The following is a 72,089-nucleotide window of genomic DNA, read 5'->3' as shown; positions in this document are numbered from 1 at the left end:
TATGCAAGAAGTTGTCTTCTGCTGCCATCATCATGAAGAGAATGGATCAAAATTCTAAGTGGGGAGGACCTATTTGATCTGTGATGTATATTAATCATTCAATTTGAACAATCTTTTGCTTCTATGCAATGACTACTGTTCATAATATCTGATAGAATGTAATGAAGTTAGAGCTTAAAGTGCTTAAATCAAGTTACTTATTCCCTCTGAATCAAGTTGCATATGTCTACTAGAGATAAAATTGCTTGTTCTTTTTATTGAAAAGCTTAACCACCAGTCAAAGTTGTTCTAAACAGTTAAACTTGGCACAATAAGTACCTAAAAAGCAGAGACACCACATTTCACAACCAGAAATTATAGGTACCAAACATGCTCAAAATTTAAGCCAAATGTCACACTTATAAGTAAACAGTTAAACAATGCTCCCAAACTACTTGAAAAGACCAGAAATTGATTGCATAACCAAAACAAACCCAAAGATTTTGTGAAATCTGCCATCAACTACATATATCTGTGATGCTGTGGTCTGAATTTTAGTAACGCAACTAGATTTTGGCACTTTTTTTTTTAATCCCCTTTGTCTTAGGGGTCGTGGACTCTAGTCTCTGTATACAGTGTTTGAGAACCAAAATAGAGATAGACAAAGGGTTGGAGCTCGAGAATTTGTAACCTTTTTAATTTTCTTTTTATTATTTTTTTTTTCAAATGGTAAAGTAAACACACACTCTTTTGTACAGGACCCGACTTCAATCCCTCCCCTTCTCTTTGAGGATAGGGAGGTTATACAACTAGACCAAAGCCCCTTTATGTTCTCACCGTAAATCTTTGTCTTATGTGATGCATGATTTATTTTTTATTTTGCCCTTGCCCTCCTCTTCGAGGATAGGGAGATTATACAGCTACACCAAAGACCCTTATGTTATCTTTGTAAATCTTTGTGCCTTATGTGGTGCATAATTTATTTTTGATTTCGGGACAGTTGTTGTAACAATATCTATTACACATAACTGTATTTTTATTTTACTAGATAATTGTTAGAAGAAAATATATGGAAGAAGTGGCGCACCTGAAGGAGAAGATGCAGATGTGTTGGTCTTGGATAAAATGCTGTTGTTAACTAGGGCTAGAGGAGTTATTGAAGATGTAAGCATATATATTCATTGCAGGAACAAAGCATGTTGGCTTGGGCATCTTTGATGTGAGAAATGGCAATGGAGATTATATAAAAATCGAGGACATGAGTTGTGTGCCTTGTTGATGGCAGAGATTGCAATGTGGATGAACATACCAAACCCCCAACAACAATCATCAAGCATTCTATGTGGGTCGCGAGGTGTTCGACGGAATGATTCTTCCAAAACGAGAAAAAAAGAAAAGGAGAAAAAAGAAAGAAAACAAAAAAAAAAAAGAAAGTTCAACAGCTAGGGCATAGCATAAATATATGTTTGGAAAATTTTAATAAAAATCCAACCTAAGATATTTATAATGGTCTTATTGTTAACTTCAATCATTTTAAATCTAAATTTAATTCATTTGGGCTTTCATCCTAATTATGTATTCACGTCTTCTTCTCTACTTTCTTGTTTTGTTAATCAACATTTTTCAATATATTATGTTTTCTCATACATAGAAGTGACGTTGAATTTCTAAACAACCAATGAGTTGCACCAAATTCCTGTGCCTCAATCGGCTAATGATCTTCACTTCTGATGCATACTCCTTTATCCCCTGTTTAGACCCTCTTGACACCCTCTTGACAGCAACATAGGAGTTCAATTCCCTCAAGAAACCTTTATAAACCGCACCAAACCCTCCCTCCCCAAGCTTCTCTTCCTCCATGAAGTTCTTTGTTGCGATTGCCAACTCTTTGAATGAAAACTTTCTAGGCCCCATTCCGTTTCCAAATTCATATGAAACATTAAGAACATGGTCATCGTTCTTTTCCACTCTATTCATCTTCCTCCTTATGCCAAACAAAAGCAAACCCAACCCACCAACCAAAACACATACACTTGCAACCAATCCCGCTACTAGTCCTCTAAATCTCCTGTGGTGAGTACCATCTGTTACTGCCTTGTTTGGTCCACTGTGGTCAGGAGTGGAAGGATCAGCTGCTCCTGGAACTGTTTGACATGTTATATTTTTATCAATTTGTAGTTCTGAACTAAAATACCATGAGTTAATGGTATGTATCTCAAAAGCACTTCCTGTTGCAGCTGAAAAACCAAAAATAACCCATTCTGGTAAGAAATCCTTTAAATTAACTTTATAATAAAGATCTTGTTGAATTGTTCTATTGCCTATAAAACCAGTGAAGACTACACTCAAATTCATCGAAGTTGAATCGTAACTAATCGTAGCAGTATTTTGTTTCCCATCAGGAATATTACTGTTCCATGGCACACTTTTATTGGGGTAAGTGCAAGAAACACCTCTGAAGTATATTTTTCAAAGCATTTTTACCCCCTATTTAAAAAGGTGTGCAAACAACACCCCTATTCTTTTCAATTTGTGCAAAAACACCCCTCAATTAATATAATATCCATTTTACCTTTTTACTCTTCCAAAAATACCCCTACCAACCCTTACTTCTTATTCTTCTTCTTCTTTGTGTGTAACCCTTATCCGTCACCGTGACTACCATGGCCGTCGGCACCACCAATCCTCTCATCTCTCTCTATACTTCCATCACTACCACCTACAATTGGCACCTCCACCACTACCACCCACAATCGACACCTCCACCACGAAATCCCCAAATCTAAGAACGAATCATAACCAAATCAAAATGTGTAGACAAAACTAAAAATGAATCAGCCATCACCACAACCGAAATTTGCAGACACAGAAAATTTTAGAGAGAGATAGAAAAAAATGGAAGACCTAACGCTGGACTGCCATTGTCGACGCCGCCAGAGTCCTTGACATCACTTTCGACGTCTGCTCTTCCACCATCATCTTTTGATTTGATGGCAGAATTGGTCGAATTCCAACTCCCAGCAGCGGCGTTCCTCCGTGTACTGCTCAATCATCCTCGTCGTCGCCACCCGGGATCTCGTCACCATGATGGGTCGCTTGTTGCCGTCGTCTCCTGCACTTCCTCTTCGAAAGGTGGTATTACCAGATGAAGTAGACAACATGGTATCTCTTGTCTTGCGTGCTCCTCGTATGTCTCAAGCTCTTGCTCAAGCTGTTGAGAGAGGTTAACCGGGAAGAGTAATCAGCTCCTTTCCATCGTATTGAACCAGATACCAAAAAAGGGCCGGGCCTAATTTGCTTATCTTACTTATCATAAACGAACATGGAGATCATTTTCACTCTTCTCATCGGAGGTGTCAATTCCTGAAGTTCAATCAAATGAGGATAGAATTTGATCCAATCCCAGGGAACATTCCAATTTCATTCAATTTGCGCCAGTGTTGGTGGTGGTGTATACATATATGTATATATTTATGTCTGTGGTGTATAATGACTAAAACCCTTTTTAGTCATTTCATAAAAATATATATATTTTTTATATATTATAAAATGTGTTGCTAAGGGCATTTTAGTCCAATTTTTATAAATAGGACCTATTTGCACAAATGTCATAGTTTAGGGGTGTTTTTTGCACTAGGGGGGTGTAATATGCACTATAAGCATTCAATAGGGGTGTTTTTTGCACTTCACTCCACTTTTATTAGATATCATTGAATTAATATTGATACCTACATGAACACCAGGCTGTTCATCCCAATCGTTGTGATAAGTATCGAACTCCACGGCTACAAATGGATTTAATGTTGAGTTGTATATCTGGTTATAACTCACAAGACCAAGACCACCACCTGACAGGGCATCAGGGATTACTCACAAGACCAAGACTGCCACCTGACAGGGCATCAGGGATTGAAAAACCATCAGGAGCAAGGAAGAATGCGAGCCCATCTGCATAAAAAGGACACTCAGAGAAAATTTACCTATTTTTTGGACAAAGACACCCTTTTACATGAGAAATTGACCAAATTACCCTTTGACCGTTTAGGAAACTTTTTTAACTTTACAATTTAATAAATTGAACAAATCTACCCTCATGAACAATTTATGCATAAAAAAAAAAGTAAAAAAAAAAAAAAAAAATTATATTGTTCACTCTTCCTTTTTTTTTTTTTTTTTGGTTGAAAAATGCATAATATTTGATATATAATTTAAGATGTATAAAGTTATACTGGTACCATATTTTTTATTTTTAAAGAAAAGAGATTGGTTTAATTTTTTTAGATGAAAGAATTAAGCATTTTAATTTAAAAATACAAAAGAAAAAGAAAAGAAGTAATAACAAAATATAATTTATTTGAAATATATGTATTGGATCAAAAAATTCATTTTAGATGTCTACACTTTTAAGAAGTTAGGACATTTATAAAGTAAATTAAAAAAAAAAAAAGAAAAAAAAGTGAACAATATAAATTTTTTTTTTTTTTTTTTTTTTTTTTTTTTTTTTTTTTTTTATGCATAAATTGTTCATAAGGGTAGATTGGTCCAATTTATTAAATTATAAAGTTAAAAAAGTCTCTAAACGGTTAAAGGGTAATTTGGTCAATTTCTTATATAAAGGGGTGTCTTTGTCCATTTTTTAACCTTCAGGGGGTGTCTTTGTCCAAAAAATAGGTAAGTTTCCTCATAGTGTCTTTTTACCAAACCTCAGGGATTGTAACTGTATTTTACCCAAAGAACTATTTTGCGAGTCTATGACAAAGGAGAAACTGGTCTTGAAGTCTGCCAATTTTCCCGAGCCCTTGTCCCAGAGTTGCATCGTTTCAAAATATGTGGCTCGACCAGTACTCCCATACATGCCTAAGTCCTTCCGGTTTGTGGTCAGTTGGATAACTGGGTCAGTTGGGGTAGCATTGAATGAGTAGTTTATTTTAGTGGTTGTATTGAAGCTAGGGAAGTTGAATGATAACTGAGTAGCTGGACAAAGGACCATTACACAGAAGAAAATGATAATCTTGAAAAGAAGGAGATGAAACTTTGGCATATAGAGAAGATGATTCCAATAGACAACCATGGTTGTGAGTGTGTTTGAATGGGAGGAGGGAGCTTGCTTTTGCTAATGGCATGTACTTAATAGTTACAGGAGCTTCCTAGTCAATAGTAGGTCATTGTTTATTTAAATTATGAAACAACTGAATCTTATACTATTTAAATGGATACAATGATATCTATATTCTTCAATGGAGCTCCACATTTCGACACATGTCGCCTACTCATGTAATAGAGAGGCCGGCTTCTACCATATAAAACTTCTTCAAGCATGGCAAAAGAAATACTCAACTTCTATTTCCTCCACAGTCCCCCTTTTCGTTTGATACATTGATTTATTTTTCTAGCACATGCCATGACCTTGGGGCAGAGCACACCAGAAGTCATTGCATTGCCGTCCATTGCAGTGACTCAAGGACTCAATCAAAATTTGATGTGGTCAAGATTAAGGCAGTGGCATGTCATTATAAGATCTACCTCATATAAGTAGCGACTTTATACATATTTTAAATTTTAATTTAAAATTAACTTAGGACTTTTCTTGTATGCAAGTTGCTGTCTTCTCCTGCCATCATCACTAGGAAAATGGATGGTAGAACCTATTTGATCTAGGGCAGAGCACACCAGAAGTCATCGCATTGCTGTCAATTACAGTGACACGGACTCAAAATTTGATCTGGTCAAGATTAAGGTAGTGGCATGTCATTATAAGCTCTACCTCATATAAGTAACGACTTTATATATATTTTCAATTTATATTTATGATTAACTTGGGACTTTTCTTGTATGCAAGAAGTTTTCTGCTGCCATCATCATGAAGAGAATGGATCAAAATTCTAAGTGGGGAGGACCTATTTGATCTGTGATGTATATTAATCATTCAATTTGAACAATCTTTTGCTTCTATGCAATGCTACTGTTCATAATATCTGATAGAATGTAATGAAGTTAGAGCCTAAAGTGCTTAAATCAAGTTACTTACTCCCTCTAAATCAAGTTGCATATGTCTACTAGAGATAAAATTGCTTGTTCTTTTTATTGAAAAGCTTAACCACCCGTCAAAGTTGTTCTATACGGTTAAACTCGGCACATTAAGTACCTAAAAAGCAGAGACACCACATTTCACAACCAGAAATTATAGGTACCAAACATGCTCAAAATTTAAGCCAAATGTCACACTTATAAAAGTAAACAGTTAAACAATGCTCCCAAACTACTTGAAAAGACCAGAAATTGATTGCATAACCAAAACAAACCCAAAGATTTTGTGAAATCTGCCATCAACTACATATATCTGTGATGCTGTGGTCTGAATTTTATTAATGCAACTAGATTTTGGCACTTTTTTTTTTAATCTCCTTTGTCTTAGGGGTCGTGGACTCTAGTCTCTGTATACAGTGTTTGAGAACCGAAATATAGATAGACAAAGGGTTGGAGCTCGAGAATTTGTAACCTTTTTAATTTTCTTTTTATTATTATTTTTTTCGAATGATAAAGTAAACCCACGCTCTTTTGTACAGGACCCGACTTGAATCCCTTCTCTTCTCTTTGAGGACAGGGAGGTTATACAATTAGACCAAAGGCCCTTTATGTTCTCATTGTAAATCTTTGTGTCTTATGTGATGCATGATGTATTTTTTATTTTGCCCCTCCCTTCCTTTTTTGAAGAAAGGGAGGTTATACAGTTAAACCAAAGGCCCTTATGTTATCTTTGTAAATCTTTGTGCCTTATGTGATGCATAATTTATTTTTGATTTCGGGACGGCTGTTGTAACAATATCTATTACACATAACTGTATTTTTATTTTACTACGTAATTGTGAGAAGAAAATATATGGAAGAAGTGGCGCACCTGAAGGAGAAGATGCAGAAGTGTTGGTCTTGGATAAAATGCTGTTGTTAACTAGGGCTCGAGGAGTTATTGAAGATGTAAGCATATATATTCATTGCAGGAACAAAGCAGGTTGGCTTGGGCATCTTTGATGTGAGAAATGGCAATGGAGATTATATAAAAATCGAGGACATGAGTTGTGTGCCTTGTTGATGGCAGAGATTGCAATCTGGATGAACATACCAAACCCCCAACAACAATCATCAAGCATTCTATGTGGGTCGCGAGGTGTTCGACGAAATGGTTCTTCCAAAACGAGAAAAAAGAAAGAAGATCATCAGCTAGGGCATAGCATAAATATGTTAGGAAATTTTTAATAAAAATCCAACTAAATATATTTACGATGGTTTTTTTGTGAACTTCATTCATTTTAAATCATTCATTTTAAATCAAAATTTAATTCATTTGGGCTTTCATCCTACATATATATATATTCCCGTCTTCTTCTCAAATTTCTTATTTTGTTCTTCAACTTTTTTCAATATATTGTGTTTTCTTGCGCATAGAAGTGACGTCGTATTTCTAAGTAGCACCACATTTCAAAATATTACCTCAAATTAATTAAATTCTGTATTGGGTGATGTTACCTCAAATTGATTGAATTCTATCTTTTAATAAATTTTGGACTTACATGGACGCTAAACCTTTACACTACATATATGAGGACATCTCCCTTTGCTCTAAATTTATAAATTTCAGTTTTGTGTTTCATGTTTGTATATTTATTTATGGTCAATTTTTATTTTAATATTCAGTATTATTCATGTTTCTGAAGTTTTTTTTCTTTAAGAAAATTATATTTCTTAGTTATAAATTTTATATCTATTCATCATCTGTTATCCAATATGGATTAAATTAGTCACATACTTCTCTTTTTCATTCTTTTTTTCTTTTAAATTTAAGTCTTTAATTGATATTAATTACTTCATTTCAAATAAGTTTTGACGAGTCCCTTTGTCATTTTCACAAATTATGTTGCAAAATTTTATATTATGTAAATTATGATAGTGAATTTTTTCCCCGCAAAATATTCCGACAGGGGCTGTTTTGGACTTTGTGCACACGTTCCAGAATTTTCTCATTTGCAATCCTTGTATTGCAATATACTTGTTGTCACAGGTTCTGAACCCGGTAACACTTGTCCTGTACCAGGAGGAACATTTGTTATACCAAATTTGTTTTGATTTTATTAATAAGTAACAGTACTAAATAAACGTGTAATTTCAGATGTACGCTTTTGGAGTAAATATACTTGGACAGGAATATAATTTTGGATTGTGTATAGCATGTGACATGTAAAATAAAATAAAAACGTAGCAACACGTCCGTTATTTTTGCCTGCTACGGTTTTCAGTTTTCACTGAAAAATTGACCTTTATGCGGAAATCAGATTCTTCACTTTCCCAACTATTTGTTCCCTTCCACCAAACGGAGACCCCATTGCTCGTCCCTGTCTCTCACTCTCCAACGATCTGCGATGTCTAACCCTCGGTTCGATCTCAGGTACGTTTCTCTCTCTCACATTCACATTCACTCACTGTTCTCTCTGTATCTGTCTTAATGGAATTCATGAATCATTCTTTGTCTACCATTGAAACCTAAGTTACTTATATATATATATATATATATATATATATTGTTCTCTCTCTTTCATCCCTACACATGTGCATATAAACCCTCAATGCCAAACTTAACATATTCTGTATAATTTGATTGGGACTATTTGTGTATGTATAATACCTCCAACCTAAGATATTACGACTAAATTTGACCCCACCTTACCTCACCTCATTAGACTAAACAGATTAAATTTGTTAATGGATATGTGAAAATCTCATTTATTTATTTGTTTATATATATATATATATATATATATATATATATATATATATATATTCTTTATTGGGTAGGTCAGTGAGTTTCTTAGGTAAAATGTAATAATAATAATAATTTAAAAATATCTGGGAAAACATGAAAATTTCTTTTGTACCACCATGCCCCACTTAAGCATCCTTAGGTCCATCCTTGGCCTTCATTTCTTGTCTGTTTTAATTCTACATGGAAATAACCAAACAATTGATCCTTCGAACAAATTAGTCTGGAATTCAATTTATACATAATTTCTTCTTGAGTATTACTTATCTCGCATCTTATATCACTTCATTTTAAGTTTTTATTACATTTTGGTACGGTAAGTTTGTTGTTTATGTACTTGAATTTTTCTTATTTTTCTCTCCTTTAGTTTTGTTTGTGTTTTATAGATAAATATGTGTGTATATACATATATTGCATAATAAATAATATCAACTTTGACGGTCTGAGATCAGCTTATTGTCCAACTCTTTTGTGTTGCTATTTTGACACATTAGGAGGAAAATTCAGAAGGAATTTTGTTCATCGGAATTGTCAAGTTGAGCATGTCTCAGCTTAAATCCAGAAACTATGGTGTCTGATTCCACAAAGCAACAGATAATAGATACAGGGAAAAAGTTTCATAACTTGGAAGTTTTTTGCTTGCAATCTCATGGGTGAAAGGTCAACAATTTAGGTAGGAGTTTTAAGCACACATTTCTACCTCCTTTTATATGTTTGATGTATATGACTCTAGTCTGGGACATGATACGTGTTTGAAGCAATTAAATTTGTTGATTCTGTTTTACTTCTTTGAAAACTTCCAATTCCGTCAACTGATCTATATGTGCTATAAAGTTCCTAACTTTTGGTTCTCTTGCATGAATATATTATTTTTGGAATGTTCATAATTAAAGTCTCTCTGCAGATTTTCGTTATTATACAATCTATTTCAATCCATATTAGGAGGTTTACTGGTAGATTCCAGTTATATTGTCTCACATTTACTTGAGACCCGTCATGTTTGTTTGAGCTTCTTAGAGTATCCTTAGGGACTGCTGCACTGGATATCTGGTATCTCATCCATGATTATTGGCTTGAAACACTGAGTTGAATGATCACTGTAATGTTTATTATTATATATATATATATATATAATATAATGACAAATTGATTTTTAAAGCCAAGGGACCCACCACTTCCTTTAGTATTATGTAATGATCTAAAGGTCATCAGGTGACCATTTTAACACCTTCCATTAACGCAGCTTCTTACCTTCCACATCAGTGTTCATTTTTTTCCATTTTTCCACCAATTCAACCTTAGACCTAGATCAAGCCTTTAAGAGTTTGATTTTGCCACTAAAGGCAAAGTTGTTAAGCTCGTTGTAGCCTTCATTTTGTTCAGAGCTGATTTTCAATTGGCCACCCATTGAATTCCAAAAATTGGGCTGAAATTGGAGTTTTCTTCAATACTTGAGGTAGGAGTACTCTAATCCACTATTTCTTAGATTTTTTGTAAATTTTTCCCTTTAATTTGACTTTAAGTATGCATAATTTTAATTTTTTGATTATATTTGTTAGGGTTATTTATATTTATGGTGATAAATGTGTGTTATGTAGTTAATTGAACTTATTAGTATGATGATTTTCAATTTGTAAAGAAGCATGCTTAGTGTTGGTTTGTTTCATGATTTCAATTGCTATAAAAATTTATGTTATAATTATGGAAATAAATTTGTGAATTGTATATTTAAATTGCTAGCAAAATGTGGAATGAGAATATGAATTGTGTATTTTTTGTAATTTATTAATTTATTTGAAAAGTATGTGGGAACTTTATGGTTGAATGGATGAAATGAAGTATGAAGTATTCATGTATCCATTGGGAAAGAAATAGTGGGGAAAATGTTTTAAAATAAATGAATTTGTTCTTGGGAAAAATATTTTTCAAAGGAATTTGCGAAAACCGGACGCCTAGGAGGTGCCTAGCGGTCCGTGTTGTTAGTGTAGTCTAGAAAGGAGTATAGTTGTGCTAACTAGGCCGGATGCGACGCCTTGGAGGTGCCTTGTGGTCGTGGATAGTTAGTCAACCCTCCATTCGTGACGCCTTGGAGGTGCTTTGGGTCGGATTACACTAATGGTTTGAAAGTTGAAACGGAAATGTTTCGGAAAATGGGGAGTGACATTTGCATAATATTGCACTTCATGACATTGTGGTAAACTTGTGATTGGTTTATATTTTCTACATACTTGTTGTTATGGTTGAGAATGTGCGTTTCTCTATGGCATGATCCCGTTCACTTTTTATCTATTCATTGTATGGATTCACGGGGTCATAAGAAGTGTGTCTTAGACACTTCCTACTGAGCTTATGCTCACCCCATTATTTTTAATATTTTTCAGGATACGGAAAAGAGGTGGCGGATGATGATCCACCACAAGTTTAGATGGGATTGAAGATGTATTTTAATTTGCTATCTTTTGTATTAGAATTCTAATATTTTGTAAATGTAATCTTAACTATTTTGTGAAACTTTAGTTTAACTGGTATAATGTTGTAAGTTATGGACTTTTAAATTTTAGCTACAATTATGGACTGTAACTTGATGTAACTAAGGTGTGTTCCTTGTTTAGATGAGATGGAGGAACGAGACTTTTTATATGAATGTAATTATTTTGGGAATGTGTGCATTGGGACAAGATAGGTTAGTTTTAAGGCCCAATGAGGCCACTGCATTTTTATATATTTCAACAGGTTGTAGAGGGACTTTTCTGCGGAGGTCATGCCGAAATTTTATATATTTTATTATTAGTATTTTGGTATCTTTTTGGGTCGTTACAAATTTAGTATCAGAGTAATAGTTCGAATACCATTAGGACGACGGGTAGAGGCCTACTTGGGATTGCATGGGGAAGTTGAATTGCATGATTATGTGTTAAGTGTTAAAGTGTTTAAATGTTTGAGAAGCATGCCTACTTGTTTACTTGTTTATTTGCTTATGTGATCACATGCTTACGTGTTTACAATTTTGAAAGCATGCCTATTTGCTAATTGCTTACGTGATTAAATTCAAAAATTTGTGTTACATGATCATGCATGTGAAGTAGTTATATAATTCAACTATGTAAATGAAATGTGAATATATTTGAAAGCATGTTATACATGATAAGGTAGAAAGTATGTGATACATGACGATGGCAAGTAGTAGGCACGGTTGGTGCAATTTTCTTTTATGATAATATGACAAGTAATGATCACGGTATAAGCAAGCATGTTTCGTACGATATTGTAGGATTCATCCATTTTGTATATGTATATGTATCTATATTTTTATGTGTTTATGCGGTCGAGCAAGTGGATGGTTGCTAGTACAGTAGAGTACTTGTCACGGCATTGAGGGTTGTGTAAGTTTTGACCTGAGTAGGCGAAGAGCTCGGTTGCTCTAGGGTTGTCGGGTACTGGTTCTTATCGAACAACATGTGTTGATTTCTAGCTCGTGGATTGAGCTATTCAGTGTGTAGTCATTATGATTTTCTTGTAACATTTTGTGTGGTGCTTAAGGCACGACTTTAGAATGGGTTCATATTTCATGGCATGGTGTCTTTGTTGTGTGTGAGTTTCATACATCGGTGAATGGTTCCTGTAACCGTGGAGGTCAGGTGTGCGGGTGAGGGTTTCGAGGGAGAAATATATGATCTTAGGAAGTTGGTGTTTGTGACATGAGTTACGGTTTGGTGCGGTGGTTCTTTTCGAACCGGTTTGTGATAGGTGTGATAGAGGTTGCTAGAATCACTAGTGTAGTCTATTGGTGGTAGACGTATTTCCCGGGTATTCTAGTACGATCCACGGAAGTGTGGTGGTTCTGATTGTTGAGGGTTTTGTTGGACTTTGTAAGTCTAGGATGGCGTAGGCATTGACTGGAGCCATGCTAGTGTTGACTGTTTGATGTGATTCAGTTTGTGGGTTGTAAGAGTTTGTTCTAGAGATTGGTTTGTCGAGGGGTGATCCTCATTTCGAATAGCTACAGAAGCGTGTTGTGGGTAATTGACTCTCGGTGAGTTGATTGCATATCGTGGTGGATGAACGGGGTTATAGGTTGTCACGGTTGTCGAGAGAGTCTCGAGGTGGTGTATAGTGGTTAGCTTTAGTTGTGTAGTGCAGGATTGCACTATAAGGCAGATTGTATGTGATTATTGGTATGTTTGGTGGTTGCGGAAAAAGTGATTGATGGTAAGTATTGTGTTACTAAATGGATTATGTTTTGGAAGTTGAAAGTTATAGGCTGGAGTTGTAATTCAAGTTGTGTCTGAGGTATCAGGAGATAGTGCTTGGTGTTGAGGATTAGAAAAGGTAGACTGACGATTGCAATGATTGGGACGAGGGTGATTCCATAGGTTTAGTTAATAGCCCATTTGACTTTTGTCGGGGCTAAGGGTGTTCTGAGGAACGGTGCAGAGTAGAAATAATGATATTGAACCTAGGGCGTGAAGTTTTATTATTTAGGCATGTAGATTGCCTTTGAAAGAGTGGTTTGAGTAGCCGGTTAAGCGTTAGTGATTGATTACATTGTTGATGGTTTTAAGGAGACAGTTGGGTGTTGAGCATTTTAGATTTTTGTGCTCATTTTTGTTTTGAGGATTTGTCGGTATGGTATCACTGTATGGATGTTCTTTTCTAGTGGTAAATAGCGGTCGTTGTGGGGAGTGTCGAGAGTAATGTTTATTTCCTTGTTATAATGGTATTGTCTTAAGGATGTTGGAAGAAGAATTGCTTGGTAGTGACTTGATGGTCCAGTGGGATGATAGGTTTAAACTGTTGTTTAGAATGAGTGACAGTGAAGGTGTAATGGCGTGATGTTTAATACGGATGAGCATAATGGTTTAGGGTAAGATCCGAGGGTGGATTATAGATTGTGAGTTATTTGTTGTGTGTTGTCAGGTAGGTGATGGGGGATTGTACATCAGTCGAGGTGATGGTGGACAACTTAGTCTTTAGAGCCAGTGGGAGCAGTGTTGCCATATAGGCACCTTTTTCTTTTGACGACCAAGTGGATTGTTGTGATTGAGGTCATTGGTCTGGTGTACACGGTGATCGAAAAAGGATCGTTTGGGAATGTAGAGATGGTATGGATGGTGAAGTGTCATTTTATGGCATAGGGGTTGTCATTTGGGAGTGATGGGTTCTAGGTAGAACGGGACACGGTGTCCGAAGGGCTGTAATTGTTTTTAGTGTCAGTGTGTCGTGAGCGTGGGTGCTCTTATCTGAGTGGTTTTGGTTAGTATGGGTGTTGTGGGATATCATATGGGATATTTCTGTGTTGATATTGTATAATGGTCCGTTAGAGGCGAGGTCACCTAGAATTGAGTTCGTAGTCCCGTATGTGTTTCCATTTGATTCTTCTCTTTGTGTGTAAAGAGTTCAGTTCATCTTAGGTGAGATTGGTGTCCATGGTTGGACGGTTGGTCTGTAGCATGTGACAAGGTGTCGGGAGCATTCAGGTGTGAGTCGTCAGTCTTTTGTGAGAGCAAGGTTTGTTACCCTTTCCATTTGTTCTAGTCCTGGTAAGGACGTCATTTGTCATGGGTCTTTTTTCCATTTAGGAGTTATGCGCATTCGTAGGTGGATGGACTTGTGTGTGATTCGCTATGTTGTTGAGTTCATCGGTAAAAGTCTGGTTGATTTGGTCGACTCATTCCCACGGAGGGAGATAAAGTCATCGGTTTTTAGTAGTGCTTGTTTTGAGGGTGGTTTTGACGGCACGAGTTGCCGAATATGGATTGTGTTTCCAGTGTCTGGTACTTTCAGTGATGGCTAGGGGTATGTCGTGAACTGTAAGCTTGAGGATGGTTAGGTGATGTGATGTGAGTCATGTACTCGGATGTTCTTATTGATGTCTGATTTGAGCAGTGTCTTGAGGACAAGTGTTGGTATTGTTTGAGTGTTAAGTAGCTAGAAAGTGATTATGGGATTCTGTTGAGGAATAATGGGAAAGATTGAATTTAGTTTTGAGATCTCAGGCATGAGATAGTCCCATTGTGTGTTTTGACGAGGTAAAAATTGAATCGAGTAATGGTACAGAGTTGTTTACCTGGTACGGGTATTATGAGGAGATTAAAGAGCTTTTATGCTGGTTGATGATTGCGGCGCTTGATGCCGTGTTGCTTTTAGCTTGTTATGATTGTGTGATTAAGGCATGATTAGGATTCTTAGAGTAGGTATATGACTGTACGTATAGTTGTTGAGGTTACGTAGAGCGATGGACTGATAGTGAGTGGATCTCATTGTTGTTTTGTGGACTGTGTGAGATTGTGTTTGAGGTTTGGACCTGAGGACAGGAACGACGTCTGTGTTGAGGTCGGATCGATGATGAGAATGGCCTGGCCAACCATTTCTCCTGAATCAATTCCTCTTTAGCACGATGTCGGGTCGAAGGTCAATGATTATTTCGACTTGTCAGGGACAGTGAGAGCACAGAAATGCGCGTTGTGTCGGTGTGACAGTGTGGATTCGGATGATTTGTTTTGGGTGACGAAGTGTGTTGGGTTGTACCAAGTGTCTGGTATAGGGTTTGCGATTCGATCATTAATTATTGGAGATTTTGTTTTGAGGATTGGTGACCTGGGTATAGGATAATTTGTTTTGTTGTTCTGGTGATTCATGATTATGTAGTCGTTGGGAGATTCATAATATAGTCATCTTAAGGATGATAAGTTTAGTGATTGCCGCTTGGTGTGGTTAGTAGTTGTTGTACGAGTATGTAATGGTGTAGTTACGTGTTAGGTAGTGAGTGTTTGGTCTGACAGAGATGTATAGATTAAAGTTGAGCTTGATTGTGAGATGGACGGGGTTCTTTGTCTGGGTTTTTGTGTGTCCTTTTTGGGAGGAGTTGAGATTGAACGTTGTTGTGTTCGGTGGTCTAGTGACTGTTCTTCTTTCGGGCTTCGGAGTCTTGCGTAGCAGTGTAGAGTGAACCGATGTCCGTTTTGAGTTGGGTATAGGCCTAATTGGTCTCGTGTTATGATGTCGTGAGTAATGAGTACCCTCATAGGGTGGTGAACATTATGTTTTTGTGGCAGTGGCGGTGGAGTGTGATGCCTGGTGACGTCCGGTGTCAAAGACAATAATGTTGGTGAGTTCATAGTTTTGAGGTTTTGTGAGGTGTTCTTAAGAAGGTGTGTGGTTGTGGGCCTCATTCTTTAAGGAGGGTAAATTTCGACAACGAAATCTTTTAAAGAGGGTAGATTGTAATATTTATTTTATATATATATATATATATAATGACAAATTAATTTTTAAAGCCAAGGGACCCACCACTTACCTTTAGTATTATGTAATGATCTAAAGGTCATCAGGTGACCATTTTAACACCTTTCATTCACACAGCTTCTCATCTCCCATATCAGTGTTCATTTTTTTTCTATTTTTCCACCAATTCAACTTTAAATCTAGATCAAGCCTTTAAGAATTTGATTTTGCCACTAAAGGCAAAGTTTTTAAGCTCGTCGTGGGCTTCATTTTAATCGGAACTGATTTCAATTGGCCACCCATTGAATTCCGAAAATTGGGCTGAAATTGGGGTTTTCTTCAATACTTGAGGTAGGAGTGCTCTAATCCACTATTTCTTGGATTTCTTGTAAATTTTTCCATTTAATTTGACTTTAAGCATGCATAATTTTAATTTTTTGATTATGTTTGTTAGGGTTATTTATATTTATGGTGATAAATGTATGTTATGTGTTAATTGAGCTTATTAGTATGATGATTTTCAATTTGTAAAGAAGTATGCTTAGTGTTGGTTTGTTTCATGATTTTAATTGCTATAAAAATTTATGTTATAATTATGGAAATAAATTTGTGAATTGTATATTTAAATTGCTAGCAAAATGTGGAATGAGAATATGAGTTGTGTATTTTTAGTAATTTATTAATTTATTTGAAAAGTATGTGGGAACTTTATGGTTGAATTGATGAAATGAAGCATGAAGTATTTATGCATCCATTGGGAAAGAAATAGGGGGGAAAATGTTTTAAAATAAATGAATTTGTTCAAGGGAAAAATATTTTTCAAAGGAATTTACGAAAACCGGACGCCTAGGAGGTGCTTAGCCGTCCGTGTTATTAGTGTAGTCTAGAAGGGAGTATGATTGAGCTAACTAGGCCAGATGCGACGCCTTGGAGGTGCCTTGTAGTCGTGGATAGTTAGTCAACCCTCCATTCATAACACCTTGGAGGTGCCTTGGGTCGGATTACACTAATGGTTTGGAAGTTGAAACGGAAATGTTTTGGAAAATGGGGAGTGACGTCTGCATAATATTGCACTTCATGACATTGTGGTAAACTTGTGATTGATTGATATTTGCTACATACTTGTTGTTGTGGTTGAGAATGTGCGTTTCCCTACGGCATGATCCTATTCACTTTTTATCTATTCATTGTGTGGATTCACGGGGTCATGAGAAGTGTGTCTTAGACACTCCTACTGTGCTTATGCTCACCCCATTATTTTAAACATTTTTCAAGATACGGAAAAGAGGTGGCGGATGACGATCCACCACAAGTTTAGACGGGATTGAAGATGTATTTTAATTTGCTATCTTTTGTATTAGAATTCTAATATTTTGTAAATGTAATCTTAACTATTTTGTGAAACTTTAGTTTAACTGGTATAATGTTGTAAGTTATGAACTTTTAAATTTTAGCTACAATTATGGACTGTAACTTGATGTAACTACGGTGTGTTTCTTGTTTGGATGAGATGGAGGAACGTGACTTTTTATATGAATGTAATCATTTTGGGAATGTGATATGATAATTGTATAGTGCGTTGGGACATGATATGTTAATTTTAAGGCCCAGTGAGGCCATTGCATTTTTATGTTTTTCAATAGGTTGTAGAGGGACTTTTCTGCGGAGGTCATACCGAAATTTTATATATTTTATTATTATTATTATTTTGGTATCTTTTTGGGTTGTTACAATCACGTCACCTTCGAGTATCTATATATGCTTGTCATCAACCTATAGCAGTTGCATGTTTGGTTTACAATAGTCAAGCTTCTACTTAATCTCGCATAACGGTTTTAGTTTTTAAGTAACTGAAGTGTAACCCGAAGTCTACATTTTAAAAGAAACTTCACATCTACGTAGTTCAGTTTTGCTTCTAAACATTGATAGACATCCCTACAAATTCATGAAAATTTTCTTACTTAGTGACTTTGTTAAAATTGAAGTTTGGTATAGTGACTTAGGTACCAAAAGATGTTTGGAGGCATTACACAATGACATTGCTAGCATATACATAAGAGTAAAGTGCATTAAACCCCCCTGAACTATTGGGGTATGTGCAAGAAACCCCCTTGAACTATAAAAATTGTAAAAAAAACTCCCGAACTATTGGGGTATGTGCAAGAAACCCCCATGAACTATAAAAGTTGCAAAAAACCCTCCTGAATTATTGGGGTATGTGCAAAAAACCCCACTGAACTATATATTTTTTTGCAGTTTACCCCATCCAAGGGAATTGATTGACCGAAAGGGACGATGAAGCTGAGGAATTTGTTACTGGGATCGGTGGGTCTCCTATCATAGCTCTATCATAGCCGTTGCACCACTAGCCAGATCCCCATAAATATTGCACTTCTCTGCACCGTTGCGTCAGCCCATCGCCGTCACCGCCTTGCCCATCATTCAGCTCACCTTGTTCGCCAGTCCATTCCACTATCCATTCCAATCTCGCCGGCCCATTCCGCCATCTCCATAGCCAAGCACATCGCCGCCCGTGTTTCGAGCACACAACCGTCCACAGTTCACCGCCGAGCCCCCTTGAGCTCGTCGCCGCCTCCACAGTTCATGGCCGAGTCAACTGAGCTCTCATCACAGCCGAGTCCTCCGCGCACAAGCCGCCATCATCCGAGACCGAGCCATCCCGCCGACCTCGTATTTCTTTGGTCTCTTCTCTCTCTCTCTAGCTCTTAGTTTTGGATTGTGTTGGGTGAAAGGCATCTTTTGGCAGAAAAAAAAGTAAGAAGTGTATAAGTTAAAACGATGCAGTGTACTTGTTATAAGGGTAAACTGGTCTTTCAAAATTTTCGGTATCAGAAGCTGATGTCATGGGGGTAAATTGCAATAAAATCATAGTTCAGGGGGGTTTTTTGTAGTTCAGGGGGGTTTCTTGCAAATGACCAATAGTTCAAGGGAGTAAATTGTAACAAAATCATAGTTCAGGGGAGTTTTTGTAGTTCAGGGGAGTTTTTTGTAGTTCAGGGGGGTTTCTTGCAAATGACCAATAGTTGAGGGGGGTTTAATGCACTTTACCCTGTACATAATTAAACAATGCTGCCAAACATATCGGAAATAAATTATAAAACCATGGAAATCCCAAAACAGAGGGGAAAGTAGAAAATACCTATAGATTATATAACTTTTCTTCTTTTTGCTTTTGAGAACAAAATAGATCTCTTGGGTCTCCCTCGTACATAGATACATGACAAAGTTGTGCTAGATATTCTTCAAATTAAATTATTCTCCGTGCAGAACAAATGTAGATGGAGAATTTGGAGCTGCAGAAGTTGTGGCCTTCGAGGAAATACTGCTGTGACTATAGCTTGAAGAGTTGATTTGGCTGCTCTTGGAAGAAGTACCATCATCTGATGGAGGAATTGATGCTGGAGGCATTTTTGAAAGAGCCAAAGACGTTGGCTGTATCAGGTCGGGCAATGGTGATTCGAAACTAAGGACATGAGCTGCTTGCCTTATTGATGGCCGAAGATTGGGAGACGGATGAGCACACCAAAGCCCAACAATCATCAAGCGTTCCATTTCTTGCTCAGCAAAATCTCCACCTAGTTTCTGGTCCACAGCTTCAAGAAGCTTTCCCCTTCTGTAAAGGTCCCAAATCCACCTCACCATGACTCTTTGAATTTCATCGAACTTGAGATCAATGGGTCTTCTTCCACATGCTATTTCCAAGGCAACAACTCCGAAGCTATAGACATCTGTTTCTTTGCTGGACTTCCACGTAGTGACGTATTCAGGAGCCATGTAACCTACTGTCCCTGCAACATCCGTTGTCGAAAATCCTTTTCCGTGGTCTACAAGTCTAGCTAACCCAAAATCCCCAAGTTTGGCATTGAAATCCGAATCTAAGAGAACATTGCTTGATTTTATATCCCTGTGCACCACGCATTGTTCCCATTCTTCGTGCAGATAGAGCAATGCTGAAGCTACGCCTTGAGCAATTCTGTACCTTACTCCCCATGATAACAAGCTTCTTTCTTTGAACAGATGAGAATCTAAGCTGCCATTTGGCATGAACTCATGAACAATTAGTAGCTCATTCTTTTCATTACACCAACCAATGAGTCGAACTAAATTCCTATGCCTCAATTGACCAATGACCTTTACTTCCGTTGCATATTCCTTTAGCCCTTGTTTAGACCCCCTTGATATTCTTTTGACAGCAACATTGGAGTTCAATTCTCTCAAAAAACCTCTATAAACCCCACCAAACCCTCCTTCCCCAATCTTGTTTGCCTCTGCAAAGTTATTCGTAACACGAGCCAATTCACTATATGAAAACTTCCTAGGTCCGCTACCCTTCTCAAATTCTTCTTCCATGGCCGGATCAACAGTGAGATCTTCTTGTTTTTCCCCTCTACTTTTCCTCTTCCATAAGACAAATCCAACCAAAGCCAGCCCAGCAACTAAAGCACATGAGCCAACGCTCAACCCCACCACTAGTCCTGTCTTGTTTTCCTCTTTGCCAGCATCAATACTTCGAAAAGTCGAGTTGAACTCCCACGATTTGATACTATTTTTTTCGAAGTATTGCTCTGACGTTGAGGCTGAGAACCCAAAAGTAACCCATTCTGGTAATCTCTCCCTAAGATCAACTACATAACTAAGGTCATTTTTATGAATTGTGGAATCATTTCTAACAAATGTGTACACAACACTAAGATTTTGTGAGCTAGAATCGTAGCTAATCCAAGCATCATTTGTTCTCCCAAGATTAAAAACATCATACCATTCCTTATATCTAACCGAAGTTGAAGAGTTGATGTTGATACCTACGTGGTTGAAAGGATAGTCAGGTTCCCACTCATTGTTCCTGTAAGTATCAAACTCCACCGCAACAAAAGGATTCGCATAGTTACTGTTGGTGAGACCAAGGCGACCACCCAATGAATCATTGGGGATATTTGAGCCGTTGGGAGCAAGAAAGAAGGCAAGCCCGAAGCCAATAGAATCGTTGTAATTTCTTCGAGCTATGAAGAAGGAGAAATGGGTATTGAAGTCCGCCAGTTGTCCTGTAGCATTGTCCCAAAGGTGCAGGGGTTGGGTATATGTTGCTCGACCAACTTTCGAGAGTAACGACGATGTGTTGTACTCATCTGGATCTGGGGTGAGTTGGATGCCTTGCTCTGAAATATAAGCATCTCCTGTGATGTTTAGGGAGCTTCTGTTATTGTTGGGATTTGTGAGGTTGAAGTACAAGGGAGATACAAAAGGGATTAGAAGAAAGAAGAAAAAGGCGATCATGGATTGATAGAGAACAGAAAAGCTTAGGTGCATGGTTTGAGGAGGTTATGTGTAGACTCAGAAGTTGCAAGCAGAGAAGCAGTTGTTAATTGGATGCCTTGCTCTAAATGAATCATTGATAATTTTTTGAAACATCTGTGGTGGAGTCAGCTTTGGTGTACTATCTACAAGAAATATCTGGGATCCTGAAACATTTTTAATTTAAGAACAGTGAAAGCGGCAAAATTTAAGTCACGCAATGTGCGATCAGAAATAAAAATATGTACGAAAGGCGAGAGCAAGAATTTTCGTAGAACATAAAAACAACACCGGTTTTAAAAAAAAAATTGTGTACTAAATTAAGAGTATACTTTTTAACAAAAAATTAATTTCTCCTATCATGCAACGGTCTTTTGTAGGTGATGAATAAAAATTTTGTTATAAAAATTTATTCAGTCTACCCTTCACCATGGAACACTCAATAATGTATTTTCCACCTTGCCCGAAAATTCTTTAGGCTGCCCGCATTTCATAGAAGTCGTGCTTGTACATCATTGTTATTTATTGCATGAGTCAATTAAAATATGAAAGTCTTTGGGAGTTGGTACCACTAATTTTTTCAAAATAGTCATCCATGGACGCATCAAAATCAATTAAACAAAGGTTCATTTTCCTATATTCCTATCCATAGTCCCACCCAATCCATTTACACACAATGACACAATCCATCCATTACACGCAATGACACAATCCAACACTCAAATTGTATCCTTTTGATGACCAGACACGGGCGGCTTTGAGATCTTAGACCAATAATATAAAAGTGTTTTTTAATATGCAATATATTAATTTTAAATAATAATTATATATGTTTGTTTAATAATCACTTTTCTTCCTTTTTGAAACGCAAAGTTAGTAATTGATTTTTTTTCTTTATATAGTAATTCTTGTATGCAAGTTTTGTACTTTTTTTTTCCATACAAAACTTATATATATATATATATAACCAGTCCAATACATATATTCTCAATAATTGATAGAGTTGGTGTAGAGAACCTCAACACAAATAAGGATAGAAATTAAGAGTTAATTATTTTGACCTACTATTCAATCTCTGCTATTGGTTTTATGGTTTTGGTTTAATAAGAAAATAAAATTTTTGGGGTTTCTGCCATTGGTTGAGGTTTAATAAGGAAATAAAAATTTTGGATATAATAATTTAAGGAACAATAAAATTTTAGAAAGGTAAAATATAAAAAAGTAAATAAAATTTTGGGGCTGAAGAAAATAATTTTTTTTAAAAAGTACAAAAAAAAAAAAAAAAATAAATAAATAAATAAATTTGGAGCCTTCTATTGGTTTGAGGCCTTAGGGCTCCGACTGCCCCTGACTAGACTAGACAAACTATATTGATTTATTTTATTTTATTTTATTTTTTGTCCAAGGCAAAAACAACCCCAACACAAGGAACCAAAAGAACCACAACCCACTAAGACCCACCCTCTACCACCACAAAAGGGACGATAGAAGGAGGAACAGAAGACAACCACATATAGGACACAATCCCAGACCGCGAAAGAGCAGCTAAAGCATGAGCCACCTGATTACCCTGACGATGCACATGAGTCAACCGAGCCGCTGGAAACCGTCGCAAGTCGCGAGCAATATCAAAACAAATAGAAGCAATTTCGGACGGGCAAAACATCTGACATAACACCCCGTCCACCACAACTTTAGTGTCCGATTCAAACCATACGGAAGAGAAATGCAAATCAATAGCGCAAAGAATCGCACGCTGACAGACCAACGCTTTCGCCTCTAAAGCTGAAACAGCAGAGAAAGGACGGAAAACAACCGCACGAATCACTGCACCCCTAACATCTCGAAAAACAGCAGCGCCACCCCCTTGCAAAGACTACCTACAAAAAGTCGCATCAAAATTACACTTAACAAAACCCGATGGAGGGGGATTCCACGACTCCACCAGTGCACCAGCCAGCCAAGGTTGCACTGAAGAGCAGAGGGAACGAGCATCATGAAACTCCCAAAAACTAACAACAGCCTTTTGCACCACAACCTTCGGCTGCCAGAAAACCCTCTCAAAAACCAACCGATTCCGGGCCTTCCAAATACCCCAGACACAAAAGGAGATCAGGCTAAGAATATTCGCAAAATCCGAGGAGACCATAGCCTTATGCACTAGAAAATGCCAGCCAACTCAGAACGAAGAAAAAGACAAAGCAGAAAAATCAAAGCGCAACGGAGATAACTTCCACACCTGAAGAGAATGAGGGCAAGAAAAAATAAGATGCACCACAAACTCCTCCTGTGACCCACAGCAAGGACAAAGAGGAGACACCGCACACCAACGAGCTAGCAACGCAACACGAACAAGCAAGGCATGAAAACAACATCGCCAAAAGAAGTGTTGCACCTTAGACAGTGTCCGGCAACACCAAATATAAGACCAAGAACCGGTCGGAGAAGCAACCCCCAAAAAAGAAGTCCTGGACATGGACAACTGATAAGCCGATCGCACAGAAAACTTACCCGATCGCTCAGGAGACCAAATGATCTCATCCGGTATCCCATCGACTGATGTGAATTTTAAGAATTTCCTGCACCGTAGTGGATGAGAAAACTTGAGATAGAACATCCAGCTTCCACGAAGACGTAACAGTATCAATCAACTCTGCCACAGAAGAAACGGGAGCAGGGACTTGGGGTGGTGACAGTTTGTGAGGAATCGTAAGGACCCAATGATCAGTCCAAACATCCGTGGATAGGCCATTTCTAATCAACGATCGAACCCCCGACATAACAAGGCCTGAGTAGACCAAATACTACGCCATCCCCAAAAAGGATTATAACCCAAAGGAGCCTCCAAGAACGACGAAGAAGGTAAATACTTTGCCTTAAAAAGCTGATACAGCAGCCCCTGTTTACGGACCTGAAAATACCAAGCATGCTTAGATAAAAAGAGCCAAATTGAAAGCCTCCAAATTGCGAAACCCTAGACCACCCGACTGTTTATTCCGGCACAAAAATTTTCAATGAAGCCAACGAATTACTCGAGTTTTATCTTTAGAACACCACCAAAATTATTAGCCAATGATTATTAGGCATTGAATATTTAGGAGCCATTGTCTTCGGGTCAACTAGGACTTGTACAGTTATACATTTCATCGATTAAAGAATACAATAAGATAAAAAAATAATTTATATATATATATTTGAACAAAAGAATAAGTATAAGAAGTTTTGATTGATAATATTTTTATTTGTCACAATTACAATTATTCTTGATGAATTTTTATATTAAATAATATTTTTATACAAATTGAAGAGAAAAATTATTTATGTATAAATAGCACAATTATATAAAATAAAACAAATTTAAATGTATTTATATTCTAATGTTTCTCTCATTTTGTATATAATAAACCTAGAAAGTTCTCGTTTTCAGATTAAAAAATACAGGCTATATATTCTCTTTAATCTTTATATATGGGCGATGATATGTTTCACTCCAAACCAACTGTTGAATGTACTCTCTCTATATATTCTCTTTATATATTCTCTCTCAATGGTAAATTATTTGACTTCATATTATCTGCAATTGTTTATGAATGTTGGGTTTTTGACAGAGGCTCCAGATCCTGATATTGATAAAAGTTCTGATGATTCGATTCACAGAGGTAAAAATATGTACTAAGCCAAAATCTTTTAAGTTCCTTTGTTATTTATATGTAAGTTGACACCAAGACACCAACTAAATAAATTTAAAAATCATTTAGTAAATGTCCTGTTTGGTAATGCTTTTATTATTATTTTTTTAATTTATTTTTTCCATGTGTTGCTTTTAATATAAAAATGTATTTTGAAAAGTTGCACTGTCATTTTTGTTTGGTAATGTACATTTGGTGTTAATTTTTTAAAACATAAAACATAAAATATGTTTGGTAAATTTTTTATTTTAAAAAATTTCACTCTTTTAATTTTATTTACTATTAGAGTATCATTAAAAAATAATAATAAAAAAGTAAAAATAACATTTCTAATACTCATGACAATGGTAATTTCTTTAATTTTTTCATACATACATTATACAGATCTAACATAATGTTTTAAAACAACAATTGAACCCAAAAAAAAAACACTAATTTGCTAGAAGACATAATCAAGAGTTAACATCATGAAATAGTCTAGTTAGGAAATAAATAAATTACACGTGAGTTCACATAAACATACAAGTCTGAAATTAAAAAGTACACGTAAAATTCACATAACCATACACGCCCTTAATAAAATTATACGGAGTGACAAACTAAGTCATCAATAATTAGCATTCCATATTGCATCGGCAATTGAATCACGCAACTCATTTGGTTCACATAGTCAATTTTGACTAACATCAGTTTTGTCCCTTTTTTAGTTGATTGTACTCCCACTGCATCCACATAATCATTGTTTCCATACAAGGAAAATAGTTCATTCTTGCGTGCCTTCTTGAAATTATGAAAGGTAAGACCTAAGTCGTAAAGGATCGAAAGTAAATTTAAGAGTGAGAGTGTGAGAGTAGTAAAATTAAATAAAAAATAGTAAAAATTTGAGTTAGAGTGCACACAAAACGTAAGAGAGAGAGCACGCTCGGAACGTGAGAACGATACACGTTGAGAAAGATGGTGTAATTTAGGATAAAACTAGTAATGTCAATTTGTTTGAATATTAAAAATCTCATTTTCAACATTCAATCTCATTTTTTAAAGAGAAATGCCTATAAGTTTTTTTTTTTTGGGTAAAGTACAATGACAACCCTTGAGATTTGCCATAAATACACTCATATACAAGTTAGCCTATTTTTGTACATTGACACCCCTCAAATTTGCTTTCTTTGACAAAGACACCCCTTAATACTCTGACATATGATAAAATAACCTAAATACCCTTTGACTTGTCAAGTGACCCTTTAAATAATAAAATTACCAATTTACCCATTCTAAAATGTCCAAAATAACCTCTTCATCTCAATCATATACCCACAAAGCTGCCACCGCCTCTTAGCGCCGCCACCACCACCACTTCTTCTTTCATTTCTTCATTCTTATATATATATATACATACACACAAAATACTACACATACAATTACAGATGCACGCATATATACACGTACAATTACAGATGCAATTACAATCCAATCTACTCCTACACTGGCCCAAACCTTCCCCAAATTTAAATAAAAATTCTCCCCAAACCAGTTTCAACGCTCAACCGCAATAGCTTCAGCAACCACGTAACGACCCAAACCCGAGGGTCCGAATCGCTAACCGGGTCCTTATCCGAACGCGAGGTCAATTAAGGACACTACCTTCCTTTCCTACGTCAATATATATAATATACATGTTGTCACAGGGTTTTTTTTATTTAAAAAATAGCAATAGCAATAATAATAATAAAAGAGATCATAGTTACGAAATATGTCAAAACAGTCCACTGACCCATCGAACCCTGTGGAGGAGCATCGTCCGCCACTTCCCTTCCGTGTCCTGAAAAATGTTAATAATAAATGGGTGAGCATAAACTCAGTAGGAAGTGTCTAAGACACACTTCTTATGACTCCGTGAATCCACATATAGAATAGAAAATAAGAGAACGGGATCATATTATACCGGGAATGTATACCATAACCACAGCATCTAATATAAACACATATACCATCCAAGTCACAATCACGCTATGTATGCCAATAAAGTGCAATGCCATGCTCATGTCACTCTCCATTTTCCAAAATATTTCCGTTTCAACATCCAAACCTTTAATGTTATCCGACCCATAGTACCTCTATGGCGTCACGAGGAAAGGGTTGGCTAACTATCCACCACCACAAGGTACCTCCAATGTGTCGCATCCGGCCTAGTTAGCTCAACTATACTCCCCTTTAGACTACACTAACACCACGGACCACTAGGAGTCTCCTAGGCGTCCGGTTTTTCACAAACACTTTTCAAAACCTTTACCCAAAATCATTTCATTTGCTTTCAAAACATTTTTCCCATTTTCCTTTCCCAATGGATGCATAAATGCGTCATGCTTCAATTCGTTAATTCAACCATACAACTTTCACACGTACTTTGCAATTTAAATCTCTAAAATAGGTAATCATACTTCCCTTTAACATACATACAACACATAGACAACTTGTAAGAATTCAAGTTAATTAGGCATACAAAATACAAATTCCATTACACATAGACATGCTTCTCATAATATCATCAACACACATAGGCATTGATTTTCTAACACAACAATCATGTCATTCTCAAGGCAATCAATTTAAATAGAGCATGATTTTCATACAGTTTTGATTATTTCACATGTTCATATATTTCATCTACACAAATCAAGTTACTTCAAAATACAATCAACACTATTTAGCATGTTAAAACATAATTCAAGTAAAATTAACTCACTAAGGTGCAAGATTGTATGGATTAGAGACCCCTACCTCAAAAGTAACCAAAATACATCCCTGGCCGAAAAAGTCAATGCCGGTCAACGCGGTCAACGCTGGTCAACAAAAGTCAACGATGGTCAACGGCGGTGGAACGGAAAACTGTTTGGTGGGAATGTAGCTGTCGATGAGGTGATTCTACTGTTCCAAAGGGTGAGCTCCAGAATCCGACTCTAAGTGACCCAAAACCCCATCCAAAGCCTTAGATCAACAAATTTCAAAAATTCATAAAATAATTATCGCTCCTCTGAAAAATAAACCCTTTGATTATGTGGTAAAGAACGATGAGAGGAACGTTTTTTGTCAAGGAACCTAGACCGGAAATCCGACCGATTAGCAGAAAAATGGAAGAGAAAATCAAAATCTCAAGAAAAAGAAAAATGAAAAGAAAATGAGAGGGGAGAGAGAGAGAGAGCTACGTGAGAAAGAGAGATTTGAGACCATTTGTGGTCTCTTTGCCCCTTTAAGGTGGTGGTGGGACCCACCACAAAAAATTAAATTTTTTTTTTGTTTTATCTTTATTTCTTTTTACACCACCCACATACATATACACATTTAATTCATAATCACCTAAAACACATAAAATAAAATGAGTAAGATGCAAATAGACCCAACTAAAATCCCCGGATTCAACAACTCCGGTAGCGAGTCCCACACGAGACTGTTCGGCCCCAAAAAAAATGAAAAATGCCGAAAATTGGAAACATTACAAACCACAACCACAATCGCAAGACTTAGTCGCCGCTCAACCAGCCAGCGTAGAGCACTGTCGGTCCCTCTCTCGCCTTCACTGTCGATTTCACAGGCTAAGCTATCAATGGATCGGAGCTCCGTCAAAAAGAAGTTGTCGAAGAAGCCAGTTATCGACAAAGTCCTCTCTCGACCTCGATCTCAGCCCTGTTCATTCTGAAACTCGCGTGTGATATAATCACCGTCGGTGATTGCCCGAGCAAGAGGTTGGAATATGCCCTTCGAGCTTCGAATTTGTTACAGACCAACCCAAACACCTACTCCTCTACCACAAAGCCATGCCCGAGCTCGAAACCAAGAGCGACAAAATCCTCTCCAACGATCCTTACCTCACCTTACCACCCACGAGATCTCCCACGTCGCCAGCTCTATCAAGTCGGAGATTCAAGACTGGATTGACCGCCAGAGCATTTGATTTCGATGGGTAAGTTTGAGGATGAGTGGGGAATTGATTGAGATGGGCAATTTCTAAGACCTACCCAAACTATGGGTTTTAGATTTGCTGCAAAGGTATGTAATGGTGGACGAGAATAGGGGATGAAGACAAGGAGAGGAGGGAGGATAAAAGGAAGGGAAAGAGGGAGGATAGATGAAGTCATGGGTATTGGATTGAAAATTTGTCTGCAACGAGACATAAGAAAGAGAGAGAAGGGGGCAATTCTGTCATTTAAGTCTTCAGGTTTTTTATATTAAAAAATTATTTAAATGTTGCCAACTTTTTAGGGGCTGTTTGGCTGAATTTTTTTATAGGGGGTGTCATTGTCCAAAAAGAAATTAACTTGTATCTGATTGTCCTTATAGCAAACCTCAAGGGGTGTCTTGTACTTTACCTTTTTTTTTTTTTTACCAATGAGCTGCCTACCTTGTATTCTTATATCTAACAACTTACGAAGAAATTACATAAACAAATACACGAGTTTCATAAATAGTACCAACGTAATTCTAAATCACAACTATATACAAAATGAGTGCATTAATATTATGAATTGTTACATATGAAAAATAATGCAACTATTAAAACAACTCAATAACACCATGCATTCAAAAGATTCAAAGAATTTAGTATAAAATACTTAAAATTTTTGTAATATAAAATAAAATTATGAATAAATTTAGAGGGTAGTTTTAAAATTTTATATATCGAAAATATAAAAAAAAAAATTGAGAGTTGCACGTAGGCTCATTTAGGGGTGACAAATTACGACACGACAACACGACACAAGTTAAAAGGGTTTGGGTTTAGCATAAACGGGTTTGGGTCATAAAAAATTGTCATGATTAATCCGTTTACTTAACCGTGTCGGGTTAGGGTTGAGGGGTTCAACTCGTTAATGACCTATTTAACTCAACATGTTATAATCGTGAATATGACCTATATAATATGTTAGCTGTTTAAATCTAATTACTATTGATAGTTAAGTCATTTTCAATATAAACTTTGTCTATACTTATGATTTTTCCTTTTATTTTGAATATTTGGGTTAATTATGATCATTTTTTTTTGTATTATTTAATATTTGATTAAATATTAAATGTCGTGTTTGATAAATAGATCACGTTTATTTTTTTTTTTAGTTGGTACTCACACACGTATGTCTCTTCTGAAAGTTGAATTCCTGACTTCCCTTTAGGGAGTAAGAAACTGATACTATTAGATCACTGACTCGTTGATATCACGTTTCTTTGTTTAATAAACGGGTTGGGTTACTATTGAAATTCTTGACACTATTATTAAATGAGTTGATTTCGATTCAATTTGAATTTATCAATTTAATATAATAATCTTACAACAAGATACCAACACTACAATACCCACGAATACGAATTGTCACTTAGTTTCATTGGAGAGAGAGAGAGAGAGAGAGAGAGAGAGAGAGAGAGAGTGTGTGTGTGTGTGACAAGGTCAGATTGAAAAATACCCAGATTGATATGATATGCTTGCCAAAAAATTTGTGGCGAACAGTAAAGCGAATCTGATAAGCCACGTCAATCGTTCAAAACGGCATGCCCTCCGGTCGGCGAAGGTGTCGGAAAACTTCTCGTCTGACTAGATATTCGCCGTGAAGTTCGGGTCGCAGATTTGTCCAGAAAAGTCTCTTTCGGCTTACTGACGAGATGGTGTCTCACTCCAAAACCCCTGCAACCGTTAAAAGTATCCTCTCTATATTTTCTTTATACATTCTGTCTCAATGATAAATTGTTTGACTATCTGCAATTGTTTTAGAATCTTGGATTATTATTTTTATTTTATATATATATATATATATATATATATATTTTAATAGAGGTTCCAGATCTTGGTAATTTTTCTGATGATTCAATTGAGCGTAGCATTTAAAAAAATTAATTCAATGCCAAATTATTTTTTCTTGGATACTTTTTTCAAGACACTAATTCCATGTTGTTTATATAAGTTGATTGCCAACCTATATAAATATATGAATCATTTACTAAATCATCTAGTTTTTGTGAAGAAAAATAGGTGCGTTGGTCTATTTGGGTTTTCTTTGGAGAAAGAAGAGAATAGATAAAGAATAGGTGATTTGAAAGGTTTTGATAGGAATTTATGAATTGAGATGATGGTCATGGGTCAAGGGGAAGAGAGAGAAAAAGTGAGGGGTATGAAATAAAAATAAGGATAAATGCAGTGGGTATACTAGTACTTTAAATATATGTTGAACGTCTGTCTCCTGTTTGAAGGATTGCTTGAGCGACTGTGGTGGTGCCGAGCTAGTGTGTTTTTTTTTTTTTTTTTTTTTTTTCCAATGTAATAATATTGTTGGGATATTTTATATTGTCCCTTCCATCACAAATTAAATAATAAGCATTGTCCCTTCCATCACAAATTAAATAATAAGCATTAATAACAATAGATCATATAATTCAACAAGAATAATATAAAATAAGGGACAAGTGCAAAAAAAAACCCTTAAAAGTATATGCACATAGCACTTTTATCTCTTATTTTAAAAATCGAGCAAAAAAACATTTCTCGATAAAAAAAAAAAAACTGACATATATTAGTGAAGATGCAAGGAATTCATTTCTATTTTCTCTCTCTAGAATTCTTACACTTCAACATTCTTACACTTCAACAGAATGAATCTCTCTCACCCTTACTTCTCATATTTATAGGTATTTACAAACATTAATGGGTTGCTAGATCTGGGCACGTTCCTCTGTGGGCTTTGGTCATCTTCGATGGGCTATTCGTGTTCGGCCCATATGGCAGTATTTCTTTATGGGCTGGACCCAGCTGCTCGGACCGGATGCCATGTTCGCGGGTCATATCCGGCCCATATCACTTCTGGCCTCCTCAACTGCCCCCATAATTACTCCCTATTTAATAAGGGGGTAATTATCAAAGGCGTCTCATCATGACGTTGACGGCTCAAGACACTCTTATGGGGGAATGGACGGTCGGATCCGGAATCAATGTTCCGAGATTCGATAAACTTCTCGCCTCCCTGACGCTTCGGCCCTCGGGTCTACTTCGTCTTTATAAGGCTCTAGAATGTCACTTCATGCCTTTTTACCGTCTCCATCTCTCTCCATCATCAGTCAAATCTCTCGCTTGTCTTTTTAGAACCGTGCTAAGTTTCATCCGGTGAAATTCTTCAAGAGTCACTCTTCCAGCGATCTTGCAGCGTTCTTTGCTGCTTTCTACCCCAGAGGTTAGTCTTGTTCCTTTTTACTTTCGGTAGACTTCTTTTACACTTTTGGATCCTTCATTCGCTTTCACCATGGTTGTAAATCTAGATGTTCTTCGTATGAGACTTAGACTTCCTAACGACATCCAAGTTAGGGTTTGCCATAGGGATGTTAATATTATGACCGGTGCCGGCCTTCTTCCCGGCGAGGTTTTATTTACTAACCTGCAACTAAATGTCGTTAGGTTCCCTCTGCATCCCTTTTTTAACTATGTTTTCAATAGACTGGGGATATCCCCTCTGCAGGTAAACCCAAATTTCCTTAATATCATATCCGTTATGTTACTACTGATTCGTGACAGAGGTCTGGATCTTGACCTCATAAATCTTCTTCTTTGCTATAAGGTCAGTAAGATCCGAACTGAAGAGCCATTCTACCACCTTTACCTGATTGACAAGATGTCTATATGTACGGATACAATCAAATCTGAAAAAGGGTTGGAGGGATAACATTGTGGGTGTTAGTGGGGCATGGTCTTCGCCGGCTGCAGAGGATTACCCAATCCCGAGCGCCTTTGGCGTCTGTTCTGTCTCCTCGTATAAGAAATTCAAATCTCATAAAAACGATTGTCCCTGTGAAACATGTGTTCCTCGCTTTTGTACTTTCTTATGTCGCTCCTTAGGTATACCTTGTGATGACTTGAGCTACAGTGTTTGCAGGAATATGACTAATTACTTGAAGAAATACGTTCTAAACGATATTCCTTCTTGCTCAGACCTCCTCACTTCAGACAACCTTCTAGCGCTCTCATCCCTCGGCTATACAATGAGCAGGCTTCAGATTCCTTCCTTTGGTAGGAGGAAAAATCCTCCCCCAGCCACTACTGCTGCTGGAGCAACCTCCTCTCCCGCATCAGCCTCTTCTTCAGCCACCATCTCTGACACTATCCCGAGTGTGGTGGCTATTGATCCTGTTGTTAGCACCCCTACTACCAACCCGAGCACATCTCCACAGATCACTACTACTCCTGCTGCTGCTGGGGGTGTTTGGGACAAAGAACGAGGCAAAAGACCTCATCCTGACGGTGGAGTCAACCTCGAGGAGGAATCTCTTACAAGGAGGACCCGAGTTTCTGGGCTGAGCGCTCTCTTGCATCGCCCAGTCAGAGCTCCTGCCCCCTCCGGGCCTGTTGCAGCTGCTGCCTCTGCTTCTGCTTCAGCTTCTGCCTCTGCTTCTACTCCTGTTTTACCACCATGGGCTCCTCGATACACCCGAACGGATGGGACGTTCGTGAAGCCGAACGAGACAATGATCAAGGATGGCCAGACCGCCATGGCGTACTATAGGAGCATGTGGACTCCAAAAGACCTTGAGGCAACGAAGGGTCTGTCACAAAAGGATGTGTTCAGCCGCTTTCCCCAATCTGCCATGGAGGTGACTTTTATTTTCTAACTCATGAATTTTCTCATAATATTTGCTCTTGCCCTCGTCCGACCAGGCGATCGGTTTAACCAGTATTTATGCATATCTATGCAGACTTTGTTCGGTATGATGGCTATGCAGAAACAGGTGGAAATGGGGAACGCCAGGGCCCGTAAATTATCTGATAGCTTGGATGTGGCTAATAAGGAAAACAATATTCTTGCCGACAAGAACACCGAGATATTGGCTCGGCTTGAAAAAGCTGAAAAAGAGAGAGATGCTTTGAAGAAGGAAACCGACTCTCTTTAGGATGAAAAAGATGCCCTTCAGCTTGAGAAGAGTGTCTGGCAGACTGAGCGCGATTCAGTCAGAGATGAAAAGGCAGAGCTCCAGCGCCTTCTGGTTGACGAGCAGTCTGCTCGGATGACATTTGAGAAAAGAGCTCTGGACGAGCGCAACGCTCTGATTGACACCATTAGCAGAGTGAATGGTGGCATGTTGGCTCTTCATGCTCGGTTTTTAAGAGTTGGAGCTCTTAGATATGCTCAGGGATTCCGAGATGGTTTTTCCGACCGAGTTCCGGCTGAGGGCCAGACCAGTTCAACTCCGGATGAAATTGATAAGGATCTAGGGATTGACCCTCTGGGGGTCTATGTTGACCCAGAATCCACCGCAGCTGAGCACATATTTGATGAGTGTCAGGAGATTGCTTCCTCCAAGATCACTATAGCTTCTTCTACCGTTTAGCCTCTAATCGCTCTTCCTTTTCCTTCGTCAACTATGGTATCTCCCATAGTCACTGCTGATGTTGGGCCCCAGCAGAACGACTCTATTATTCATCTCGATTCCCCACCTCGTGAGGGTGAGATGGCTAATGGGAACGAGAAGGCGGGTCAGCACAACCAGGAAGCTGACAGTACTGAGGCAGCTAGCTAGGGCTCTTCAGATCCCTCAATTTCATACTTTTTTGTAGTCATGTGATTTGAATGCTTCACTTTTTGTAACCTCGAAGCTTATTATGAATGAGACGATAAGACTTTTTGTACTATGCTCTGTTCAAACCCACTTTCAATACTTTTTCATATTGACTTTGCCGTGTGAGTGAGTGCCTGACGCTCGGCCTGAATGCCACACGCCACTTGGCTTTTTTATTTTTAGCAAGTGTTTGGCGTTCGGCTCATGGTGCCAGCTGCCACTTATCTTGCTTAAGTGTCTGGCGCTCGGCTAGAATGCCACTTGCCACTTGGCTTTTTTATTTTTAGCAAGTGTTTGGTGTTCGGCTCATGGTGCCAGCTGCCACTTATCTTGCTTAAGTGCCTGGCTCTCGGCTAGAATGCCACTTGTCACTTGACTTTTTTATTTTTAGGAAGTGTTTGGCGTTCGGCTCATTGTGCCAGCTGCCACTTATCTTGCTTAAGTGCCTGGCGCTCGACTAGAATGCCACTTGTCGCTTGACTTTTTTATTTTTAGCAAGTGTTTGGCGTTCGGCTCATGGTGCCAGCTGCCACTTGTCTTGCTTAAGTGCCTGGCGCTCGGCTAGAATGCCACTTGCCACTTGGCTTTTTTATTTTTAGCAAGTGTTTGGCGTTCGGCTAATTGTGCTAGCTGCCACTTATCTTGCTTAAATGCCTGGCGCTCGGCTAGAATGCCACTTGCCACTTGGCTTTTTTATTTTTAGCAAGTGTTTGGCGTTCGGCTCATTATGCCAGCTGCCACTTATCTTGCTTAAGTGCCTGGCGCTCGGCTAGAATGCCACTTGCCACTTGGCTTTTTTATTTTTTCATTTTTTCATCCATTTTTTTTTTTTTTTTAAACCCTTGAAAAGGAAAGCTATTTTTATAAATCTCAGGAATTTGCACGTTCATACGTACTTGATTGAAAACAAACAACATCCGATAAGACTGAAACTTAGCTTTTATTGATAGTACCTTTTCAGAGACGTAGCATTCCAGGGCTTGTTGACCAACCTTCCTGCCATGGTTTCTAATGTATATGCCCCTTTCCCTATGACTACTGCAATTCTGTATGGGCCTTTCCAGGGTGGCATCATTTTTTTGACTATTCCCACCTTTCTTTTCAGAACCTAATCGCCAGAGGCAAAATCTCTATGTTTCACTCTTTTGTTGTGACTATTCGCCAATACTTGCTGGTATGATGCAAGCCTTATGGCTACAGCGTCCCTTTTTTCATCTATCATATCGAGGTTCAATCTTAACATTCTGTCGTTCTGACTTTGACTCCATGTTAAACTTCCCTTTATGGTCCTCCAGCTTCTTCTTAATGCAGGCGAAAATTGTTCTGTTTGTAATTTCTGCTTGTCCATTGGCCTGGGGATGACTTACTGCAGCCAACTTTTGATTAATTCCATACTCCTCCAGCAGCTCTCTTACTTGCTTGCTGTCGAGGTTCGTGCCATTATCCATGACTATTGACCTTGGAACGCCGAAACGGCAGATAATATGGCTCCAGATAAATCGTCTCACATGAGTCTGAGTCACGCTCGGATATGGTTCTGCTTCCACCCACTTAGTAAAGTAATCCGTGGCCAGTAGCACATACTTGTTCTGAGGTCTCGCAGTTGGTAGAGGACCGACCACATCCATCCCCCATTGCGCGAAAGGCCATGGTGAGGCCATTACGTGCAATTCCTCAGGTGGTTGGTGGATCAATGGTCTATACCGTTGGCATTTATCGCACCTTCGAGAGAACTCCTCCGCATCTCTTGACATGTTCGGCCAGAAATACCCTTGTGTCATTGTTTTGTGCGCTAACGATCTTCCCTCAGAATGATTTCCACATACGCCTTCATGAATAGCTCGCAACACCTGCCGAGCCTCTGTGGGGGTGACACACTTCAAGTATGTGCCAGAGTAGGATCTTCTGTACAGCTGGTTATGCACTATGGCGTACTTTGCAGCATTCTTTTTGATTTTCCTAGCTTCATCCCTTTGCATAGGCAGAACGTCATCTCGAATATAAGTGATGATGGGGTCAATCCAACTCGGTTCATACGGTATGACATTGACTTGCCAAGGTTCAGAGTCTAAAGGTTTTTCAAAAATAGATGGTTGGGTCAGTATTCCTATTGGAATCACCCTCGCCAATGTCTCGCCAGAGCTCGAAGCACTACATGCTAAACGATCTGCATCTGCGTTATGTTCTCTCGGTAACTGTATGAATTCAATCTTTGCAAAGTCCTTGGCTTTATGCAGAACGGCAAAACGATATGCCTCCATCGTGTCATCCTTGGTCGCGTACTCACCATTTACCTGCCGAACAATCAACTGTGAGTCACTATAAACAGTCAAACTTCTGACCTGTAGCTCTCTGGCCAACTTTAACCCATTCAGCAATGCCTCGTATTCCGCTTCATTATTGGTGGCTCGGAACTCAAGTCTGAGTGCTTGACTCAAAGAAGTACCCTCTGGGGTTTGCAGTTTAACCCCAATTCCTGCCCCCATCTGATTAGAGGAGCCATCCACATAAAGTTTCCAAGAGCCGCATCTAAGGTCTTCTTCCGTATCCTCAGAGTCACATTCTAGCAGGAAATCGGCTACCGCTTGTCCTTTAACAGCCGTTCTCGGCTCATACGTTATGTCAAATGAGCTTAACTCTATGGCCCATTTTGTCATTCTGCCCGAGAGTTCTGGCTTGTGCATAAGCACTCTGATTGGAAAAGTTGTTAGGACAGCTATAGGGTGGGATTCGAAATAATGCCTCAACTTTCTTTTTACGTTTACGAGTGAAAGTATCACCCGTTCGGCCTTCAAGTACCTTTGTTCTGCCTCGGTCATTGTCTTACTGACATAAAACACCGAGTGTTGCACCCCTTCCTTGCAACGAATCAGAACGGCACTTGTCGCAACACTAGATACTCCGAGATATAGATATAATTTCTCTTCTGGATCCGGGGCTGACAGGACTGGTGGATTCTACATATATTCCTTCAAATGGGTTAATGCTTGTCGTTGTTCATCCCCCCAGACCTGTCTACCATGACTCCGGATCGTGTCAAAGAACGGCTTGCAGCGGTCTGACAACTTAGAAATGAATCGACTTAATGCAGCTATTCGTCGTGTGAGGGCTTGCACTTCTTTGATCGTCTTTGGCTCGGCATTCTTAATCAAAGCCTCTGCTTGAGCAGGGCTAGCTTCGATGCCTCTGCGATTGACCACGTGTCTCAAAAATTGACCGGAACTCACACCGAACGAGCACTTGGTTGGATTGAGCCTCATCCCATATCGCCTTAGCACATCAAATACATCTTGCAGATGTTTCAGATGATCATCCTTCTTCCTACTCTTTACCACCATATCATCAATATAGGCTTCCACAATCTTTCCTATTTGATCCTTGAAAATTTTGCTAACAAGCCTTTGATAAGTTGCTCCCGCGTTTTTCAGTCCGAAAGGCATAACTTTGTAACAGTATGTCCCTCGCTCGGTAACAAAAGAAGTTTTTTCTTCATCTACCGGGTCTATAGGGATCTGATTATAACCTGAATAAGCGTCCAGAAAGGTTAAACGCTCATGCCCGGTGGTGGCATCCACCATTTGATCAAACTTAGGCAGCGGGAAGCTATCCTTCGAACAGGCTTTGTTCAAATTGGTGAAATCAATGCATACTCGCCATTTCCCATTCTTCTTCTGCACGACAACGATGTTGGACAACCAATCAGGATAGTGCACTTCTCTGATGAATCCCGCATCGAGCAGCCTATCAACCTCCTCGGCTATGATCTGGTTACGTTCTGGAGCAAACCTTCATTGCTTCTGCTTTACTGGTTTGAAATTGGGATTGAAATTCAAGGAATGACAGGAAACGGAGGGATTAATTCCAGGCATTTCTAGGTGACTCCATACAAATACATCGGCATTGTGAGACAAGAAGTCAATTAGCTCCTGCTGCTCTTCCCTGGTCAGTCTTACTCCTACTCTGGTAGTTTGCTCTGGCTTGGACTGATCTATCTGCACATCCAGAAGGGGCTCTTCGGTCAAGTCAACTGGCTCCTCCACCCTATTCTGCTTGGGTGGAGGTTCCTATAATTGCTATCTTGGGCTCGCCGAACGGATGGGCGCCTTCCCTTTCCCAGCATATTTTAGTGTGACGGAATAACACTCTTTGGCTGCAACCTGATCCCCACGAATGTCTATCACTTTATTTCCATCGGGTCCGAGGCATCTCATGACCTGATGCAGAGTTGAGGGTACACCTTGGACTCTGTGAATCCATCCTCTTCCCATCAGGAGATTGTACGAGGGGTGAATCTCCACAACCACAAAAGTTTCCATAAGAGCTCGTTCTGCAGCTTGAACTTCTACTTCCACCATACCGATGGGCTCCACCCTCTTACCATCAAATCCTAACAGGGGATTGCCAGTGGGCTTGAGCTTCTCTGGCTTAATCTCGAGCCGATCAAATGTGTCCCTTGGCATGACATTCGCACTACTTCCGGGATCGATCAGAACTCTGCGCACCAGGCAGTTCGCCACTGTCAAGCTAACTACCAACGGATCTTCATGGGGGATTTGAACACGCAGCAAGTCTGTCCTGTCGAACTTTATCTGTATCGATGTGATCTGTTGGTGCAGAGTATTCACACTGCTGACCCTTTTCTTCATCTGCGCCTGCCGTAGGCGCGTTCGGAGTAGCTCATCTGAGTCTTCGCTAGGCTCGGGTCGACCGTGAATAGCATTGATTATACGAACTGGTTGTGAATTGTGGGAGCTTTGCTTCTGACTTCTTTTTACTTGCTCCATCGGTCGGTTCTGCTCTATCGTCGAGCCTTGGACATAACTCGCGAACTCCCCTCAAGCTATCAACATCTCCACTTGCCTTCTCAAATTCCTGCATTCGTTAGTCTGATGACCGAAATCGGAATGGAAAGCACAATGTTTAGTCTGATCCCTCTGTTCGAGGGGTTGCCTAATTGGCAGTGGTGGATGAAACTTATCTTTGTTCTCCTAATATAGCCTCGCCAGAGTGACCTTCAACGGAGTGATTAGCTCTTCCTCCCTGGACCTCTTTTCTGCCTTCTAGGAGGTCTGACGTTGTGGCTGAGCCTGCTTCTGCCTGATCTTTGCCTTGGACTTTTCCTCGGTCGACACGACCGACGCTGTCCGAGCATTGGCTGCCTCCTCTTCTTCCAGGCGCACAAAGCCATCGGCTCTTTCATTGAGTTCATCCATAGTCGTCGGCGTGTTCACTACCAGACTGGTATGGAACGGAGTGCCACGTGTCATGGCCAACTTGAAGGCTTGAACCGCTGTAGAAGGGTGGCATTCAATCACCATACTCTTAGTGAGGTTAAACCTGGTGAGAAAAGCCTGGAGACGTTCATCTTTGTGCTGTTTCATTGTGAATAGGCTCGAGATGTCTTTCGGCGGACGCTTATTCCCATAGTACTGGCTTATGAACCGATCGCACAGGTTCTGGAAGCTATCAATCGAGCCCCTAGGCAAGTTCTTGATCCAGCTAAGCGCCGGTCCGGCTAGACTTATAGGGAAACATTTGCACATTAAAGAGTCGTTCTCCGTATTCAGAGCCATCTTCAACTGGATATGGTACACACGATCGATCGGATCGGTTGTTCCGTTAAACAGAATAAAGACTGGCATGGCAAACTTCCTTGGATGCGGAGCATTCAGGATCTCATCAGTAAATGGTGAATCAACTGTTCGAGCCGCGGATCGGAGTGCTTCATTCTCTCTCTGGAGCCCAGCGGTAGCTCTATGAGCTACAGATCTGCTCTCCGAACCACGATGAGTGAGTGTAGCCATGGAGGGCCGGTAAGACGGATCGAATGACCGTTCCTCAATGAGCTCTCTTTGCCAAGGCGATACAACTCGGCGGCGATCAACCTCTATCACTTCCTCTCGGTTGAACCTTTCCTGATGCGGATCGAAGGTCATGGCTTCGTTCTGTCTGATCTGCTCATGTCGCGAATCAACGTGAGTCGATCCTTCGTGATCCTCAACTCGACGAACATTTGGCGGCAAATCGTCCATCCTCTTTTCATCACGGTGGAGAGCTGACTGATTGTTCTCGTCCTGCTCGCCTTGATGTGCGATATTAGATTGAATACCTCCTTCACCGGCCGGAAGTGGACGCGGAACCGCCAGCATTTGCTGATGTTGCATTCCAGCTTTCAATTCTGCATTCTCTCTTTTGAGAGCTTCGATCAAGTTCATCAACTCCTTAAGCTTCGTTTGCTGGACAGCCTCCATCGGATTGGAGCTTTCACCTGTCATTATTCCTGAACGGAGTAAAGGCATTAATCTCAAGTTCTTGAGTAGATCTGAGCTTCGTGAGCGCGAATTTTTCAGATCTGGACTCGAATTCTCCGAGTTATGCTCACGGTTGACGAGATCTGAATTCTCCGAATTCTAAATCCGTCAGATCCGGCCGCAATCAAACAACTCGTTGTTGCGTAGATCTGAAGCCACTTCTGTCAAAACAACAGAACTAAAATTCCTCCAGAATAGGTCACAATCTCTCAGATCTGAATCCAACTCCCAAAGATCGAGTTTCGTCTTCACGAATTGGTCTGAATCCACGCGATATTGATCAATGATCAATCAATCTTCAACGATTCCCACAGACGGCGCCAATTGAAGATGCAAAGAATTCATTTCCATTTTCTCTCTCTAGAATTCTTATACTTCAACAGAATGAATCTCTCTCCCCCTTACTTCTCATATTTATAGGTATTTACAAACATTAATGGGTTGCTAGATCTGGGCCCGTTCCTCTGTGGGCTTTGGTCATCTTCGATGGGCTATTCGCGTTCGGCCCATATGGCAGTATTTCTTTATGGGCTGGACCCAGCTGCTCGGACCGGATGCCATGTTCGCGGGACATATCCGGCCCATATCACTTCTGGTCTCCTCAATTAGTATTGTAATATCCGTTTTACTCTTTAAAAAATGTCCAAGGAGATATATATGGTATTAATGTCATAATATAGGGGTGTTATGTGCATATTACCCTTTTTTTTTTGTATTATAATCCTAGAACCATAGGATGTAATCCTTAACTAGGGAGTTGGCAAATTACTTTTCTTTTCATTTTTCTTTTAGGGTTCGTTTGGTTCAGAAATTTTTAAATTTGTTAGGAGTTTGGTTAGCGTGAAAAAAAAAAAATTTTAGGAAGTAAATTTCTCGCAATCTATTAATAGATCAGTTTCCTTCTATTGTAAATTGCTTTTATAATAATGTAATACTATTTTAATTGTATATAGTTTTATACATGCATACAAAATTAAAATTTTATTATATTTTTTTCTTTCCATAATTAATAATGATTTAGAGTGATATATATATATATATATAAATCTAATCAGAATGTTGGGTGAAAAATTAGGATTAGTGTCTCTACGCATACAATTTACAATTTAATTCGTACATGTACTTTTTTTATACATAGACTTTTCTTGATTTTAGAACTCTAAGTAATTAGATATACCAAACTAATTTAATTTTAATTCTAGATGTATCAAACTAATTTAGTTGAAGCCTTGTATTTCGTTTAGGCTCATAACAATTTTTTTTTTTTTTTTTTTTTTCTATGACTAAAAGTATATATATTAACTTCAATCTTTTTTTCTAAATATTTTTCGGAACAAAATTTTTTATTAATTAAACTTTTACCTATAATCACATATATAAAATTATTAAATATCAGATTCATTGTTTCATTTAGAACTTAAAATTTTAATTTTGTTCATAATTCAGAGGATAGAGTAATATCTCAAAAGAGTACAAAGTAATCTTATAATTAAGATAATTTTGGTAACTGCAATCATTTTCTTTTCACTTTCATTCTTTTCAAACTCACAAAATAATATTTTTCTTGAAAAAAATTCTTGTTAACCAAATGTATAATGAAAATTTTACTTGCACTTTCCATCATAATTTTTCGTCTAACCAAACGGACTCTTAGTAAGTAGAATTTTTTATGTCAAGAAGTAATAAAAAGTTAATGGAAGAGTTCCAAAAGACACTAGGTAGAGAACCCTAGAACGTTTCCACAACTCAAAAGAGAGGTACCAAAAAACGCTTGGGGGTATTATCCAATGACATTACTCATATATAGATAATTGAACAATACTGCCAAACATATCAAAAACAAATTATAAAACCAAGAAAAACCCAAAATATTCGGGAGAGTAGTGTAGGCCTATAGATTTTATAACTTCCCTTATTATTTGGAGAACAAAATAGATTGGGTCTCCTGCACACTTAAGTACCACCAGATGATGAAGAAATTGAAGATGTCGGCATATTTGTTGGAAAATCATAGGATGCTGACTCCGGCATCTTTGATGGGAGAACAGGCAGTGGAGATTCGAAACTAAGGACCTGAACTGCTTGCCTTATTGAAGGCCGGAGATTGGGATCTGGATGAGCACACCAAAGCCCAACAATCATCAAGCGTTCCATTTCTTGCTCATCAAAAGCTCCACCTAGTTTCTGGTCCACTCCTTCCAGAAGCTTTCCACTTCCGTAAAAGTCCCAAATCCAACTCACCATGACTGTTTGAGTTTCATCGATGTTGAGATCAACGGGTTTTCTTCCACATGCTATTTCTAAGGCAACAACTCCAAAGCTATAGACATCTGTTTCCTTGCTAGCTTTCCATGTAAGGATGTATTCAGGAGCCATGTAACCTATGGTCCCTGCAACATTCGTTGTTGGAGATCCTTTTCCGTGGTCAACAAGCCTAGCTAAACCAAAATCCCCGAGTTTAGCATTGAAATCAGAATCTAACATAACATTGCTTGATTTTATATCCCTGTGCAGAACACATTGTTCCCATTCTTCGTGTAGATAGAGCAATGCTGAAGCTATGCCTTGAGCAATTCTGTACCTTACTTCCCACGATAACAAGCTTCTTTCTTTGAAGAGATGGGAATCTAAGCTGCCATTTGGCATGAACTCATAAACAATTAGTAGCTCACCCTTATCATGACACCAACCAATGAGTCGAATTAAATTCCTATGCCTCATTTGTCCAATGATCTTTACTTCTGTTGCATATTCCTTTAGGCCTTGTTTAGACCCACTGGATATTTTTTTGACAGCAACATAGGAGTTCAGTTGTCTTAAAAACCCTCTATAAACCCCACCAAACCCTCCTTCTCCAAGCTTTTCTTCCTCTGCAAAGCTATTCGTAGCACTAGCCAATTCACTGTACGAAAACTTCCTAGGTCCTCTATCCTCGAATTCTCCTTTCATAGACGGATCAACGATGAGATCTTGTTGTTTTTTCCCTCTAATTTTTGTCTTCCATAAGACAAAGCCGACCAAAGCCAGCCCAGCAACCAAAGCACACGAGCCAACGCCCAACCCCACCACTAGTGCTGTCTTGTTTTCCCCTTTTCCATCATCAATATTTCGTAAAGTCGAGTTGAACTCCCAGGATCGGATGCTATTTTTTTCGAAGAGATCTCCTGTTGAGGCTGAGAAGCCAAAAGTAACCCATTCTGGCAAGACATCTCTAAGATCAACTACGTAACCAACGTCACGCTTTACGACCGTGGAATCATTTTGAACAAGTGTGTACATAACACTAAGATTCCGTGAGCTAGAATCGTAGCTAATCCAAGCATCGGTTGTTATCCCAGACGTAAAATTATTATACCATGAATTATGAGCAACAGAGGTTGAAGAGTTGATATCGATACCTACGTGACCGACAGGATAGCCAGCTTCCCACTGATCATTCTTGTAAGTATCAAACTCCACCGCAACAAAAATATTTTTCTCGTCACTGTTGGTGAGACCAAGCCGACCCCCCTTTGCAAGATCAGGGATGTTTGAGCCGTTGGGAGCAAGGAAGAAGGCAAGCCCCTCAGCCAAATTATCGAAATTATAGCTTTGAACTATGAGGAAGGAGAAATGGACGTTGAAGTCCGCCAGTTGTCTTGCAGCTCTGTCCCAAAGGTGCAGAGGTTTGACATACGTGGCTTGACCAACTTTCCAGGTTAACGACGCTGCATTGTGCTGATAATCATCTGGATCTGGAGTGATTTGGATGCCTTGGTCTGAAATATAAGCATCTTGTGTGGTGTTTATGTCTCTGGTATTGTTGGGTCCAATATTTGTGAAATTGAAGCTTAGTGGAGACGCAAAAGGGAATAGAAGAAAGAAGAAAAAGGTGATCATGGATTGAGAGAGAACAGAATAGCTTAGCTTCATGATTTGAGGAGGGTATACACTTAAAGAAGTTGTAAGCAGAAAAACAGTTATTAACTGAAGGAAATTATGAGTTAGGAAGATTGAAGTGTATCCTATTTTATAGGATTTTTTTATATAGTGCGACTCATAATTGCTGCACAGCCTGCACTATTATGAGCTTCCTCTTTTTACTAAACAGAAAATGACCAGAGTATACTCTAAGTTGTGTTCGCAGGGAATTGGGGTTTTGAATTCGAATCGGTCAAAGTAGAGAAAATTTTACTTCAATTTTTTAAATTATTTTTTTTTAATTTTTTAAATTATTTTTTTTCAATTTTATATAGTCGAACACAGCCTAAATAAATTATTGACCAGGCCTCGATTGGCATTGCTTACAAAATATTTGTTTTTCTTATTTCTCACTCTCTCTCTCTCTTCTGCTATGCATTTTGTTTAAGCACCAAGTATACAATAAAATTTACATAACCCAAGTACATTAAAACTTATTCCCAAAATGCTCTTCACTTTTATCATCCCAAATCTGTGTCCTCATCCTCATTTTCAAGTCTTCTGCAAATAAAAAAAAAAGACTCAAGTCAAGTCAGCTTCCGTGGCTCCTCATCCTCATTTCAGTCTTTGTGAATGGACAATTCAAAGACAATTAAATAATTATTCATTTTCCTATATTTCTATCCATTTTCACACCAAGGCCAAACTAAAATTTTATCCTTTTGATGACTAGACTATAATGGGTATGGAATATTTGGGTTTGGAGTGAATGTCAGCGGATCAATAGGTGAAGTGAATCTGTCACTAAATTTAAGTTGATCGAGGTAGAAATTTGGTTGAGGAGGCACGTTGAAGAATAATAAGATAAAAAATAAGTCGTAGAAAAAAAAAAAAAAAAAATTTGAACAAAGAACTTAATTTTGATTGATAATATTTTCATTTGTCACAATTACAATTATTTTCCATGAATTTTTATTATAACCAAGATTTTTATACAAATTGAAGAGAAAAATTATGCGTATTTAACCAACTAATTATACAAAATAAACAAATTCAAATGTATTTGTCTTCTAAAGAATATCTCTCATTCCATTAATATTATTAGAATTTTTTTAGTAAGCCAAATTAGTTAGTATACAACAAACAAACCTAGCAAGTTAACGGTTTCAATAATTAAAAATTAGGGTAAAGTACACCAACACCCCTTGAGGTTTGACAAAAGTATACTAAGATGAAACTTATTTATTTTTTGGACAAAGACACCTGAAGGTTCAAAAATGGACAAAAACACCCCATTACATGAGAAATTAACTAAATTACCATTTGACTGTTCTTTATATTGTTTACTTTTTTTTTTTTTTTTTTCATGTAAAGGGGTGTCTTTGTTCAAAAAAGAGATAAGTTTCATCTGAGTATTCTTTTACCAAACTTCAAGGGGTGTGGCTGTACTTTACCCTAAAAATTAATGAATGAAACTTGTTTTGTATTAGAAACTTGAATTGTTTTCAGTTAAATTAATTAATTATTAGAGCAAATCAAATAAATAAGAGAATTGTGCGCCTTACAATATGGGTCTTACATTTTTTAAATATTATAATTCCCATATATCAAATATAATAGAAGAGAAGTATAAAAATATATTTTATTTGAGTATTTTTCCGTATGTTTTTGTGATCAATCCTTATACCTTTCATTCGAATCCACACTTATAATTTACCATTACATAGAATTCTTTTTTTTTTTTTTTAGCAGAGATAGAATTCAATATATGACATTTAGTAAATCAAATTTATTGAGTCAACTCTCAACAAGTCAACATTCAAGCATTCCACAATATATTTTCCACCTTGCCCGAAAATTCTTATAGCCTGCCCATATTTCATAGAAGTCCTGTCCTACATTGATTCATATTTATCGCACGAGGTCAATTAAATATGTGGAAGTCTCTTTGGTCCACTGACATGTTCAAAATAGTAGTCATCAATGGACGCATTAAAGACAATTAAGCTCATCCCCATTTTCCTCTTTATATCAATCCATATTCCCATCAAGGCCAATCTCCCAACCACTATATTGGGATTGGAGGTCATTGTCCTCGAACCAACTTGGGCTTGTCCATTTTCATCCATTACCAAACTTGAATTATTGATTTTAACATTGCTTTAAAAAGTTGGAAAATATCCCCATATACTTAGATCTCTTGTGTCTTCTGTACGCTTAAAATACTTTTGTTATTATTATTAATTTTCTTCTGATAAAGTGAGATTTATGAGTGAAGCTCTACACTATTACTCTCATTATTAAAGCGGTGGGCTCTGTGAAATTCGAGACTATTACTCTCCTTATTGAAAGAGCGGGTTTAGTAAATCTCGAGATTATTATTTTTCTTATTAAAGAGACAAGCTGATCAAATTCGAGCAGGCTACTCTTCTTGTTAAAGGAGCGAGCCAATTAAAGCTCATAATAATTACTCCTTTTATTAAAGAGTTAAAACATTGGCCATCACATATGGTTGACTCAAATCGAAAGCAACATAACTTGGAATTTTGAGGTTTACAATAGAGGCGTGTTAAAAAGAAAGAGAAATGACTTGGCCTTAGACTTGACAGCCAAGCTTGGAAACCACCGCGATTGGAGGAGGGGACACTGGCGGATAAAGGGGGGCTTTGGTGTGCTCAAGCCCACCTATACCTAATTTTAGCACAGCCAAATATATATATATATAGGCTGTGCTAAAATTAGGTATAGGTGGGCTTGATATTATTAGTATTAGCTACTCCATTGGCAATTTCTGAATCCGCCTAGGAGTACAAGGATAAGATAAGCTACCAAGAAAATGAGGATAACAACTTTCTCATATATATCTCTCCTAAATCATGATGGAGAAGATAACAAAATGGAAGTCATAGCTAAACACCACTACCAAGTATTTTCCTATAAAAGGAGGGTCGGTCTTCTACCTTTTAAAAGGGTAGTCAAAAATTAAATAAGAATCATTTCTTTGATTCACAATAGATCAAGTAGTAAATTGATTCCAAGAGTACTTTGCGTACCACACTAACGTCAATTTTAATTAGGGGTGAAAAAGTTTGATACGATCTGTTAATATAATTCGAACATAATACGAGTTAAGCGGGTCTGGGTTAACTTTAAACGAGTTTATTCATAAATAAGTCAATATGATTAACTCGTTTAAATAATAGTGTCATGTTTGGATTTAGAGGTTCAACCTGTATAACTTGTTTATACACGTTTAACTATATATGTTATAAATATATTTATACTTTTATCTTATAATTTTTTTACAAAATTAGAGATTCTAGTAATTTAGTTGGATTGAAACTTGCATATATATATATATTTTTAATTGACCTCATTATTAAATTTTCTAGAAATGATGTTCTTTTTTTTTTCTTTTTTTTTTTTAGTTGGGACTCACACACACTGCCTCGAACCATTGACCTCCCTTTGGAAAGTAGGAGCCTTATACCGCTAGGTCACACGCCTGTTAGTTTTTTTTTGTGAAATACCCGACGTTAATCGAACACAAAAAATTTGGACCATTTGTCAATTTGTGCATGTCATCCTTGTGCACGGGTCATGCTAATCTTCTCTGTATCGTTCCAATTTTATCGGATGTTACATTGTGAATTGTGCAAAGTTTGGCATCAAGTGTTTACCAATAAATTATAGATTTTTTACAATAGGTTAAATGGCCGCCACGAGTCCCGTTTTCCAATCTAAGAGAATTGTGTCCCACACCTAAGAGAATTGTGTCCCACACGTAATTGTGCTTTTTGTACAAACTCTATAATCTAATCATTAAGATTGCAAGGTCAGAAATTTAGTTGAGGGAAAGTTATTGAAAAATATTTTCCTCTTTCAAAATAATTGTTTATACAGAAAATTATGTAAAACAGTCCAACAAATAAATTAATTTATTTTTTTCTGAAGAATTATAATTAGTCCCGATGAATTTTATATTAAGTAAAGATTTTCATACAAATTCAAGAGAAAAATTATATATATATTTAATTATTCCCGATGAATTACATATCAGGAAAAAAATAATAATAATAAAGATGCAAAAACCATTAATGATCTACATCAAACAGACAAAGCCAACCAAAGCCAGCCCAACAAAACCAAAGCACACGAGCCAACGCTCAACTCCACCATTGGTGCTCTATTGTTTTCCTCAGTTCCATTCGGTGCTGGTGCTGTCTTGTTTTCCTCTTTTGTATCAGTAACATTTCGTAAAGTGGAGTTGAACGCCCACGATTTGATGCTATTTTTTTCGAAGAGATCTCCGGTTGAGGCCGAGAAGCCGAAAGTAACCCACTCCGGCAAGTTTTCTCTAAGATCGACTACATAACCAAGGTCATGCTTTTGGATAGTGGAATTATCTCCAACAAGTGTGAACACAACACTAAGATTTCTGGAGCTAGAATCGTAGCTAATCCAAGCCTCATTTGTTGTCCCATTATTGAAAATATCATACCATGGCTTATTAACAGCAGAAGTTGAAGAGTTGATATTGATACCTACGTGGTTGAAATCTGTGTCAGGTTCCCACTCATTGTTCCTGTAAGTATCAAACTCCACCGCGACGAAAGCATTCGCCTCTTCGCTGTTGGTGAGACCCATGCGACCACCCAATGCATCTTTGGGGATATTTGAGCCGTTGGGAGCAAGAAAGAAGGCAAGCCCGTAGCCAATAGAGTCGTTGTAATATCTTTTAGCGATGAAGAAGGAGAAATGTGTATTGAAGTCCGCTAGTTGTCCTGCAGCCCTGTCCCAAAGGCGCAGGGGTTCGATATACGTGGCTCGGCCTCCTTTCCATTGTAACGACGATGTGTTGTGATCATCTGGATCCGGGGTGAGCTGGATGCCTTTGTCTGAAATGTAAGCATCTCCTGTGACGTTTATGGAGCCTCTTGTATTGTTGGGGGCAATATTTGTGAAATTGAAGCTCAGCGGAGATGCAAAAGGGATTAGAAGAAAGAAGAAAAAGGTGATCATGGATTGAGAGAGAACAGAAAAGCTTAGGTGCATGATGATTTTAGGAGGAGGGTGTGTATAGCCGTCTGAGAAGTTGTAATCAGAGAAACAGTTGTTTAAGTGAAGGAAATTATGAGTTTAGGAAGATTGAAGTGTGTCATATTTTATAGGAATACTAGTGGAATATACTATCAACTACCTCTTTTAACTAAACGGAAAATGACTGGAAGCATTTGACTGGATGCATCCGATTCTGTATCAGAACTTTTGATGAAATGGTTTAGGACGCAAGCGAATGACCGAGTGTTTCGTGCTAGGTTTACGTTGACAAGGCCTCGTGGTGAATTGGCCAATAAAAATGCAGCATATTAGTTTATTGTGAACATATTTTGTTTATTTATTATTAGACGTGACCAATTTTAACCGCGTTTGATTTTCTATGAGTAGTGATAAAAATCCTTATAAACAACAACCTTCCATTCAAATCCATACATACAAATTTATTGTTACATAAAATTCAAATAAAATGAGAAATTTCGTATTTCATTATTTTTATACACAAAACTGTGGGGTGCACCAAGTTCAAATCGATTGAGTCAACCCTTGAACCTTCAAACATTCTACAATTCATTTTCTGCCTTGCCCCGAAATTCTTATAGCCGCCTGCCCACATTTCATACAAGTCCCCTGCACCCTTATTCTTATTTATTGCATGAGTTAATTAAATATGTGTAAGTCTTTTCGGCCCAATTATTATTATTATTTTTTTTATTTTTATAAATGGACACGTCAAAGTCAACAGAACACTTTTTCATATTCCAATTTTCCAATCCATATTCCCACCAACCACTATTGATGAAATGGTTTAGGAGGCAAGTGAATGACGAGTGTTTCATGCTAGGTTTACGTTGACAAGGCCTTGTTTGGCATTGCTTAATTACAAAATTTTTGTTCTCCTTCAGTGATTATTGATTTCAAAAGATGGCAATGCTTACAAAATATTTGTTTTTCTTCTTCTTCTTCTCTCTTTTTTATTATGCATTTAATATGCTTTGTATATCATTTCCATTCTCCATCAAGTGAACAAAGAAATGGATGAAATTTGTTGAAGCACCAAGTATACAATAAAATTTATTATCATACTTAATAAAATGTTATTTATTTTTCTCATCCAAAATCTATGTCCTCGTCCTCATTTTTAAGTCTTTGTGAAAATAAATAAAAAAATAAAGTAAAAAGACTCTGTGAAGTCTCAAGTCAAGTCAAGTCAGCTTCGGTGGCTCCTCATCCTCATTTAAGTCTGTGATGTCTTAGACAGTTAAGACTGATGTGAATAAGGATTAGGGTAAAATGTAATATATATATATATATAATCCTGAACTATTAGAGAATGAGCAATTAACCTACTGAATTACCAAAGTTGCAACTAGTTCTTTAAATTATGCATTTTTGTTGAAAATGACCCCCACCGGTCGGATCTTACCTATATTACCAAAGTTGCAACTAGTTCTTTAAATTATGCATTTTTATTGAAAATGACCCTCACCGGTCGGCTCTTACTGATAAAGTCATCATGTGATGGTCACATGACATGCATTATAAATTTAGTAACTATAATGCCCTCATGACTGTGAAAAAACACTAATGTCCTTTATTTTAACTATTAAATTCACCCTTCTTTTAAACCCCCAAACACACCCTTGTATTGTTGATCTTCACTGTTGATCTTCCTCGCAACGTGGAACACAACCAATTTCACACAGAGGATGCATACACGCATGTATGTAACTATCGCTCAAAGCAAGTCAAAACGCCAAACCCAGAATACAAGGAATAGATCTAAAAGCCATTCCTAAAGGGCAAATTTGTGTATAGATGTGGTGGAGTTGATGTGGCGGCGGCGGGGTTGAGGTCGGAGGAGGTGGATTTGGTTACGGATGAAGCCAAACCCTATCTCCGAATCCAATTGCTGAACGACGCCACCACCGACGACGCAGATCGACTTTTCCCGCACCACGCGAAGTCCCGTTCGTACACTCACCTGTTTTCGACTCTTCAGATTTCCCGGTGGCGAATCCAAAATCACCATGGACGGCTGTAATTGTCCTGAAAATGAATCCAAACACCAGGTGGTGTTTGGGTGTCTAAATTAAAAGGTATTTGGTGGGTTTATGGATGCGAATGAATAGTGATGGGAGAGAATGTGGTGGAGCAGTGGGCGTGGAAAGACGATCCCTGTGAGCGGTTGTCTTAGTGGCTGCGACAAGCGGAGCAGGTGACTTAGACGAAGTTGTTGCGGGTGTCAGCCATGAGGAGCTAGAAGGCGCTGGGGAGCGGTGCCGAGGCTGAGATCGATGAAGTACCCGAGTCAGTGGAGGCGCCGGAGATAAGGGGGTGTTGGGGGGGGGGGGGGGGGGGGGGGGTTTAGGGCGGAGAAGAGGACGGAGAGGCTGTGGGCGTCGGATGAGAACAGTGATGGATCCAGAAAATTTTACCAGGGGTGGCTTTTTAATTTGTGGGTGCAAAATTATATGATGGGTTCATTTTTGTAATTTTAATAGGGTTTTTTTCATAAATTTTAAAAAATTTAAAGTATAAAATGAAAAAAAAAAAAAAATCAGTTGGGCAAATTATAATTCTAGTAGAGGCATTTTCATAAATTATTAAAATTTGATGTATAAAATACTAAAAAAAAGAATTCAGTGAGGGCGAATTGTAATTTTAGGGGGGCATTTTCATAAAACTTTAAAAAATTAGGATATAAAATGAAAATAAAGGGGGTCATCTGCCCCCTGGTCACCTGCTGGGTCCGTGCCTGGATGAGAGGGCTTCGGATGAGTAAGAAAATAGGTTCCTGTGGAGGAGTCGTTGGAGGAGTGGGCTTCAGATGGGGATGGATTGGTGTTGGTTACTGCAAGATTATGTGGATGCGAGGAAAAGGAGAGAGAAAATGGAGAACAGAGAGAGTAAGAAAGGGGAGAGACAACAGCACTGTGTGTGTTTGTTTTTTTTTTTTTTTTTTTTTTTTTTTAGGTTTATGAAATTATCAAAGGCCACTCTCCAAAACGATGTAATTTTAAATAAGGGCAAATTTGTCTTTTCATATTTTTGACCAAGTCACCTACCGGAATGTAGTACATCAATAGTTTAGGGGGGTTTTTTTGTAATAAAACTATAATTCAAGGAGATTTTTTGTAATTCAGGGGGTTAGTTGCAAAACCCCACTAATTCAGTAGGCGTTAGGAAAGTGTTTTTGTTGACTTGAGGTTTTTTTAATTTAGATGTAAATTTTAAATTTAAGTAGTTCCAAAGTTGGATGTATGAATGTTTTATATGAGTGAGGGATGATATCATGTTGACATTATCGTGATGATGTTGTTCTTTATTCTTATAAATTTAGCTGTATCACAACAATTAGAACGCAAGCCAACAACAAGTGTTTCATGATCGGTTTGCTTTAAATGAATTGTTGACAAGGCCTTGCTTACAAAATATTTGTTCTCTTTCAGTGATTATTGACTTCAAAGGATGACATGCTTACAAAATATTTGTTTTTCTTATATGTCTCTTGATGGAGAATAGAAATGGATATTTTGCGGAGTTCCTTAGTGAGAGTTGTCATGCATGAAGAGTCAGATGCTTCTTCTATTCTTTTCCCTGGCGCAACTGGGCCATCTTGGACTTGAACCAAAGACCTCACCCGTGAAGTAAATCATCGTCCAACCAATTAGGAGAGAATCAATAGATTCCTTTTTGGGAGCAATTCATCCTTCAAGTGATGAACAAAGAAATGGAATGAAATTTCTCCATCCATAGGGTTCTAGTTGGTTTAAATTCAGCTAATTCACTAGTTGCACAATCCGTAAAATCCATTATCCAAAATATATTATATCATCACATTTCTCTCACAATAAACAACTTTAGAAGGTTGAATTACTCTGACAAGTTCAGTAATTCAAAATATTTTCATAAAAAAAAAAAAAAAATTTAAAATTCTACATATTGCCATCGTCAAAATGCCAAACCAAGAAACCCATTATTCTTAGGGGTGGCAAATTAAGACACGACACCATAATACGATACGAACACTGTAATACCCCTAATTTCAAAAGGATAGTCCTGGTATTTTAATTTATTATTTTTATTGTTTAAATTGCATTTTTAAATTGTTGAAGTGTATATGTGTTAATTTTGTTGCTGACATTGTGGTTAGTTATTTAATTTTTCATTAGTGTGCTTTAATTGATTTGCTAATTGTTTTAATTTAATTGATTTAATTATTTAAGTGGTAATTTAGTTGTTTTATTTGAATTTAAATTTAATTGTTTAATTGCCTTGATTTAATTCAATTTAATCAGTTTTATCGTGACTGTAGGATTGGTTGGATATAGGTTAGCCGACATGGAATTTAACGTAGTTTTTATGGGCCAAGTAATTTCAATTAGGGTTTAAGGGAGCCTAGGATTAGTGTGGCCTATAAATATTCACCTACGGTGTCTGCCTAGGGTTTTAGAAATATATTATGCCATAGTAAGACACAGGAAGTTTGGAGACGTCTGGGGAAACAACCAAGTGAAGAAACTGAGGTTTTGCCGGAAATTTGAGCCGAAAGTCGGTGTAAGGCAAGTTCTATCCTTACTTTCTCCCTTAGGTTTCGTGTTCTTTGCATTCCTAAATAATTCTAGGATTAAATTGAATCAATTAAAACAAAAGATGTTTTCTGTTCGTGCTAAAAACTGAAACATATCAGTATGTGTTGTGTGCATAGAAACCTGTTAAAACATGAATTTTACTTGCATGTTTGGTTATTTAAATTCTTGTTGGTGATGTAATAAGGGCTTAAACACAGACTAGGAATGTTTAGAGGTTTAGTTTCAACCTCTGCAAACTATAATAGAAGGACATAGAGGGTGCAGAAGACGTCGGGATCGGAGAAGACGAGGCAGAGAGGGAGAGAGCCGGCTCCCTTTTGATGTGGAGGCGGCTCCAAGGTCTAAAGGAGGCGGCTCCACTTTCTGGAAACGTCTCATTTGGTGAATTTTTATTTTTTTCTTCGTTCTCCAGTAAGTTTTGCATGCAGTAGTTGTTTCTGGAGTATTCAGTTGAATGCAGGGTGATTATGGAGGGTTTAATTGATGTATATGGTTAGATTAAAGCTTCTGTTGTGGTGTTAATTAAGTCTACGTGCTTAGATTAGCTTGGACAGTAGGGACTTAATCAGGTATTTAAACTATGTTTAAATCTGTGAAGCTAGTAGTGTTTAACTCTCTCTGCAATAGAAATCTTATGAGACAGATGATATAACTGGAACTTGTTAAACTCTATAACATGAGCATGTATCTAAATTATACTCTTCTGGGATGTGTTAGAGTTGAATGAGATTAAGTCTTAAACTTGGCACTAAAGGAAATTTTGTAAAACAATTTAAATTAAGCATGTTTATGTACATATTGTGGTTTTTGCTGTTGATGCTTATCTTACCACTGCTAGTATCACTTGCTGGAGGAATGGACATAGTTAATGGTTATCTTAATTGACTGTAATACCAACTGCTGGATGTTGGATGCTAATAAGATTTAAACTTAGCACTAAATCAGATTTTGTGGAACACTATAAATTAAGCATGTGTAGAAAAATATTTTGATTGTGCTTAATTGATAGTATCAGTAATGGATATAAAATTGAGCCTGTTTATGGATATGGTTGACTGTGTTTATTGATACTTACAATATGACTATTAGTATCAGAAAGGGAGATATGGATTGAGTTGATATTTATGGTAGTTGTCTATATTATCAACTGCTGGATGATTGGATAATATACACCGGTATGGGACGGTGGTATACTAGGGACGGTTTGGTTTCAAAATACCAAAACCTACCTATTCTGGATTAAGAATTGGATTAACTAAAAGTTAAGTCCTATTGATTGTAGTGTCATGGCAACGACTAGTTGAACGGTACTACTAGGATTCAGGATGGACTTTAAGTATCTTGTTATGGTACCTCGATATAAGCTTGAGTCTTAGGATTGACGGTTAGGGAACGTATATGCATTGTGATACATAGCTGGATACGATGGTTAGAGGTGTACTCTGTTTAGGTTTAAGTACACATGCCCACTTTGTGTGCGTTTTGGCATGTTACCTCTATTCAGGTTGAGGCCGGCCTATAGTCCAGTGAGAGTCCTTTAGTGTGACTATATATATATTTACGGACTATTAACTATTGTTGAATTGTTTAGAATGTACATGTGTATCGGGCCTCTGTTTGGACTGTAATAGTATAGAACTTGCGCGTGGGCTTGACCGAATGTTTATTACAGTTGTTTTATTTCAGTCTGGATGTTTAATAGAGGTCCACTAGAGATGGATTCCCGAGTTGTAAACTGATGGAGCTTTGGAGTTTGGGTTTGATGGATTTCAATAATTATATTTTGCGGATTCTATTTTTAGTTCCTTTCAGCTTTAATTTCATTTCTTAATTCATTTTGTATTCTGCATTCATTATAACATATTAATTGTTCGATATCCCTCGGGTTTGGGCCTGGGCCTAATCAACCCGTGTCTCGGATCCGAGGGGTATCACAAACACGACACGAGTTAAAAGAGTTTGGATTTGACATAAATGAGTTTAGGTCATAAAAGGGTCGACACGATTAACCCATTTACTTAACCGTATCGGGTTAGGGTTGACGGGTTTAACCCATGTAACACGTTTATGACCCATTTAACTCAATATGTTATAATTGTGAATATGACCTATGTAATATGTTACTTGTTTAAACACAATTATTATGGATAATTAAGTCATTTCAACATAAACCTTGTCTATGACTTGAGATTTTTCTTTTTATTTTGAATATTTGGGTTAATTATGACCAATTTTTTCTATTATTTAGTATTTGATTAAATATTAAATGTCTCGTAGTGATAAACAGGTCATTAAATGGGTTAACACGTTTACCTGTTTAATAAACAGGTTGGGTTAGTGTTGAGGATTTTGACACGATTTTTAAATGGGTTGGATTTGAGTTTACCTATTTAGTATAATGTCCTTACATTGACACGACACGAACATAACCCACGAACACGAATTATCACCCCTAACTATTTTTCCCCAAAATGAAGCCAAAAAAAAATATATACAATTAAATTGAAAAAAGAAGAAGCTAGAATTACCAATTGAGCCTTTTACATCCCCAAAATAAAGCCAGGAAAATATATATATACAATTAAATTGAAAAAAGAAGAAGCTAGAATTACCAACTGAGCCTTCTACAAAATAAGAGGAAAATAATTACTTGAATCATTAATAAATTTCAGAATAATTTATGAATCTACAAAATTCTTTTTCCAGTAAGTGAATCTACAAAATTCAACATAAAAAATAGATAGTGAAACAAACAATATGTAAAGATGAAAGAATAAATAGTAACTCGAATTAAACTTAATACCCTAATTGATTTGGGATGTGAGAAAAAAGTCAAAAAGATTTTTCATTTTGAAGCCAAGAGTACATACTAATCTTAATAAAAAGGGCATATATGAAATAAAAAATATAAGAAATTAGTTTCTTGTGATATGTGGACTCTTTTGTAATTTTATGATATAAAAAAAATGTTAAAGCGTGGCTTCTAACTTAATAAAATATTCTTTCATTTTTCTCATCCCAAATATGTGTCATCATCGTCATTTTTCCAGTCTTTGTAAAGCGCTAAAGTAAGAAGATTTTTTTTTTTGGGTTGTGAATTCTTAAGTCAAGTTAGCTTGTGTTTGCTCCTCATCCTCATTCAAGTCTTTGTGATGTCTTTAGTCTGATGTAACCCCAAAACGGGTTGGTCCAGTGGACCGTGAGATAGACATAATGTGTATTGACAGTAACTCCTTTTCTGAATTGTCGGTGACTTATCCTAAAAAGAATATAAAGAACTCAAAAGTAAAAAATATAAATTTTGTTGGGTTAATTGCAAAAAACCATTTGACATATAAGGTTTGTATAAAATTAGTCTTTACTTTTTAAAAATGTGTAAATTAGTACATAAAATTTAAAATAGGTGCAAATAAGTCCTTTTACCATCTTTTCACAAAAAGTCTATATGAAGATTCGATTTTGTCTTTTTTCCTTCCCATTTTACCCCTCACATTATGCCATCTTTACTCTCTCTTTATCCCTCACTCTCTCTTTATCCCTCCCTTCCATAATGTTATTCCTGTTTTGTGTCATATTATATATATATATATATATATATATATAGAGCTCTCTAAGGAAGTTTGATTACGCGAACCGCGGTCAACTGGGAAGCGTTGCTTTCCTTCTATCTCTCTCTCTCTGAACTCTTGCCAGGCTTTCTCTTGAAACCGAAGATGCATAAGTCAAGGAACTAGAGGTGCCACTTTATTCATTCCGATCCTAGCAGTGACTTCCCACCTCTTTGGTCAGGAATAACAGTAAGGCTAGTGTTGAGGCCTCAAACTATAGATTTTAGCCGCAGGAAGGGAACTCACCTATGTTCCCAAATAAGGGACAGTAAAGAATAACATATATAATAAATCTCATCTGGTTTTTGGTCGATTTCGTTATTCAATCTCTCCTCCTAGGCTTGCCATGCCACCACCCTAGCTTGGATATAGGACTCCAGATCAAAATCTTTCCTGAGAGAGGTTGTTTTACTCTGTCCAGCTAGCATTGCCACACAGACCTTGTTCTAATTGTTCTTTTCAGGGTATATATACATATTGTGAATTAAATGTCATCTTGGTAATTACGAATATTTTGTGTACACACAAATTTTGTAGTATGTAAATAAGAACAAAATATGGAACAAATAATAATATTTTATAAAATTAGAAAAATTATAAAACAATCCTCTGTAATATTCTTTACAAAGAATAAGGTCCTCTGATTCGATCTCCCTTTTTTTTCGTAGAATTTGGATGAAGAACGACACGATTTGATGTGCTTGTTGTTAATCACCGTGAAATTTGTTGAAGAACGGCACGATTTGATGTGCTTGTTGTTTTTCGCTTTTGGGCATAATTTCTGTATTTCTCTCTGAAATTCTGGATTTCTGAATTTTGAATTTTGTGTCTGAATTTTTGGACCTTCGGATTTCTGAGTCTCTCAATTTCTAAACCCTCTAGATTTTCTGACTGTGTACCTTCTTTCTTCCTCAGGCCTCTATTTATAGGCATCTTGGATTAATAGGATGATAATAGGCTTCTTGGATTAATAGGATGATAACACGTGTCATCTTCTGATAAGGATAATTATAACTGGCTCAGGCCGGTTATATTATGATAATTATCTTTAAAAATAATTATTCCAAACATATTTTATTAGAAATAATTATCTTTCCATCTAATCATCTGGGCTGTGCTAATTAAAAATTTAAGTGGACCAAGTTTTGGCCAATTAAATAATTTAATTAAACATCAAATCCATATTTGATAGATTAATTTGTCAAAACCAAAGTCAATTCCAAAGCCTCATAATCATTGTTAGATTGCAGACTCTGAATTACTTCGCTTGCCTCGAGTAAATAATCAGTATGTCTTCTTTTTGTTTTTTTTTTCATGTATCTTTTTTTTTTTTTTTTTCCCTTCCTTTTCACTCATCTTTCTTTCTTTTTCTTTTTTTCACGCTTCTTCCTCTTCTTTTTTTTTTTTTTTTTTTTTCACGATTTTTCTGACAAATTTTCAAAACAACTTGATTGGTTTTTTATTTTTATTTTTTTTCAACAGAAGCAGAGATTGGAATCATCTTGACAAAACAGTCAAGTTCCTGCACCTATTTTGTTTTTAACCATAATCGCCAATGGAGATTTACATTCACTAGTCTTTCGCTATGGCAATCAAAGGCCTATGTCAATGGAGTTTTGCTATGCAGATCAAAGACCTACCTACAACCAACAATGGAGCTATCAAAAACCCACATACAACCATCAATAGAGCTCTAAAGGCTGATAGACGCCTTTATCTGTATGAATAGACCCATACTTGCCATGTGAAGAGGTGGTTCGGCATGGAGTTTTTTTTTAAATTTTTTTAATTTTTTATTTTTTCAGGACTTCTTAAGAATCAGCTCTCCAGTTACGAATCCAAGAACGACACAAAAGCTGTTCCATGCAATCAATGTCGACTCCAATCAACTTTGCCTTAAGCATTTTTCCTTATTTGTGGCAGTCAACCTTGATCGGTAATTTAATTGAATCCATCTGTTCCACTAGAAGCTTTATTCTCAACGAGGACAACCATAATCCACAGGTCTCCAATCATGCTGTCACAAAGTGGGGTTCCAATTGTGCTGTCACATAGTGGGGTTCCAGTTTGCTGCCATTCTCATGAGACAACATACTGTATTTGAATTTATTTTCTTTAGCTTCAAACATATCAATAGTTTTGCAAGAACTTTCAATGCTTCAGATGACGATTCAATCAACATAAGGTGGTTGTACCATGTCCTCCTTCATGTTCACACCGTCACACGAGGCAGATAAATATACCTATCCACATTCATCGGCAGTGAAGAAACATTCAAGAGGTTTTTTTTTTACTTCAGCAATACCTTGGCGACGACATAAATTTTCCTTGATGCAATACCTCAACGGAAAGTCAAAATTTTATTTCAGCAGCACCTTGGTGGCAAGCAGATTTTTTTTTTTTTCCTCTTCAGCGACACCTTGGCGGCTAGTATAAATTTTTTCCTTTCAGCAATACTTCGACCGAAAGCCAAATTTCTCTTTCAGCAATACCTCGGTGGCAAGCATATATTTTTAGCAATACCTCGACGGAAAGCCAAAATTTTGTTTCAGCAACACTTCGGCGGCGAGCAGAAATATTTTATTATTATTTTTTTTCAACGACACTTCAGTGGTGAGTCAAAATTTTATTACAACAACACCTTGGTGATGAACCGGATTCTTCAGCGATGCCTTGGCGGCAAGTCGAATTTATTTATTTCTTCCAGTTACACCTCGACGACGAACCGACCTCTGCAACGACACTCTAACGGCAAACAAATATATATATATATATATATATATATATATATATATATTTCTTTCCAATGATATCGCGACGAATCAGATTATTTAGCAACGCCTTGGCGGCAAGTCATTTTTTTTAGCTACACCTTGGTGTCGAACCAAAAATCTTTTCCTTTGCAACGACATTCTGTGACGAAGCAAAATTATTTTTTGCAACTACACTTTGCCGACGGATCAAATTTTCCTTTACAACTACAATTCTGGCAACGGTCCAAAATTATTGTTTGCAGCTACATTTTGGCGGTGGGCTTAATTTCTTTCTTACAGCTACAATTTGGCGACTGGCCAAAATTTTCTTTACAGATAGAATTCGGTGGCTTGCCAAGTTGAAAAGATGCGACGAACACTTTTGATATTGCATGAAGAGTGACAATAATATCTTGACAGCAAGTGAATTTGACAAATTGAGAGCCCTTTTGATATCTCGTGACGGACACACTTTGCCATTTTGCATACTCTGAGGATTTTTTTATTTTTTTTAGCGTCGTACTGAACTTAGAATAAAATTCTAAGCTACTTACGCAGCCTCAAAAGAGGAATCAAGTCATCACGTAGTTCAATAGAGACATGAGTTTTTTCGAAAAAGTTTATACTCGTGTCAAAGAGTTTTTTTTCCGAACAATTTATACTCGTATCAAAGAGTTTTTGATTTTTTTTTTTTTTTTTTTTAGAAGACAGTTTAAACCAGTATCAAGGAGTTCTTGATTTTTTTTTTTCCAGATAGACAGTTTACACTCATGTCAAGGAGTTCTTGATTTTTTTTTTCTTCAGGTAAACAGCTTAAACTCGTGTCTAGGAGTGTCATTTTTTTTTTTTTTTGGAGATAGTTTAAACTCGTATCAAGGAGTTCTTGATATTTATTTTCAGGTAGACAATTTAAACTCGTGTCAAGGAGTGTCATTTTTTTTTTTTTTTTTTTTTTTTTTTTTTTTTTTTTTTTTTCAGGTAGATAGTTTAAACTCGTGTCAAGGAGTGTCATCAACAATTTAGGCTCATATCTAGGAGCACTTTAACTTTAATAATTTTCTTCAACTTTTCAATAATCAAACGACAATCCAAGCTTATACTGGAGGGCACGGACTATCTCGTCGTCACTTTGAGGATTTTCTTCTTGGTTTCGTTGACTTAATGCCCCCTATGATTTTGCACTTTTGGTTGAAGTCATTGTTGTAGCATTGTGTGTTTCTTGATACAAGTCTTTCAAGATGATGCTTATAATGAAAGATGAAGCTATTTCGTCATCCGAGTTATGAAGTATATTGTCTTCTTCTTCGGACTCACTTCTCTCATCTTCTTGAAGGTTATCGAATATATCAGGAACATTTTTTCTGGCACCATAATTTTCCATGCTAAGCTCCATGTCGTGGGCTCGAGTAACAAGCTCTTCCAATGTGTGAGGCTTAATCCCTTGTAGGATGTAAAGAAGCTCCCAGCGCATGCCTTGCATACATGCTTCAACTGCAGAAATTTCAAACAAATGATCTTTGCAGTCAAGACTCAGAGCATGCCAACGGTTGATGTAGTTAACCACAGGTTCACGCTTCATTTGTTTTATGTTTGTAAGCTCCAGCATACTTATAATACATTGAGTGCTGTAGAAACGATTGAGAAATTCTCGTTCCATCTACTCCCAACTGTCAATACCTCTAGCTTTGAGGTCTGTGTACCAATCAAATGCATTCCTTTTGAGGGAGCGAACAAATTGCTTGACAATGAGATCTCCGTCTGTACCAGCATTGCCGCAAGTTTCTACAAAGTGTGCGACGTGTTGCTTGGGATTGCCTTTTCCGTCAAACTGTTGAAGCTTTGGAGGTTGATACCCAACCGGCATTTTTAAGATGTCAATTCTTTCTGTGTATGTCTTTGAGTACATGCGAGCACTTTGAGGAACGCCACTATATTGTTCTCTTATGCAATTCACTATTATGTCTTGAAGTTGTTGGATAGAAAGTAAGGTGACGGAGGCAGCATCAATTGTTGGATTGATGGACACATCATTTTGATCATCAATTGGAGTGTTCTTTGGCATGAAATTAGAATGAGGAATTGGGCCTTTGCTTGACTCAGCATTGTCGTCACGCAATTTTAACTTTTTTGTTAGCGAGACAATTTTCAGATCTTGTTCCTTGAGAAAGTGTTGTAATCTTTCAATTGCACGGGCCATAGTCATCAATTGCTCTTCGTACGAGGTAGTACTCATCACCATGACTGGCATAGTGACGGAGTCAGAAAAAATCTTTGACCTTGAGTGGATCAGCCTTGAACTTGAACTTAATTATGACTGGAGCAACCTTTGAGGTTGTAGGAACCTTCCTCCTTGCCCCCAATGAGGTGAATGCAGTATAAGTTTGAGTGATGAATTTGTAGAGGATTTGATGTAAGAGAAAGAGATGAGAGGCAGAGGAGGTCTCACCAGGCGTGCCAAAAATTTGTACACACAAATTTTGTAGTCTGCATAAGAACAAAATATGAAACAAATAATAATATTTTATTAAATTGGAAAAATTGGAGTACAATCTTCTGTAATATTCTTTATAAAGAATAAGGTCCTCTAATTCGATCTCCTTTTTTTGTTGGTTGGATCTAAGGGCTACACGAGCTTGATCTTGAATCACCGTGGAATTTAGATGAAGAACGTCACGATTTGATGTGCTTGTTGTTGATCACCGTAAAATTTGATTAAGAACGACACGATTTGATATGATTGTTGTTCTTCGCTTTTGGGTAGAGTTTCTGTATTTCTCTCTGGAATTGTGGTTTCTGAATTCTGAATTTTGTGTTTGAATTTCTGGACCTTCGGATTTTTGAGTTTCTCAATTTAGATATTTAAGTCTCTCAATTTCTGGACCCTCTGGATTTTCTGAATTTGTGTACCTTCCTTCTTCCTCAAAGCTTCTATTTATAGGCTTCTTGGATTAATAGGATGATGACACGTGTCATCTCCTGATAAGGATAATTATAACTGGGCCGGGCCGGTTATATTATGATAATTATCCTTAAAAATAACTATTCCAAATATATTTTATTAGGAATAATTATCTTTTCATTTATGATACCCCTCGGATCCGAGACACGGGTTGATCAGGCCCAGGCCCAAACCCGAGGGAATACAAAATGAATTAAGAAATGAAATTGAAGCTAAAAGGAATTAAAAATAGAATCCGCAAAATATTATAATTATTAAAATCCATCAAACACAAATTCCAAAACTCCATCAGTTTACAACTCGAGAATCCATCTCTAGTGGACCCCTATTAAACATCCAGACTGAAATAAAACAACTGTAATAAACATTCAGAAATAAACTATGGAGAGAATCCTACATCGTCGGAGGAGTGAATAAAGACCTCTGCTCAGCACGAACACGTCTAAGCCTGGAACTGTCGTGTACCTGAAAAATAGAAGTGGGTCAGGCCCACATGCAAGTTCTATACTATTACAATCCAAACAGAGGCCCGATACGTATGTACATCCTAAACAATTCAACAATAGCTAATAGTCCGTAAATAAATATATAGTCACACTAAAGGACTCTCACTAGACTACAGGCCGGTCTCAACCTGAATAGAGGTAACATGCTAAAACACACACAAAGTGGGCATATGTACCTATACCTAAACAGGGTACACCTTTAACCATCGTATCCAGCTATGCACCCCAATGCATATACGCTCCCTAACCGTCGATCCTGAGACTCAAGCTCATATTGAGGTATCATAACAATATATTTAAAGTCCATCCTGAATCCTAGTAGTGCCGCTCAACTAGTCGTTGCCATGACACTACAATTAATAGGACTTAACTTTTAGTTAATCCAATTCTTAATCCAGAGTAGGTAGGTTTTGGTATTTTGAAACCAAACCATCCCTAGCATACCACCGTCTCATACCGGTGTATACTATCCAATCATCCAGCAGTTGATAATATCAACAATTAAAGTAAACATCAGCTAAATCCATATTTCCATCACTGATACTAACAAGCATAGTGTAAGCATCAATAAAAAGAATCAGATATATACATAAACAGATTCAGTTTTATATCCAACACTGATACTAACAGACATAATGTAAGCATCAAGAATCATAGTCACTGTATATACACAAACTTACTCAGTTTAGGTTGTTTAATTCAATCAGATATAATGATAAGATTATTTTAAATTATCATTTAATACTCAGCAGTTGATATTACAGACATTTAAGATAACCATTAACAAAGTCTATTCCTCCAACAGTTGATAATAATAGTATTAATGCAAGCATCAAGAAAGACCCACAGTAGGTACATATACCTACTTAGTTTAAGTTGTTTTACAAAATCCCATTAATGTTAATTTAAGAATTATTATTCTTCAACACTACCATATTCTAAACAAGTGTAATTCAGATACATACTCATGATATAGAATTATACATGTTCCAATTATAACATTCGTCTCAAAAGATTTCAGAATCAAACACAGTGTACTCACAGAATTTAACACTATGGAACTACCTATTTAAATCCTTACTGTCCAAGCTTTTCTACGAAAGTAGACTTAGTTAACACCACCTCTGAAGCTTTAATTTATCTCTATACATTACTTAGACCTTCCATATTCAATTCTGCACTCAATTGAAAACTCCAAAATCAACCATTGCATGCAAAACTGACTGGAAACGAAGAAAAACACAAAAACTGAGCAAGGAGACGTCTCCAAAAATTGGAGCCGCCTCCTTTAAACCTTGGAGTCGCCTCCACACTAAGGGGAGCCGGCTCCCTCCCTCTCTGCTTTATCGTTTCCTCCTCCGATGAACTCTGCAGCCTCTACACCTCACTGTTATGACTTCCAAATCCTGTAACCTAACCCTAGTGTGTTCCCAGTCCATGTTTAAGTCCTTATACCATTGTTAATCATGAATTTAAATCAAGAATTATGCACACAACTATCAAGTTTTACAAGTTTAACAACCATGCAACACATACTGGTGTGTATCAAACTTTAGCACGAATAGAGAAACTTTTTAAGTTACAATTAATCCTGGAACAGTTTAGGAATGCAAAGAACACGAAGCCTAAGGGAGAGAGTAAGGATAAAACTTGCCTTTGAGATCTTTGTTCAAAATCTTTACGCCGTCTTCTAAGACCTCCGGCAAACACAATTGTTGTAAACCTCCTCTGTTTCTCTCTCTGCTACTTCCACATACGTGTGTTGGTTTTCTTTTCTTTGTATTTTTTATTTGTATGTAAAGCCCTAGGTAGCCTTATTACGTCTATTTATAAGGTTACACAAAACCTAAAGCTCACTAAAGCCCTAATGTGACCTAATCGGCCCATAACACCATCTAAGTGAATAAGCATGTCTGCTACTTACCACCAATCCTATAGTAACGTGAATTTAGAAAAACAAGTAACTTTAATTTATTTTAATTACCAATTAACCAAAAACTAAATAAAACAATTAACAAAGAATTAAAGAACACAATTAAGCAAATAAAATTAAACTAAGTAAAACAATTAAATAATTAAGTCAATAAACAGGTCAACCAAACAACTAATTACAATTAAACAAATTAAAACATTAAATAAAATAATTAATGAAAAAAAAAATAATTAATCAAAATACCGTATCCTTTTGAAAATTAGGGGTATTACACCATTTAATTATCTGGGCTAGGCTAATTAAATAATTTAAGTGGACTAAGTTTGGGCTAATTAAATAATTTAATTAAACATCAAATCCATATTTGATGCATTACTTTGTCAAAACCAAAGTCCATTTTAAATTTTAGTATCTACATTTTGTTATGACCATACAATAATAATAATAATAGAAAAGAGTATCGGCAAGACCCATAAACAGTTCCGGCGAGCTTGATTAAAAGACTGAACAACTCCGGTGTGATTTATTTAAGGGTAACAAAAGCTCCAGTGGCTAGCTAAAGTAGATAAGCCAACAAGCTCTATTTGATTCAATCGATACAAACTTCAGCGAGCTACAAAGACCAAGATGTTCCGACGACACTTTCCTTCATTAAATCGGTGAGACACAACCGGAAGTTAAGAGTGTTTGGTGTTCGTTGTTTCTTATCCCAGAGTAGTGTACGTTTGGTTGTTTGGTATAGACAAAGTGGATTTGCTTTATTCTAGTCCCAAACAAACTCCTTTGGTGAGGACAAAATGACTTGCATTTTTAGCTATTAATTTATTCTAATTACATGAGGGTATTACAATCATTTTAAGTCACAAGGGGTATTTGCACCAAATCGATAATATAAGAGAGTTTTTTTAGTACACGTGAACTATTTTGCACTATATCAATACTAGATAGAGATTTTTTACACTTAACCCAAATTATGATTGGGTTTTGTTGCTATCACATAAATAATTAAACAATGCTGCCAATCATTTCGAAAATGAATTATAAAACCACAAAGATTATATAACTTTTCCACTTCTACTTTTTTTTTTTTGAGAACAAAACAGATTTCTTGAGTCTCCTGCGCACTTAGAGATTAAATTAAAGTTGTGCTAGATATTCTTCAAATTAAATTATTCTCTGTGCACAAGAGACGCAGATGGAGAATTTGAAGCTGCAGAAGTTGTGGTGGTCTTTGAGGAAATATTGCTGTGACTACTATAGCTTGAAGACTTGATTTGGCTGCTCTTGGAAGAAGTACCATCATATATATTTGTTGGAAGAGCCAAAGATGTTGGGTCTATCAGAACGGGCAATGGTGATTCGAAACTAAGGACATGAGCTGCTTGCCTTATTGATGGCCGGAGATTGGGATCTCGGTGAGCACACCAAAGCCCAACAATCATCAAGCATTCCATTTCTTGCTCGTCAAAATCTCCACCTAGTTTCTGGTCCGCTGCTTCAAGAAGCCTTCCCCTTCCATAAAGGTCCCACATCCAATTCACCAAGACTTTTTGAGTCTCATCGGAGTTGGGATCAATAGATTTTCTTCCACATGCTATTTCCAAAACAACTATCCCGAAGCTGTAGATATCTGTTTCCTTGCTGGCCTTCCACGTAGTAAAGTATTCAGGAGCCATGTAACCTATAGTCCCTGCAACATCTGTTGTCGAAGGTCCTTTTCCGTGGTCAATAAGCCTAGCTAACCCAAAATCCCCAAGTTTGGCATTGAAATCTGAATCTAACATAACATTGCTTGATTTTATATCCCTGTGCACCACCCATTGTTCCCATTCTTCGTGTAAATAGAGCAATGCCGAAGCTATGTCTTGCGCAATTCTGTACCTTACTTCCCATGATAACAAGCTTCTTTCTTTGAAGAGGTGGGAATCTAAGCTGCCATTTTGCATGACCTCATAAACAATTAGTAGCTCACTCTGTTCATGACACCAACCAATGAGTCGAACTAAATTCCTATGCCTCAATTGACCAATAATCTTTACTTCTGCTGCATATTCCTTTAGCCCTTGTTTAGACCCCTTTGATATTCTTTTGACAGCAACATAGGACTTCAATTCTCCCAAAAAACCTCTATACACCCCACCAAACCCTCCTTCTCCAAGCTTTTCAGCCTCTGCGAAGTAATTCGTAGCACGAGCCAATTCATTGTACGAAAACTTCCGAGGTCCCATACCCTTTCCAAATTCTTCTTCCAAGGACGGATCAACGATGAGATCTTCTCGTTGTCCGATAGACGAATCAACGATGACATCTTCTCGTCTTTCCCCTCTACTTTTCCTCTTCCACAAGACAATGCCAACCAAAGCCAGCACAACCACCAAAACACATGAGCCAACGCTCAACCCCACCACTAGTCCTGTCTTGCTTTCCTCTTTCCCATCACCAATATTTAGTGAAGTCGAGTTGAACTCCCACGATTTGATACTATTTTTTTCAAAGAGGTTTGACGTTGAGGCTGAGAAGCCAAAAGTAACCCATTCTGGTAAGATATCTCTAAGATCAACTACACAACCAAGGTCATGCTTTTCGATTGTGGAATTTTCTCCAACAAGTGTGAACACGACACTAAGATTTTGTGAGCTAGAATCGTAGCTAATCCAAGCATCATTTGTTGTCCCATTATTGAAAATATCATACCATGGCTTATGTGTAACAGAACTTGAAGAGTTGATATTGATACCTACGTGGTTGAAAGGATAGCCAGCTTCCCACTGATCGTCCCTGTAAGTATCAAACTCCACTGCAACAAAAGCATTCGCCTCTTCATTGTTGGTGAGACCAAGGCGACCACCCAATGCATTATCGGGGATATTTGAGCCGTTGGGAGCAAGGAAGAAGGCCAGCCCGAAGCCAATAGAGTCTGTGAGCGAGCTTCGAGCTATGAGGAATGAGAAATGGGTATTGAAGTCCGCCAGTTGTCCTGTATCCCTGTCCCAAAGGTGCAGGGGTTCGACATACGTGGCTCGACCACCTTTCCAGGTTAACGACGACGCATTCTGATAGTCATCTGGATCTGGGGTGACTTGGATGCCTTGTTCTGAAATATAAGCGTCTCCTGTGATGTGTATGGAGCTGTTGTTATCATTGGTAATATTTGGGAGGTTGAAGTACAGTGGAGATGCAAAAGGGATCAGAAGAAAGAAGAAAAAGGTGATCATGTATGGAGAGAGAACAGAATAGGTTAGGTGCATGATTTGAGGAGGGTATGTAATGTAAATGTATACACAGAAGTTGCAGAGAAGTCAGAGAACCAATTGTTAATGAAAGAAATTATGTATTTGGAAGATTGCAGTGTATCATATTCTAAAAGGAGTATTATGGTAATTGCCCATACAATAGTCACTGTCCCTTGTACCAAAGTTCTATGTTGATTTTTATTATATAATTAAAAAAATTGAATTGTTGACTAGCCAAGTCAATTGTGGATCATCAACTTGCTCATATAACAATTGTATCATTTTGTATTAGCACTAAATGGTCATTCAAAATATTGCAAACCATAGCATACAACACAGTTTTGATTTGGCTAATTGAACTTAATTTGTGCAAGAAACAAATTGGGCTTGACCAAGGAAAAGTGGGAACGTGGTTGTTGGACCACGGTGGCCATCATAATCCAGAGTCTAATTTAACTATGCCGTAGTCAATTTTGCTCAGTCTATCTCTTCATCTAGAACCTAGCTATCAGATAGGTCAGATCTTGTTACTCGCGCAATGGTTAACACGTATGTAGCTGCTGACCAATGAAGCAGTCTATGCATGCCACAAAGGAGAACTCAAGAGGGCTTTAAAACACCGCAATTGGTAATACAATCTTAAATTTGATATTCTTTAGGTCAACTTATGGCGTATGCTAAAGTGATTTAGATGGAATTTTATTTATTTAAATCTTTTTTATTGATGATTTTAATTCTCAATTTCATGTGTTTTTTGCGAGTGAGAAAGTACCGATAATGATCTTGTATTACTTTTCTAACGCCTATTTGACACCCTCCTAATAGCAATGTATTTTTATATTCTTTTTATTGGAAAAATGGAACAGGAGGACTTTTCAGGGTCACCTAAACAAAAACTACTCTTGCCCAAAAGCAAAAGTGAATTAAAATAGATTCAAAAAAATAAAAAAGGAAAGTCAAAATATAATAAAGCAAAGACAATTTGGTAAAATAACACCTGTCAATAGCAATGTAGAGTTTCGAGTGGCTTGATATATTTCTCTTTTTCCCAGTCAACCCTCCTCTAAGCTTATCTTTTATCCGCTGAGCTATTTATTGCACGAGGGAATTAAATTCATGGAAGCTTCTAAGGTCCTCAGGCATTTTCAAAATTGGCGTCCAGACACATCAAAGACAAACTACTCTTCTTTCATTTTTCTTTTATTTTATTTTATTTTATTTTTTTATTATTATTATTTTTTTAAATTAAAACAATTACATACTCTATTTTCACCCAAGTTCGAACCCCAACTTTTTTTTTAAAAGAGAATAGATAATATCGTTGAACTAATTAATCCTTTATACATTTTCCTTTTATTCCAATCCATAAAGGTATAAAATCTCATTGGTTGTCCGGTCTTGACTACCTTAATTTGATCCTTTTGATGACAGACTATATTGGTTCTGGAATTTTTAGGCCTGAATTATTGATTTTAACATTGCCTTTTTTTAAGTCACTTCCTCTCTCAGCCTAAAGAAACGCATTTTAGAGACATCAAACTTCTAGTTTAAGGCGGAGTGAATCCGTCAACGGAGAAATATTAGGTACTTTTAGTGACGGGTCAAAATTTTTTTTTTGAGGAAGAGATCAATTTCTCACATTTTAGGTGTGAGACTAATTCATCTTAGAGTATATTAAACATCTCACAAGTTTCGTGTACCTAACAAGTTAAGAGCTCAGCCTAACTACAAATTAACCAGTTTGAATACTCTAGGTAAATTGTTTACCCACAATTTCGAATCTGACACCTAAAATAAAATAAAAAATTGAAAATAATATTTTTTTGAACAACATAATAAAATTAAGAATATAATTTATATATTTGTTTATCACAATTATAATTATTGTTAAAAAAAAAAAAAAAAAAAAATCAATTGTGTATATTCTAATGTATCTCTGTGAATACTGTTATTATTTTTTTAGCAAGTCAAATTAGTTATGATATAACAAATTTATAAAAGTCTCACTTATAATAATTAAAAATTAATGAATGAAACTTGTTTTGTATTAGAAAATTGAATAATTTTCAATTAAGTTCTTGGGATGAAAAATTAATTGTTAATTAGATTAAACCAAATAAATAAGAGAATTTTGCGCTTTACAACATGGCTCTTCACATTTTTATAACAGGTGTGTATTAATAATTTCCGTATATCAAATACAATAAAAGAGAAATAAAAAAATATTTTTATTTAATTTTTTATTTTTGTTTTGTGCTTATGAGGATTACAATTTTTATTAAAGAAAAAATAACTAAAAGAAAGCCATGTAGCATAGAAAAACTAGATATTAAAGATTTAAGGGTAATTTACACAGACTTCTCATATGGTTTGCCCTAATTACAGGATCACTCTTATTGTTTTGGAAATTATGCAGACCTTTTTTAATTTAAAAAATATCCTACACGGACCTCCCTTATGTGTAACAAACCGTTAAATACACTAACGGACCTTGCTAATTTACTGAAATGCCCTTAATTTTCTATGATAAATTACTGAAGTACCCTATAGAGAGAGAGAGAAACAAAAAAAATTAAATCTTAAAACTATTTGGGCCTCCACCACCAAGGGTGCCACCACAACCACCACCACCAA

General features: G+C 37.2%; 6 protein-coding genes, 1 long non-coding RNA gene and 1 pseudogene across 7 annotated transcripts in view; 2 read left to right on the top strand and 6 right to left on the bottom strand.

The window, feature by feature from the left end:
* LOC132294213 (L-type lectin-domain containing receptor kinase IX.1-like) overlaps positions 1–1,534 on the bottom strand; it is a 4,530-nt gene extending 2,996 nt beyond the window's left edge. The window contains exon 1 of the mRNA XM_059791979.1: positions 1,067–1,534. Within this exon, the coding sequence (XP_059647962.1) occupies positions 1,067–1,151 (85 nt within the window). The 5' untranslated portion in view covers positions 1,152–1,534. The remainder of the gene's footprint in view (positions 1–1,066) is intronic.
* Positions 1,535–8,295: 6,761 nt separating this feature from the next.
* Positions 8,296–11,461, top strand: LOC132286122 (uncharacterized). Its single transcript, XR_009472685.1, has 3 exons — positions 8,296–8,419; positions 9,286–9,464; positions 11,173–11,461. It is a non-coding gene; the product is annotated as an uncharacterized LOC132286122 (long non-coding RNA).
* Positions 11,462–19,161: 7,700 nt separating this feature from the next.
* Positions 19,162–21,629, bottom strand: LOC132294212 (L-type lectin-domain containing receptor kinase IX.1-like). The gene has a single exon (XM_059791978.1). The coding sequence runs from the start codon at positions 21,341–21,343 to the stop codon at positions 19,289–19,291; it is 2,055 nt and encodes a 684-aa protein (XP_059647961.1). The 5' UTR covers positions 21,344–21,629; the 3' UTR covers positions 19,162–19,288.
* An 11,398-nt stretch (positions 21,630–33,027) lies between these two features.
* LOC132295817 (uncharacterized) lies at positions 33,028–34,371 on the top strand. The gene is made up of 3 exons (XM_059794090.1): positions 33,028–33,539; positions 33,739–33,748; positions 33,934–34,371. The coding sequence occupies exons 1-3, from the start codon at positions 33,028–33,030 to the stop codon at positions 34,369–34,371; spliced, it is 960 nt and encodes a 319-aa protein (XP_059650073.1).
* Positions 34,372–42,668: 8,297 nt separating this feature from the next.
* LOC132294210 (L-type lectin-domain containing receptor kinase IX.1-like) lies at positions 42,669–45,371 on the bottom strand. The gene has a single exon (XM_059791976.1). It carries the CDS (start codon positions 44,820–44,822, stop codon positions 42,864–42,866), a length of 1,959 nt encoding a protein of 652 aa, XP_059647959.1. The 5' UTR covers positions 44,823–45,371; the 3' UTR covers positions 42,669–42,863.
* A 2,988-nt stretch (positions 45,372–48,359) lies between these two features.
* LOC132297718 (U6 spliceosomal RNA) lies at positions 48,360–48,470 on the bottom strand (annotated as a pseudogene).
* Positions 48,471–48,816: 346 nt separating this feature from the next.
* On the bottom strand, positions 48,817–50,086 carry LOC132294211 (mannose-specific lectin CML-2-like). The gene has a single exon (XM_059791977.1). It carries the CDS (start codon positions 49,863–49,865, stop codon positions 48,918–48,920), a length of 948 nt encoding a protein of 315 aa, XP_059647960.1. The 5' UTR covers positions 49,866–50,086; the 3' UTR covers positions 48,817–48,917.
* Positions 50,087–67,247: 17,161 nt separating this feature from the next.
* Positions 67,248–69,556, bottom strand: LOC132294209 (L-type lectin-domain containing receptor kinase IX.1-like). Its single transcript, XM_059791975.1, has one exon. The coding sequence runs from the start codon at positions 69,468–69,470 to the stop codon at positions 67,392–67,394; it is 2,079 nt and encodes a 692-aa protein (XP_059647958.1). The 5' UTR covers positions 69,471–69,556; the 3' UTR covers positions 67,248–67,391.
* Between the last annotated feature and the right edge of the window lie 2,533 nt (positions 69,557–72,089).

Source organism: Cornus florida, unplaced genomic scaffold (assembly GCF_030987335.1).
Source record: "Cornus florida cultivar Cherokee Brave unplaced genomic scaffold, ASM3098733v1 CherokeeBrave_3.0.0_Hap2_Chr02, whole genome shotgun sequence".
Classification (NCBI taxonomy): Eukaryota; Viridiplantae; Streptophyta; class Magnoliopsida; order Cornales; family Cornaceae; genus Cornus; species Cornus florida.
The sequence above is the reverse complement of the archived record's forward strand: the minus strand, read 5'-3'. Positions and strand labels throughout refer to the sequence as shown.

Coding starts and splice junctions, on each gene's coding strand:
- LOC132294211 (XM_059791977.1), bottom strand. CDS start 49,865: ATGCACCTAAGCTTTTCTGTTCTCTCTCAATCCATGATCACCTTTTTC.
- LOC132294212 (XM_059791978.1), bottom strand. CDS start 21,343: ATGCACCTAAGCTTTTCTGTTCTCTATCAATCCATGATCGCCTTTTTC.
- LOC132295817 (XM_059794090.1), top strand. CDS start 33,028: ATGAGCAGGCTTCAGATTCCTTCCTTTGGTAGGAGGAAAAATCCTCCC.
- LOC132294210 (XM_059791976.1), bottom strand. CDS start 44,822: ATGAAGCTAAGCTATTCTGTTCTCTCTCAATCCATGATCACCTTTTTC.
- LOC132294209 (XM_059791975.1), bottom strand. CDS start 69,470: ATGCACCTAACCTATTCTGTTCTCTCTCCATACATGATCACCTTTTTC.